This window comes from Scomber japonicus, chromosome 10 (assembly GCF_027409825.1).
Source record: "Scomber japonicus isolate fScoJap1 chromosome 10, fScoJap1.pri, whole genome shotgun sequence".
Taxonomy (NCBI): domain Eukaryota; kingdom Metazoa; phylum Chordata; class Actinopteri; order Scombriformes; family Scombridae; genus Scomber; species Scomber japonicus.
The window spans coordinates 5,298,192-5,355,730 of record NC_070587.1 but is presented as its reverse complement, the minus strand read 5'-3'; the positions used below and the strand labels follow the sequence as shown (position 1 = coordinate 5,355,730).

At 39.9% G+C, this 57,539-nt stretch overlaps 4 protein-coding genes across 4 annotated transcripts; 1 reads left to right on the top strand and 3 right to left on the bottom strand.

Moving 5' to 3' along the window:
* Positions 1–15,421: 15,421 nt before the first annotated feature.
* Positions 15,422–30,172, bottom strand: rragca (Ras-related GTP binding Ca). The gene is made up of 7 exons (XM_053327323.1): positions 29,814–30,172; positions 26,194–26,397; positions 23,753–23,952; positions 20,920–21,034; positions 19,512–19,654; positions 18,973–19,121; positions 15,422–17,432 (listed from the first exon to the last, which is right to left on the bottom strand). The coding sequence occupies exons 1-7, from the start codon at positions 29,994–29,996 to the stop codon at positions 17,278–17,280; spliced, it is 1,149 nt and encodes a 382-aa protein (XP_053183298.1). The 5' UTR covers positions 29,997–30,172; the 3' UTR covers positions 15,422–17,277.
* Positions 30,173–32,422: 2,250 nt separating this feature from the next.
* LOC128366593 (c-Myc-binding protein-like) lies at positions 32,423–35,627 on the top strand. Its single transcript, XM_053327330.1, has 5 exons — positions 32,423–32,538; positions 33,416–33,488; positions 33,739–33,787; positions 33,969–34,098; positions 35,179–35,627. Exons 1-5 carry the CDS (start codon positions 32,524–32,526, stop codon positions 35,224–35,226), a joined length of 315 nt encoding a protein of 104 aa, XP_053183305.1. The 5' UTR covers positions 32,423–32,523; the 3' UTR covers positions 35,227–35,627.
* A 1,079-nt stretch (positions 35,628–36,706) lies between these two features.
* gja9a (gap junction protein alpha 9a) lies at positions 36,707–38,730 on the bottom strand. Its single transcript, XM_053327321.1, has 2 exons — positions 38,678–38,730; positions 36,707–38,192 (listed from the first exon to the last, which is right to left on the bottom strand). Exons 1-2 carry the CDS (start codon positions 38,728–38,730, stop codon positions 36,707–36,709), a joined length of 1,539 nt encoding a protein of 512 aa, XP_053183296.1.
* A 2,707-nt stretch (positions 38,731–41,437) lies between these two features.
* Positions 41,438–48,457, bottom strand: rhbdl2 (rhomboid, veinlet-like 2 (Drosophila)). Its single transcript, XM_053327324.1, has 8 exons — positions 48,269–48,457; positions 46,676–46,922; positions 44,865–45,013; positions 43,414–43,526; positions 43,089–43,189; positions 42,397–42,457; positions 42,252–42,313; positions 41,438–41,624 (listed from the first exon to the last, which is right to left on the bottom strand). Exons 2-8 carry the CDS (start codon positions 46,907–46,909, stop codon positions 41,445–41,447), a joined length of 900 nt encoding a protein of 299 aa, XP_053183299.1. The 5' UTR covers positions 46,910–46,922; positions 48,269–48,457; the 3' UTR covers positions 41,438–41,444.
* Between the last annotated feature and the right edge of the window lie 9,082 nt (positions 48,458–57,539).

Below are 57,539 nucleotides of genomic sequence, written 5' to 3'. Positions count from 1 at the left end.
TCCATCTACCAAGACAGGTTTAATTTTGTTTACTTTGTTATCTCTTTGGCAGGAATGAGAAATATAATCTATGGAAATGATGGAAACCTATAGAAAATCTAAAGTTGGGGTTATAAATATGCTTCACACTTCAACAAACTCAAAGTCATTTTCATATTCACAGGACTTTACACAGCTATTTCGCCATAGACAAATTTCAGTCATGGTATATTTTTTTCTGATCACTAAATCCTATTCAAGTATAAAAACAATAATAAGTGTACAGATATTAATACTTTGGAGTCGGTTTTCTCTGGTGGACAAGCTATACAATGGTGACACTGCTTCTAATCTGACAAATTCAACCTGAAGTACTGCATCACCCTGCACCAGCAATCACAGTTAAGAGTACACTTCTGCAAATTAACATTAAACAGATTAGAATGAATAACCCAAACCCTTTTCCAAATGCCCCTGGTTGTCTTCAATAGCCCCCGAGCCATAATATGCAACTCCATGTCCATGAGTTACTGAATCAAAACTTACAAATTTTAAGTGGAATTGAGAGGCAACATATCCATCTATTTCACCAGTAGTTTTCTAAAAAGATAGAAAAGCAGGTAAGGATCAAGTGCTAATGGCTAGGGGTGCCTGTCTAATCCCATTTGGTCTGGCAGTGTCGGGAGAGTGGGGGGAGGTCTTCACCAGTTTAAAACGATACCATCACCACAGGTATTCCAGCCAGGCTCTGATTGGCCTTGACAGAAGAAAACATTGCCGCAGCAAACGACTCAAGCACCTCCCACTACATCAAACTCAAGAGGACAAGGTCATATCAGCTGCGACATAAAGTTTAATCTTAGAAAACAAACTTCTATTCAAATGGCATCCTTAAACGCAGTGTATCGTAGCAGAGGAGAGCGTTGCTAATACACCAAGTGGTGCATGGAGAGCCCAAGTCAAAGGACTGCTGACTAATGTGCCGAAATGGCTGGAAATACTCTGTGGTATTGCAGATGGCAGAGGTATTTGTTATTCATATGGCCCTCAAGGTGCATCCGCAAGGCTTGCGTCAAAGTGTGTGCCTGCACGTGCATGTGCATATGTCTATGTGTGTATGCTTTTGTGTGTGTGCTGCATCCACACTGCTGAGGATGCCATTAATGCTTGCTGCTGATCGCCCTCCCACATTTAAATAACAATAGTGCAGTCAGAGAAAGCATCGGTGTGAATCCAACCCGCAAAACACCCAGGAGCTGCAGGTCCCACTCCCGCTGTGTGTGCGGATGTGAGCGTGTGTGTGTGTGTGCATGTTTGTGTATGTGTGAGTTAAGGTGCACTCGCTTATGCTCAAATATCCACACACATGTGAGTCTGAGAAAAGATAGTAAAACAGACAGCGAAGGAGAGAGAGGAAGACAGCGAGAGAGAGAGGGAGGGAGGGAGAGAGAGAGAGAGAAAGAGGGAGAGAGAGGGAGAGAGAGGGAGAAAGAGGGAGAGAGAGGGAGAGAGAGAGAGAGAGAGGCAGACTGCAGCAGAGAAAAATACACACAGTGGCTGTGTTGTGCAGATAGGTTATATGATGAGAAACTGCAGGTCCAGGGAGCTCCCCCATTAGCAGGTACTGGTGGTCCTAGATCCCTGTGTGGATGAGCTGCCTGTCTAATAAATTGAATATAGCACTGAACCAGAGGTGGACAGAGTACTGACTGTTTTATATTTTTGGGAATATTATTTCACTCCACTTAATGATGATGAGACTAAAGAAATCAGGATTATATAACAGGGCTTATAATATTTGACGGCCAAAACGTTATATCTTGGTACAATTCTGGACCATCAATTGAGCTTCACTTAGAATAAAACTACTTGAGAATGAATAGTTTTCAAGTGGGTCAGTTTTAGAAATTGTATTTTAATATTTGTCTTAACATCAGGGTTTTTTCACCTGCACAGTGGGCTTAGGAGCATCTGGCTAAAATAATTGCCATTGGCATCAAATACTGTTTTTGAGTCTTTTATTCCCACTGCATTTTAATCTATCATTTTATCCGTTTAATGCTTTAAATATTCATTTGTGTACTGTACTGTCTTTGTTCACATTTGTTCTACATGTTACTTATTTTATATGTAACATGTTTTTGTCCTGCTCTTATGTTTTGGAGAGCTAAAGACAATTTTTCACTCTGGTGATCAATTAAGTTCTACTGAATTCAGCTCGACAAAGCCAGAGTTTAAGATAATTGATCGCTTAAATTGGAACAAGTACAGAGCTTATGAATGATTTCTGTCTTAATTCTTACCCTAATAATAATAATAATAATAATAATAATAATAATAATAAGGAGGAGAAGAAGAAGAAGAAGAAGAAGAAATAGACATATCAAGTTAGTATTAACAAGTGACAGTAACTGGCTTCATTAAAACAGTCAACTTTAAAAAAATATGTATTAAAAGTGACAGCAGTCCTTTCCTTCAGCATTTGCCATTACAAGATAACTTGGATGGCTCATTATGAGCATCACCAACATCCATGCAGTTAATGTACCATTATGATACAACAGAATTGTCAAATTACTTGCAGCCTACAGGATCCACAGTTATGTTAGTCCATCTAAACACCAGTAAATACAAAAAGAAACACAAGAGCAAGCAGGCTCACTCTCTACTAGTTTATAATTCTGACATAATAAACTATATCCATCCATTATTTTTACCCACTTATCCTGTGCAGGAGAGCAGGGAGCTGCATCCTTCTCACATTGGGGAGGAGACAGAGTTACACTCTGATAGATCACCAGTCAATCTGACATATACAGACAAACACATCACCGGAGGACAAATTAGAGTCTCCATTTAAGACGATCAAGATCAAGATTACTTTATTTGTCCCTAGGGAAATGTGTCTTGGACATAAAGGCTGCCACATAAAAAATACACCATACAATTATAGTGCAGTAACAGACATAAAGTGCATAGCACAGAGTGCAGATCTAAAGTGCCTTCAAATACATGCAACACAGTTGCTCATTTCACAGCTTCCTTATGTCCTGAGTTTATGAGATTCACTGAAAGAGGGATGAAAGTTTTTATATCTATTCAGGCATATTTCCTGTATTTAATAGGAAGCCTGTTGCGTCTACATGATGGTAGCGGTTCTTACTCTGAAAACAAGACATTCCTTGCCTGTTTAACTATAGTCTTCTCAAAGAGCATTTAGAGCGAAGAAAGCTCCCTCACCCCCATCACTTTTATTGCAGTGTGGACCAGTCTGTTTTTTGTGACTTTAACTTAACGGATATGTTACCAAACCAAGCTGAGATTCCTTAATGTAATATACTCTCTATCACAGCATGATAAAATAACACCATTACCCTCTGTCCAACCCCAAACACACTGAGTCTGCACAAAAAGCACAGTCGCTGTTGGATCCCAGTATATACAGAATTCACATTACAGTCGATATGTACACCCGAGTATTTGCAAGAATGACCCTGGGTAATACAAGCATTATGGACCAGTAGTGGAGAATGATCTCCCAAATCTCCTGGATCAAAAATAATTTATTCAGTTTTCTTACTGTTAAGAATAAGATGATGGTCATAACACCATTGGTCAAACTTTTTAACCTCCAAACTAAAACCAGAAATGTCAGTGTCTGTATCCAGTCCCTAAATGGCATTGCAATCAGTAAACTAACTAAACAAAAGACGACTTGTTGTCCAATAATTTCTATATAATGTAAAGGGAATGCTGGGTCCTGGACAAAAATGAATAATACCACCTGACAGGGTCCAATATAACTGAAGGCCCATTGAAAGTTCATGCAGGGCAAGATAATAGTCAATCAGAGACATGGATATACAGTTTAGGGTGAATGGGAAGACATTTCTCTTCATTTGATAACGGTACAAATAAAGTTAGGCTTTGCTGTTGGCTTCCTGACTCATTTTTAAAAAGACAAGACAAGAAGAGAGAAAGAGCACAACTAAGCTCAACGGGAGAGAGTGAGCAAGCAGCGGTGGTAGCAAGAACAATGCTGTGAGCGAGAGAAATAAAATATTATTTTCTGATTGTTTCACAGCAGTTACATTCTAAAGCACAAATAAATAACCATCAAACACGCAGACAGACGCTCTTTAGTTTCTGTTTCATTTTCCTCCTCTGCAATTCGCCTTTTTCGTTCATTCATTACAGTTCAACTCCATGTCTATAGTGGACAGGTGTCAGCAACTTCTCAATTGTTGTCATGAGTGATTATCATCAAGATTATCCATACTTACTCCCTATGTATTCTATACTCTCTAGCAAAACATGGAGAAATCTACATTTATACATCATTTATTTACTGATCCAATATGCACCTAATTTTATATTTTGCATATTTTTGTACTATATCAACATTACATATCCATAGCTAAAGGAAAACATCCAAATCTAAAGGGAACTTCACCGCTGGAACTAACATCTTAACCAGTATCTTAAAAAATATGGAAATCTAGCACAGTGGTAATCCATAACAATACATCCATAAAAGTAGACCTGTATTCAGCTTAATGTGAGGATAGAATAAGCACCAAGTTACCACTCCCAAGAGGGATTTTTCACAACAGACATTTTGACTTTTCACAGATGAAAAGTACAGGTGTGTATTAATAACAATTCCTTTCTGTTCAGGTGTGGCAGTAAAACAGTGTAACAGTGAGGAGCCAGTACTCCCAATACAGCAGCTAAATGGAAATTTGATATTCAGTATTGGCAAACTCAAAAGTTATATACACTCCCAGAGCACTTTATTAAGAACAACAGCTCTGCCATAAATCCTACTTTTACTAGGTTTATTTTCAGTTTTTGTTGACAATGTCAGAAAGGTGATAATAGTACTTTACATGTACTATTGAGATCATGGTGGGTGGTGGTGCAGTGTACTAGACTGCATTATACTGAAAAATGTTCCTAATATGCATGTGAAGCATACATGTATGTTAATGGTGTGGACAAAATGACACATCCACTCTGAGCTCAATAATTAGCATGAAATAGAAATATCACTTCTTTTTTTAACAATGTCAACAAAAACTGAAAACGTACAAGCTTAACAGAAGCAGAATTTAAGGCAGAGATTTTGTTTTGGATTAACATTAGGTTGTACAGGTGTTGCTAATAAAGGGTCCAAGAGTGTACAGTACACTGCTACAGGCAAAAATACGGGAGCCTACCTATGTTCCCCGGGTCTTATGTTCCCCGATCGCGGCTAACTCGGTTGCTAGCTCAGCGGTTAACTCTGCTGTTAGCTCGGCGGCTAACTACCTAGCTGTAACCTTGACAACAACTTCTGAATGTAGGGTCCACATTAAAATTCAATTAACACGAGTATACAGTAGCCTACAATGCAATAGGCAAAAATACAACTACCTGCACAGATAATAATTATGCAGGACTGTCCGAAAATAAAGCTTCTGCGTGGTATTTATTCACGTTGAGTAGGATAAATTATGAACTCACCGAAGGAAATATGAACTTCTAGATGGTTCACGTCGATATTCAGCATGTAGCAAGTACTGAAACTAAAGTCTCATTTACGACAGGTGAAGTGCTGGTGAAGTCTGGCAATACTCCAATCCAAGATGGCGCTTCATTTCATGTAACCTCTGCTGACCAATAGGGCTTTCTCACATCATGAAATGTGAGTCATGGACGGAAGTATGGGCGGGACCAACGGCGGAGCGGGGAGGCTGCGATTGGTTGCGAGGGCTGGATCTCAAGGACATTGGTCAATCAACCTGTCAATCACAACGTAGCCACGTAGCCTGCTTTATCGTCAAATATAAAATCAGAGAGGCCAAAATTTCACAAATGAACACCAGACTGCATTGAAGAAGGCTTTAAACTAGCAATTGAGACCATAAACACATTTTGAAAACGTTTACTGAGGTTAGAAATCAAGTGAGAAGTTGGTGAATTCTCCATTGACTTGTATAGAGCCGGAAGTCTTTTTGAACACAAAACGATCGCCCCCTGGTGGCCTTTTGATAGAATGCAGCTCTATGTTACTTCCGCATTGGCTTCTTTTCAGAGGACAGGAACTCCCCGCCTGCTTTCTCATAGAGTTTCTTCATCAGCTCAAACGTTTTCCCGGGGTTCTATGTCCATATTCAAAATTAAAGAAGTATTCACTAATGTGCTAGCCTGTTGAAATTTGGACACTGTGTCGTTTAGACAAATGTATAGGCTATAAAAACATTTACTATCAAACAACATTATCTCTTGCAAATATGTAGCCTATTTTTTTCAGTCTGCGTTTGAAGGGCATTTTTATTATTATTTGAGATATTTTCTATTTTGCAATGCTTTCCCCACAAAAATCTTTGTCGATACATCTCATATCACAGTTTACAAATTAAAATTGGTTCAGCTAATTAACAGCCTGATCTAGACCACCTTTGAATCTCCCCTCTCCAAGGCATAAGGAGGATGATCATATTGAGAATTTAATTTAAACATTGTGTGTGTGTGTGTGTGTGTGTGTGTGTGTGTGTGTGTGTGTGTGTGTGTGTGTGTGTGTGTGTGTTATTTATTGGGAGTTATTTGTCCAACACCTGTGAAGAACAGTGGATAATCTTTTTTACTCAAATCTGGGTGATCGCATATATACCTTTACATCCTCATAACATCTAAAAAATGAGTCTTGTTTTTTCTGACCTTTAGACAAACAACAGCTGCACCCCTCAGCCCTGGATCACGCACATGCTTTATATAACGGACTCATTGCTTGTATTTTTTGTGGACCCAAATGTGCACAAGGTAAAGTGGATACTGAGCGTACATAGTTAGGGATGCATACTTTTGTATCTCTGTCCAACATGAGCCAGTGCATCCTGTATTCAATGCAATACAAAATCCTCTGAAATAATATAATTTCCATTCTGCATCAGCATCTTTTCATCTTTTTCCTTCCATCCTACACACTTCTGGCCCTGCATCTACAACCACTGAGCATGCTCACAAAAAACACACACATACACACACAGCTGCATGATGCATTCGATCTCTTCTCACCTCTCTCTTACAATTTTTGAAAATTTTGTCTGTCACAGCACCCACTCACTGGCATGCATATACGCTCATAGAAATACACTGACATGTGCATATTGTACATTTTTGAGAATATGCACATGGCCTGACTGATCCAATTCAGATTCTTTCAAGTTGAAGTCACATCACTGTGAAATTCGAAAAAAAATTTAAAAATACAGTTCACACAAATAAAGCACTAATATTGCAGATGTCCCTTTGAAGACAGTCAGCAAATACATTAAGAATACTTATAAGCCTCTCTCCACATGCATCTCCTTTTATTGCTCTTGTGATGTGTCACAATTTGATGCCCAACACTCACAAGAGCACAGCACACATGACAAGTAAAGCGAGGAGGGAAGTAAAAGTTTAAAAAAAAAGGGATGTGGCGGGTGTAGATGAGTCAAGAGACTTTTGGGGGGAAAAAAAGAAAGAAAAAAGACAGAGACAAAAAGAGTGAGAGGCTGAGTCTAATAAGAACCAAGAGACGGCGTGCTGGTGTCTTGTGGTGCCATTTGAATACAGGGCAGCAGCAGCTGGAGTCTGTGTCGAACAGCTCTGCACTTCACACAGCATCACCATCAGGAGAGCATAGCGCTGGTTGTACTCTGCTGGAGTCTTTCGCTGCTTCACACACTCCCACAGACCAGCCTCTATGTGTGTGTGTGTGGGGGGGGGGGATGACTTGAAGCTCCATGGTTCTCATTACTCAGCCACTGTAATGTGCTCGCCTTTCTAGCTTACCGTATTGGGGCTGGTGTTCCCACTGTTGGCTTACAGAAAAGGAAAGGACCAGCCTCACCTCTGTTCTGAATGCATTAGCACACATCACATTTTCAATCTGGACCTCAGCACAGGTTCCCAGCAAGTCTACTGAATAGTAACAGAGTGTATGTGAGCAGGTGTGTGTGTGTGTGTGCCAGAGAGAGAGAGAGAAAGGTTGCAGCAGAGTTTAAAAATACCCATACTCCTGTTCGGTGCTGATAAGTTAGTGTTATGAGAATCTGCCGGGGCAGACAGCAGGGTCATTAGCATGACTGCAAGATTGAGGGGTAGGAGAGGAAGGAGGAAAGCAAGGAAGGAAACAAGGAAGGGAGGCAAGAGAGAAAGTAATTACATCCAGGTTTCCTTATTTTTATTGGGGAAACAAGCAAGCATTCAGTCATGAGTGTACAAATATTATCCAAAGACAAAGACATGATCCTCTGACCTTTCCTTCAGCCACTTTGTCACTCATGATTGGCAGCTTGCAGGCGGCAACATCTTGCTTCTTCTCATCATCAGCCACCTCACTGATTCCCTGATGTACATAATGGCAAACCTTTAATTTTAGCATCCAAATCTGTTGCCTATGCAGCTGTTTTACACATAATTGTATCAGTTTCATTGACTGTGTTTATGTTTTATGGAGGATGACATTTGAAATACAAACCATTCATGTTAAGGTTTCATCTGGAATTGCCCCAATCAAGGTTGCACAGTACTATCCATACTGTAACTCAGGTCCTATCCAAATATTCTCTGAGGCCTTTTTGGCAGTTATCACAACACTAGTCTACTGCCTAATGCCGTTCAACACCAAAGGAGCCTGTTTATTGTTTTAATAGCAGCTACTTCAGTATTCTTTGTGCTGTTGTTGCTCCCTTTAGGAACAACAAATCAAGAAAAATAAAACTGGGATGGCTAAAGGACATGCCTGGCTGTAAAGAGAAAACATAAAAAAGCCAAGGCTAATAAACTCTGCGTGTCCTACAGTGTTGTGAGGGACTTATTGTTGAAATATCATAAACCAGTTAAAGATGCAAGAGCAGCTTCTGTCTCAGATTTCATTTTAAGGAACTGTCTAGGGTCCTTTTCAGTGTTATTGACTCAGTTGTTAACCTCTGTTCTACTTACAGAATTAAAGCTGCTCCTGAAAAATGTGAAGAATCTTTAAAGATCCCCTACAGACATGTATTAAGACATTAAAAAAAATACTCTGCTTGGAACAATAACGTGTGTCTGATATGGTTTTTCCACACACAAAAAAGTACTATTACCATGTTAAAATCCTTAAAATGTCATCTACTCCTCCTTCATTAAAAAATTGAGAATACATGAATATGCAAAAATATTTAACTGCAGAATTTGAACTGCTGGACACAAGATGTCTCCTACCTCACTGTAAAGTCAGTTCTCAGTGTTTGTGCACTGGTGGTTTCACATATTCACATTACACCTGTGTAAGTTTCATATAAGACCAGTATCAGCTTCCAAACTAATGCCGATGTCACAAATGAGGCTCATAGGTCCGTCCCTTGAAATCAGATTTTCAGTCAGCACAGAGAAACTTTTTACTTTCAACAGATGAATGTGAAAACAGCCTTCTGGCGTCAAACTCAGCACATACATCATACTGCACAGTGACATTCAAACATCCAACTGTAGGAACCAGAAGAAAAATATATGTTTGAGTGGAGTGGGATTTAAATATTCTGGGGACAGGGACATGTGGTACAGACAGGTGACAAATTAAATGGGAGATTCTGACCTGACCTGTTTTTGGTCATTCCTCCAGTGACGTTACAGAGACTTGTAGAGTCCACAATTATGATAAAGAGCACTGCTGGCTCGTAGTGGGCCGATACCTTTATGTTGTTTTCCTTTAACTTGTCACACATTTGTATCTGTCACTCTAATTCAGCACTGATGAGCTGTGTTGAGGATATTTCCCCCCTGGAGCTGAATGCACCAGCTGGTTGGATGTTTCCTGATCCAACTGATTTACACTTTACATAAGTCATTACTAGCTAAGACATTGGTTTTATGCTTTTGTTGCTTCTTTTTTTTAACCCTTGGTTAAGAAAAACAGAAAGAAAAACAGAAAGAAAGAAAGAAAGAAAAACTGCAGCTTTGTAAGTGTAGCCTAAAAATAAATATTTATTAGTCTTGATCTAATAAACCAGAAATTCATACCACCACTAGGAATAAATATAACACTATTGCAACTGCTGCCATGTGGGAACCATTTGAATTAGGCCAATGACCTGTTTCAAGCACCATGAAAACTCAAAACTCAAACCTCTCACACTGAAGTCAGGTACAACAGCATGATGCAACGTCATTACAACGTCACAACTGTCTGGTTTCACCTCTAATACTAATGAGTGAGTGAGAGAGAGAGAGAGAGAGAGAGAGAGAGAGAGAGAGAGAGAGAGAGAGAGAGAGAGAGAGAGAGAGAGAGAGAGAGAGAGAGAGAGAGAGAGAGAGAGAGAGAGAGAAAGAGAAAGAGAGAGTACCCTGATTAGTCTGGCAGCATCAGTGTCAGACACTCAGCAGGGCATCCACGGCTCAGTGTGTGTGTGTGTCTCTGTGTGTGTGTGTGTGTGTGTGTTATGTGTATATTCAAGCATTTGTATGGCTGCCAGTCTTTGCTCTCTCTCTCTGTTTTTTTTTTCCTTTTTTCATGCCATCCCTCTCTTTCTCACTTTCTTCATCTTTTCTCTCTCCTTCTCTAAGCTCCAAAAACTCTGATCCCTGCATTCGCTCAGTCTGGCAAATGACTGCAGGGGCTGACAATCCACTGTCAGCATGCACCGCCACAGTCAATAACGCTGTCCCATGTCACCGCACTACACTGGCTAAAGCTCACATTTCTTATCCCTCCCAAAAACTGCTGCTTAACAACCCTTCTCTGCCTTTGCCAATCCTGCTAAACGCATTGCCATATCCCCCTCTTTCCCTCCCCTCCCCCCCAAACCCCACCCTGACACGTTTTTGGTTCTCCAAATGACCAGAACATCCTTGGGTGAAGTGAATGCTGCATATTTTAAGGCCAAGAGTGTAGCACCCAGTGAAATTTGGGACCAAATGTGATGTGCTTTTCACTACGCCCCTGAATTCTAAGCAAGTGATGGGTGACTGATCTAGCTGTCTTGCTGTAACAAGACAGGGTCATGTAGGCTATACTCAAATACACACACGAATTGCATACGCGCATATACGGGCATGCATGCACAGGGGTGCAGTGAAGCTCAGACAAGTGTTACCAAGAAATTGTAGTCTCCTCGATAATCCACTTCTCCTCTATCGTGTTTCATTAACCTCACATAGCACATACATGCTCTTTCTCTCAGCCCACACACTGTCCTTACGCACACATATACACACACACACACACACACACACACACACACACACACACACACACACACATACACGTCTGTCAGTGTCAGGGCCTGTGTTGTCCAGCTCCATTGTATCTGCATGAGGCTGAGATAATGGCATCTGTCGTTGCTCCCTTTGTCAGCGCTGTCCCCGGCCCCTGCTCACTGCTGGTCCCCATTAGCTGGCTGCTGGCCTGCTGGCCCCTCCGCTCCACGCTCTGCTGCCTGACCGAGAAAATACAGGAGACGCCTGTCCCTTCCTCTAACTCCCACTTTCGTTATCCTTTCCCCCCTTTACTCCTGTCCTCCTCCAGCTCCTCCCATCTCTGCAGACTAAAGGTGTTCGAGTAGTTTTGCTGAAATGGAGAGGTGTTGACTTGGTAAACAAAACAGAAAAAAAGAGAAAAAAAAGGAGAAAATCAAATGACAGGTGTGTTTTGGTTGGATCGTTTGTTTTGGTCAATAGCAAAGGAAACCTCAGCTCAGGATTTTTTTTAGTGTTTCAGTTATATAGGATGGGAAAACATAGGGAGAAATTTTGGCGAAATAATCTTTTTTCTGATACCTAGATTTCCCTTTAAAGTCACAACTTTTTTTCTGCAGCATTTTCCAACTCATATATTTAAAGTTTGTGTTGTAGAGAATCAATCAATCAATTAATCATTTAGCCCAAAAATCGTAATAAAATAATGAAAAATGGCCATCACAGTTTCTTAAATCCCAAGGTGAAGTCCAAAAAAACAGTTAATGATCACATAAGACAAAGAAAAGTGGAAAGATATACACAACTGAAGTCATAATTAAGGAATGTTTTGTAATTTTAGTTGAATTTTAAAAAAAAATGATTATTAGTTGACATTTATTTTCTGTCAATCAACTGATCAATTGATCCACCGATCCATTAAACTCATCCCCAATAGACTTCAGTTCATCTTAAACAAAAATGTCTTCAATCCAATTAAAAAACATTTTTTATAGGAGTGAAAAGAAGCGTGTCATTGAAATAACTCCAGATGGAAACAAACAAACACCAAAAAACAACACATAACAAAACCAAAAAATAAAAAGGTTTGGCAAACAATACCCCATTATTCATGTTTTTACTTTAAATCTGTCCAAGTTCCTCCAAACTCAAACAAAAGTTGAATATCTGGAGTTCCAATTTAGACTATTGTGTAATTTTTACAATCCATATCTTTTACCTTTAGGCATTTCACTGGATATTTGCATTTTGAGATTTAAGCACCTTTGTAAAAAACAGACTCAAAATGTAGACTCAGAGTGTATTATCTTATTATCTTTACATTTTGTCCCTTTGTGAACAATATGGAAACATCATCATTTCTCATGTTCAAGCAGTATACTGTCAACAACATGACATTAATGTGTCAGATGTATGCCGTTGTGAACCCTGTAGTACAAACCAGTCCATCTCACTATCAACTTCCCTTGTCCTTGCTACATAATTACACTCACTGGAGCTGCATTGCCTTTACAATCTAACAAATGAAGTCTGTATTACATCTGTCACCTATCTGAGATGTCTTACTTACTCAAGTCATTTTACCCTCATCTCTCATATGCATGGCTAATAAAATGTAAAGATGGGAGATAATACACCACTGACTGAGTTTTATTAAGAATCTAATGGCAATATCATTGTTGTAATGATACTAAGACATCTAAGATGAAGGGCGGACCGGCGTGCGGAAGTGAGCGTGACATCACAGGCAAAAGTGTGCTCCACTCACTTTATTTCATTATTGGTTAAGCTTCCTTATTAGGGATGGAGGGGGGGAGTGGGGTGGGTGGTGGTGGTAGTGGTGGTGGTGGTGGTGGGGAGGTCCTAAAGCGGCGTTGCCTTTGATAAAGCAAGGCAATTTCAACAGCTGCAACAGTGCAAAATTACAGTTGTACATCATGTAGCTGCCTCTCTGCTGCTTCCTCAACTTCTCCTCAGTCTCCCCTTCCTCTGGTTCTCTCCTCTACCTCTCTCTCTCTCTGTGGAAGTAGTGTCTGTGTGTGATGTTGATCTCCATGTTGCCTGCACTGTGAAGCAGAAAGACTGGAAGAGAAGAGCGCTCGGGACGAGTCAAACAGAAGACAACAGCCCCATCTAGAGATTGTATTAAGTCACTGTATTATCCAGCCACCATCAGAACTATCAGATGATCCGAGTGCACTTTATATCGATAATAGAGATATGATCATTTCTTGATTTGACTTGTCTGTGGAGTTTGTTATTCGGCTCACTTTAACTTCAGAGGGGATTGCTGATGTGATTGAATTAGAACAGAAAATGACTGATCCAAGATATGACACACATTTCTTTTGGTGAACGGGTTTTATGAATTTGTGTCACCAATGGACGGATGAGTAAAATAAATTTAGGATTAAAAGGGTTCAACAAATGGCATATTTTATCTAGAATTAGTTGGAAGATTAGATAGAGAGATAACTGTCCTGCATGATAGGGCTCACACTTTACTCATTTTAGTACAATAAATCTTTTTTAAACTGCTAACTTTGATATATGTGGACATAAAGACACATTACCCACTACTCAGTGTCTAATTCCCTCATGTGCAACTTCTAATTCAACTTCATTGTTTGTATGTAGCTTCCTCTTTTTTTTTTTTACTCCTGTGACTATTTCTGTTAATACATTTTAAAGTCACTATTTATGTTGGTGTATAGAGTCATTATTTGAGTGTTTTCATGCTTCAGTTGTATATGATAGAAGTTAATAATATAAATCTAGTAATATATCTTTATGAAAGTCTTTAAAAGTTAGGTATCTATATACATCTGCTGCTGTGACACTTGAGTTTCCCCTGTGTGGGATCAATAAAGTTTATCTGATCTTACTGACATTAATAGGACAATAAAGACTATGATGTAATAGTTTGAGTAATTTCACTGAAGGTCCAGTGCATCATGAACTGTACATCTGACATGAGGTCTGACAGCTGTGCACTAAAGCCAAACGACCTCCAAAACATCGTAAACATGACCTCCTCCCCTTCTCTGAATATGAAGTGACTTTCACATCAACAAACCATCAGGTTGACAGGCCTAACCTATCTGCCATTAGCCCGTCGAGATATCACACTTTGCTTTAATTCACCATCTTTCAGAGTGTCACACTTTATATTCCTTGGCATGGGTAGGCTACATGCGGATGCATAATTTATCTCAAATTAGCGCCTATTTGAGTAAGCATCAAAGCAAGGCGGCTAAGGTTGGAGGAGAGCTTAAGGAACCGCAGGGAAACCATCGCCAGGATTAATGCGGGAGATTTTTATAAGAAATTACTGGCTTAATGAAGTGGATAAAAAAGCTGTCAGTGTTTTATTGCATCTAAATTGTGTGGAAGTGGTGTTTAGCTGTCTCGCCTACTCCCCACATAATGGGTCGTGACAGTAGCTGTGAGGCTTATTTAACTTAACTGGTGAATAACTTGCATGGCGAAGCTATTCAGTGAGTTGTTTTTATATGCACTAAACCAGAAAGAGGTTTCTTTTTTCTCTCTCTCTCTCTTCCTCCCTCCTTCTCACTCATCATAATGCCAATATGAACAACAGCCAACTCAAGAAAACTGACGATTAACAGACTATGTAGATTCACATTTTTAAAAAAAACAAAAATCACAGAAAATACCATTGTGAGCAAATTAATAATGGTTGAAAGGTAATTGAATCTGTTGAGATAGAGAAAATATCCGTGCACCATGATCTTGACTTCTTTACAAATTGGATGTGAGCTAAACCCCACGTTTGATCAATACGGAGTAATCCATTTTAACCTATTATGCTCATAGTGCAGCTCAAATAAATGAAACAAGGGTTGTGTTGCATGCAGTGGTTATAGAAGCCGCTGACATTTACAGTCCTGTTTTAACAAGCCATATAATTCACCATACAGGCTCAGCAGATGATGCACACTTTCTGTAAATTTAACAAGTATGAAAACAGTTATTGGGCACGGAGAAGGGACACAAATGAATAACAATGCATTGTGAGGGAACACTGGAACAGTCCTACAGCGCCATCTTGTGCTTGTTTGTAGGCCTTAGTTAAGTTAGATGATAAAATAACATTTCTACTCTCACAATAATACTGGACTCATTTGGGATGCTTTGAAATGATTAAAAGATTATTAGGCTTGTAAAATGAGTCGCTTTAGTGTGCTGCTGCATCAATTATAACAATATCAAGAACAAAATTTAAATTTTCATTTATTTCACACAGTATAGCGTCACAATACATGAAGTCACTCATCCATCACGGTTCTGATGTGCAAGTGTTTATTTTCAGGTGACTGATAATGACCGGGTAGAGATCATTCCCCTGTGTCATGAAGCAGGTTTATCTAGTGAATGTAACTGAGGAAAAAAAGAGAAGTCCATCAAATCTGGAAAGTGGACTGATGTAAATGAAATTAAGTTAGAAATTTGTACAAGTGAAGCTGTCCAAAAAAAATTAGGTAATCCTGCTTCGTGAATCAGGTTCCTGTTCTTTGGACACAGCCAATCTGATTTCCCACATCTCACCACTGATTAAACAAACAGAAAAATGCAGGCGTGAACATCTCACGTCACTGTAATAGCAAAAGTAATGAAATTTGGTCTTTTAATCCTTCTTGTTTAATTTTCTTGGTTAGTTTACTTTCACTTTCTCACCTTTGAATACAAAGAGCAGTGTTATGGTTGATACAAGTTGACAACACACCGATGTATGCATGCTTGGAATGGGTACATTTTGTTCCTGCGGATCCTGCTGAACAGAGCCAAACTAAATACAAAACATGGGTTAATCATTTTGAGCAGGACTTAAATTGTAGGTGGGAAAACATGCAAGTTTAAAGCAGTTCATATCATCATCCTAAAATCTCTTAGAAAACCAATCTGGAGTCTGAAACCCCTCCGTCTTTCACCTCAACCAGACTTAATAATATATTTTTTCTTAGATGGTAAGAAACAAAAGTTTTAAATCATGATATATTCACAATTTGACTGTTTTAACAGTTTCTGAATCATTAAATCATTTTGGCAGTGCGTTTGCAAAGACCTTTTCAAATCTCTGGCCAAACTCATTTTTACAACTTTATCAGAAAGTCAATCATAACTTTGATTTTTCAGTGGAGCACAACACAGTTAAGTTACTTTCACTGATTGAAAATAGTTTAATTTTGCTAAGCTTGTTGTTGGAAAGGACATATTATCTTTCTGTAAGGATCCTTCACCAGCACAACCCAGTCTGGGATCTAATCAAAACCTTTCACTGACACACACACACACACACACACACACTAACTCATACATACGTTCATAGATATCTACACACACACTCACACACGCACACGACCAAATTATATGGACAGCACAATCCCTTTTTAGTCTGCACACCTTGTTTTCCCTTCACAAGTGAAACCAAAAAGCAAGTTCTGGGCAGCATTCAGGTAGGGTGAGGTGAGTGGTAGTGAGAGAAAGCTTGCATTGCAGGCAAGCTTTATCTACATAAGGCCATCTTTGAACATGTGTGGGGTTAGGACTGGCAGTTCACATCACCACCATCTTTTTCATCAGCACAGAAGTGGTCGGCGTGGGTTCATCGCTTAGACCATCACTAATCCTGCAAACTGATATCACAGCTTGTCCGTAGCGAGAGGTTGCGTCAAATGTTTGTTTATTTCCTTCCCACATTGTTCATATAGAGGGACCAGCAGCTAATCATCACAGCCTCTGACTGCAACAGGAAATCCATTAAAAAGATCCTGGACAGCTATTTCCTGTCCAGTTGCAGTTTTATTCTCTTGATGTCCTTCATACTTGAATTTCCCTTCCATCTTAGCTTGAGAAGCCTGACCCCTCTACGCTCCAGTGCTGCTCCCACACACTCTTGGCTCGAGCCGTCTTTCAGTGTTTTAGGTGCTGGGAGCAAGGGATTGTGATTGGTGCTCTGGTGAGCCCAAAGTTTAGTAGTCTCACCTCTTACAGGCTCCCTGGCCCTTCTCCATCTTTCCTTTCCTCGACCCTCTTTTTGCATTTTTTTTTTTTTTAATTTTGCGTCAGTGTCTAGACAGTGTTGCGCGGCGTGCCATTGAGTGCAACGGCCTTGGTGCAGGGCGAGCCCACCGCCTGGGAGCCCGCTGGACGTTGGGTGGAAACGCCCACCTCGAATACTTCATGGATGGCCTTCCGGAAACAGTGGAAATTGTAGTCTATCAATCCTGAGGAAAGACAAAGATACGTTAGATCAGGAGTTTGACATTATGTGTCCAGATTTTATTAAACTGCCTAGCTTTCCACACTGCTTGGTTTAATAAACCCCCTCTGGAAGGGTCTCAGGACTAGCACGGCGGACACAAATCAGTTCTCCACACGATTTTATTGCACATCAGCAAACTAATTAACTTGTGCTACAGCTATCCTAGTTAACTAGTTATCCCTTCGGATAACACGTTTTCATAGAACTAGTAGTAGTAGGTTGTAAACCGACAAGCGTACCGGTCCTAACAATTTGTTTAATGATGAAAACGAAACTTAAACACCTGCCCTTAGTAAGTACAGCACACACCCCCTCCCACACAAAAACTGCCTACTGGAAAGTTCTACATTATGGACCATGGATCATATGAGAGCAACATGCTCGGTTTGTTTCTGATCAGGGGCCTTTGTTGCATGTCATACCTTCTTTCTCTCATTTCTCCTGTCTATAATTAAACAGGTTCAGTTGACGAGTCAAAAGTAAAATGCAACCTGTGTCAAACGGAGATTAACTACCACCGGAGTACGTGGAGTTTGAGTTAGCACCTCCACGCTAAACACCCAGGTGCAGCCAAGCGAGCCTCAGCTCCACCAAAGGACCATTTTGGAGTGTGGGAGTCGCAGCAGAGCCGTGATTGATTTCCAGTTAAGACACTCTGGTAAGAAATGGTTTACATTATGGGCTTAAACCTGCCTTGAAATGTAAAATAACAGGATTTTAAACATGCAATTAAAAAAAAATATATATTAACTATGGAAATTCTGTGATTAATCACGATTTAAAAAATTAATCGTTTGACAGCCCTAATAATAATGTAACTCAATTACAAAGCCAGCCACTATATTTACAGGCTTATCATGATGATTTATTGTTGAGATTGTCAGAGAGGCACTGATTCAACTCTATGGTTACATTTGAGTGTTGGAGCGTAGTTTGTGGTCTTGCTATATTGCATTATAATAACTATGAGCACCTTACATCACAATACACTGCAATCAAATAAGCCCCACCAGACAACAGCCCTAATAGTTACAACATTCTTGCATGGACAAACATTTCAAACTGGAGGAAAAATATCCCTCATAATGTCAGATGGGTTTATCTTCATTCAGGCTTCAAACTTAACACAATAGTCAGTGTTTTTGGAGGTTCACTCATTCTAAGGACCAAAAATCAGGAAAACCTGGCATCTAATTAATCAATGTTTCTTCATTCTTTATAACATCTGTCTCTAGTAAGTCTCCTGACTTCATGAAGGCACAATACTACTCTATAATGAACTGAAATGTAACTTTAATCCATTGAAAGTGAACATTATGCACAGGTGTCCTTTCACTGGCTTCACCCACTCTGTATCCATGTAGATAAAGACTTGCTGCATTGCTAGAAAGACTTTGGAAAAAAATATGAAGCCACTTGACCCAAAGCCACAAAGCAAAGGTCAAATAAAGCCGAATGAGTTGTGGGGGGGGGGGGGGTCACAGGTTTCTCCGACAGCTTACCTTTGCGCTCGAAGCTTTCTTCTCGCAAGATGCAGACAAGGGCCAGGAACTTTGTGACCTCTTTCAGGTACAGCACAGTGGTGTTGTTGAGCTTGATGATGGCCATGGACTCCTTGTCGTAAGCGCTGCCGCTGCCATCTTCCCTCAGACTAATGTGACACAACACACCACCGCAATGTTCAGAAGAAAAAGGGAAATAATTGCAGCTTGCCAATGAGGTCATTAATTAAGCAAATACATGCATAAATTAAGTTATGCTCGCAGAGAGAAAGCCTCTTCAGACAACACATGGGTGAAGTCCATGTCTTAAAGCATAAAGAAATGACAGACGACTCAATGAAATCTGTTGTCTGTATTCAATATGCAAATTTATACAGGAAGTTAATTCAAAATCTACTCTATATATATTCTCGACTACATTTTCAATTCACTTATAGAGTTTATGTTTGTCTGAATGACAGGTGGAGCAGAAAGCACTCTTGTAACCCAAGTCTGACTTCTCTGGTTCATTACATTAATGTACAAACAAACACACTCACCCATAGATGCAGGAGACGTCAATAACCACGTCGATCATGTCACAGCACAGTTCGTAAGACTGCATGTCTACAGGAGAGCTGTCTGTGGCGATGTAGATCTTACTGACCACATCAAACAGAAAAGCCTTTTCTATCCCTGAATTCTGTCAGTGGCAAAAAACAGGCAGAAAGTAGGGAAGGAAAGAGTAAGAAGAGAAATGAAGGAGGGAAAGACAAATGAAAGAAAGTGGAGAATAAGGAGTTATAATGTGGGAAAGAAACAGGATAATCTCTGATGCAGTAAAAAGACAGTTTTTAGAAGATTGGCCTCAACCTGAACGTATTCAGCTTCATTTTGATTCAGTTACAGGATTTAACTCATGACAGGATGTTTTACAGCAGACTACGCAAATGCAACCCAAATCACACTTTGTTCTCAGCTCAAAACAGATATTGAGTGTCACCATAACCTGACCTGAAAGTCTCACGACAAATTCACAGTACCTGGGAGAAATGAAAATTATGACAGGCTATTTCACTTCATTACCCACACACAGAATTTAACTTGACTGTTTTAATTTAATTTACACAATTTAACTAACAAATATTTTTCCATTTGCAATGCAGAACAATTTACCAATGAAATATAAACTGTCACTACTCTCTGTTGGACAATATATATACTATACTATACTATACTATAGAGTGGTGACACTGCTTCAAAACATATCTTTGACATTTCTGTACTTGAATGTCTTGTTATTTATGAGTTGATAGACATATAAGCCCTTACAGATATATCTGCAGTGAATATACTGTCTGGAAACAGACTCAGACTCATTTTATTGTCATTTCTTTCACCAAGGAACATGGGGAAAAAAACTAAACACAGAGCTCAGGTCCCAGTACTAAATTAAAAATATATAAATATGTACATAAATATAAAACAATCACTAAAAACTAAACAGCAACTAAAATGCAACAGCATCAAGTACATCCTCATAAAGTGTCATAAGGGAATGGACAGTTTAACCATGCAACAATCAAGGGTGCTGCATTGTTGATCAGCCTGACAGAGGAAACCATACCAACTTAGTAAGTGCAGAAAAAAACTAATAACTTGTTAATATCATTCGAGTCAGACTGCTGGTTATATATTCACACCATGAGGTAATTCTCTAACAGCGATATTTTATCAACAGCAGTATAATTAAAAATGTATTAGAGTAAGTTAGAAATCCTCTGCATGGTCAAAACATCAGCATTACAATAAAGCAGCATGGGCGCTGACTGCTGACAGAACGGCTAACTAGCAGCACCAGGGCTGACAGTGACTCACATCACACAGAAAATCACACAATGCAAGATAAAAAAAACAAACAAAAAATCATTGACATGCAGTTTAGTTTCAGGGCTGTTCTCTACTTACAGAAATGAAGATGTTTAGGAGGTTCTCCAGAGTGGGGAGCTGGGGGATGAGCTTCTGCACCACTTTGCTGAAGGCCTCGAAGATGGAGTGGTCATAAATACTCGTCAAGTAAAAGCTGAATGAGATACAACAAAAAGGAAGCGAATAAGCAGTTGCTTGCCAGAAGGACTTCTCACTTCCTCAAAACGCATACGAAAGCAGGTAAAAACACAGACAGTCACGAGATTATATGACAGCCAGAAGCCGGACTGTAGACGAGAGCTCTTAATCGAAGCATTTTTTAACTGAGAACACAGAGAAGAAAACAATAGTCTTCATATGACTGTTGCAAAACTGGACACACATGACTTGTGCACTTTAGATACTGAGATACATAAATAAAAGATCATATCTCAAGGAAACTCGTGGTTTAGCAGAAGCTCATCTTGCAAAGCATTATAGTGAATAAAGCAGCATTGAGTCATACGGCAGAGAAAGAAAAAAAAAAAAAAAAAGAAGCTCCCTCTGCTCCACTATATATCCAGGGCCGGTCAGGCTGTCTAACCGGAATAAACAATAATCTAACCCCACATAAAACACAGTGCTGCCTCTGCCAACACTCCAACATAAACAGTAAAGCTGCTGCAGAGCTGACCAGGCTCAGCAAGAACAGCCTGTTTAATGTGGGACATAACACATTTGGACTTTACACGCAGTGTGTCAGGGCGAAGGCTGCAATTAAAAAGGTTGTTTCACATTTGATTCATTTATCAGTTAATCATGCAGTCTATAAAATATCAGAAAATAATTAATCAAATGTAGATACACAACTCAAACTGTCTTCTTAATTCATCTGAAGATCAAATAGGCCAAAAAATATTTAACTAACTTTTTTTAAAGCAAACAAATTCTTACATTTAAGCAGCAAATAATAATTACTATTGCACTCAATTGCTTTATTGGATTATTATCAGTAATCATCAGTTAATCTTCTGTCTTCTGTGAAATTTATCCTGATTGAATTATCTTGAGTGTTTTTATCCCAAAATAAGATAAAACTTTATATCCTCCAATCCCCTAGTGTGTAACAAAGAAAAAAACCATTCAATAATCACGTCAAATTTGGCATTTTTGCTTAAAAAGCGACAAAGAATAAATCAATAAATGTGGACCTTTGCTTTCTTTCTACATGGTAAGTATGTCAGGCTATTGGAATCATAATCCGCTCTGGTATTTGAGCTCAGGTCACGGTTTCTTCATTAGAAAGCCAAAGAGGAATCTCACAGTAATGCAAAGAGAATGTAGACGAACACAAACATCTCTAATGACGAGACCACCGCATTAAAAAGCCACAGCTTTCTCTCCAAGGACTAAAGCAAGTCATCTTGTTCTGCTGTGAGCTGTTGCACAAATCACAACCATAAACAAACTCATTCCATGAACAGTGCGAGTTTTTGGATGTATTAAATCAAGCAATGTAACTTTTCATAACATATTTTCATTGCTAACATGTCTCCTGTGTCACTGCTGGTCCACACATGCTGCCATTAATACCAAAAATATAGACATTTAACTCTTATGCTGCTTCTGCATTTTAAAAGTACACAAGTATATAATAATATTTTGTGAATGCAGCCTAATTTTCACTGTCATTACAAAGTTAATTGAGAGGGTGGAGTGACAGGCTGGAGTCTAAAGGCGGTACATGTTAACACCTCCATGTTATTGGAGCACATAGTTTGCGTAATCCAGAGAATTGCTACGAAAAAATACAAAATAAAATGTGCTTAACTTAGCAACCACAGTTACTCATAACCATCTACTTCCTTGTATGTGTAACAACTTCTTTTTTTTTTCCATTTACACAAAAGGCAGTTCTGGGAAGACAACTATTTAGAGAGTCATCTAGCCTCTTAAAAAAACCTTTATAGCACCTGTATCATGAGATAACCTGTGTTAGACTTATCTACTTCATTATGAAAACTGTGAGGATAAAAATGTACAATAAAACACACTGTTTTAATATGTGGATAAAAGAGGGTTTACATGTACTGCTCCTACTCCTCCTGTTTGATATGTGCTCAGTGTGAAGTTACAGACGGTGCAGCTGCAATGGGCTTTGTGGGTGGCTTTGGTTTCTATCTTACGGAGCTTTAAGAAAAGCTTAAAAATCATTTGATGATGGTGTCATGAGTAAATTCTGTAAAAGTAAAATGTTTCTCTGCCTACTGTTTTGCTGACTTGTTAAAAAGGGAAATCAAACCACCTCTAAAAATAAAAAGCACCATGCCACATAAGATGCTTGAGTCTGTTAGTCAACTCCATCAAGTCAGAGACACCTGAGGAAGTTACTCTTAAGTCAAGTTCTGTAACACTCAGAGCAGATGAATGAGGTTAGTTTAGTAATCAGACTCTGAATGTGGAAATGCTTCTTTTCAAGCAGATTTCACATTTCTGATCAGCTGCTATATATTGAGTAAATCTGCCGCAGCGTTACTGTGAGAATATAACAGTAATGCTGTACTGTGTCTTATGACTTGTGCTGTTTTCTCTTTTCATGCAAACATCCCAACAAAAGTCTGTGGATTCATGAAGTTGTTGGTTTGATTTTGTGACAGCGAGTACTTGCGTTGGCTCGTGGTTATAAAGTGACAATACATCTATAGGGAGCTGCTGTGCTGCTTTGTTTCAATAATTATCCTAAAATAAATAATGTAATGCTGATATGAAAGCCTTTAAAATATATACTTATTATACAGTATCCTTTATCGTGTGTGTGTGTGTGTGTGTGTGTGTGTGTGTGTGTGTGTGTGTGTGTGTGTGTTTGTGTGTGTGTGTGTGTGTGTGAAGGTACCTGAGATGCAGCTTTTCTAAACTAGCGTCTGCCAAGTCGTCATTGGCTCTCTGGTGAATGTCTCTCTGGGTCTCGATCTTGTGATCATCTGAAAGTCCGTCTACTTTGTGGATAAACACCTCGAAGTTGATCTCTGGGTTGACTCGGTAAGCCCGCGACACAGTGAGATGCAGCCTACCCAGTGCCTCCACATAATCATCCTGAAACAAAGAAGACATGAACACACATACATGAATTGAGCGGTTTAACGGGATATGACAGGGTTTTGGGGTTGACTGGACCTTTTTATAGGTTTATAGTGGCCTATTCTACAGTCAGGTGTACATAGGGTTCACATGATTCACTTCAAAAGGTTGTTTGTGAGTCTGAATAAAAGTGAGTACACGAACTAGCCGCCTGTAGCAGCGTTATGGGTAACTACATACAGATCTATATCTGCCCCCCTCACATTCATCTGAGGACACTGGTTTATTGCGGCCGACTTTCACTGCGGTTCGACTGTTAGGAAGCTAAAAAAGAAACTAAGTGCAATGACAGATTTACCTGTAGCCGATCGTGAGTCATTTGACTGTGAATGGTGAAGCGTGTTTATTTAAGCCAGAGTACACGGAGATGAGATAAAATAATCGAAAGAAGAAAAATGACGAATGGAGGCAGAAGAATCGTCAGGAAAGTCAACGTACAGTTTTACTTTCCCTCCGAGGAAACTGCTGCTGTTTCTGCAGTTGGACATGTTACTGCCTGACTCAGAAAAATTAAAAAAGTATCCACGACAGAGTAATCTCAGCACAAAACCAACTGCAATAAAAGAGCGAGGGCAGCTGGATCGATCGTTCAGCTCCATAAGGTAAGAAAAATGCAATTTCAACATGTAACTGTGCGAGGAGTTACAGCACGTCTCCATCTTCCCGCTTCCCGATAGTCCATGAAAACTGCTCAGTGTATGTTTTGTAATTTTATCCTTGCAATTAGGGAAGGTGCGGTCATAAAACATTTTGCTATTTTTCAACTAACGTAAACAAACTGACGTGCAAACTGCCCTGAATTTTAGTTCCCCGCTACAAACAGCTACTTCCTGTTTTACTTCCATTCAGACTCAAACTCATTTTTGAAGCCATTCATGTAAAAGTCTTGTTTATTTCTAAAGCAGTGGGAGGCTGACTGAGGTTGACCTTGCCCAAATCTAAATCTGAAACTAATAACGTAGCTACCTGATCACCAAGTGAACTGTACGAAGCATACGGGGGGGGGGGGGGGGGGGGCTGCCCTGTTAAAGACAGCTAGTTGTGAATTACTAATTGTTGCATTATAACACAGTTAATAAGGGTTTCCCTATGTAGACTCTACACAGCTTCTCCTGACTGTAGAGCTCTTTGTGGTGATTATATACATTTTTTCTCCTACTGAAGAGTTACAGCAATTATGTCAACTATGCACTGGAGTGATGGTTTATGTAAAATTCATACTGTATGGGAAAATGAAACTGGTTCACCAGATGAATCGGTATCCTTTCCAGCACTAATGTACGGTGTGTATATATTTCAAGTACATAAATGACAAATGTGGGAAAAGATGTATTACAAAAACTAAAGCCAATAATTTAGCCCCTATTTAAAGAACATTTATCTTCACTGACTGCATACACAATCAGCATTAAATTAATCATCTATATTTTTTGCTATACTGTCACAAAACTTCTAAAACACATTCAAATGAATGGACACTGCAAAGCTAACAAAGCCTCTTACTATGAAGTTTCTCAACAATGCATGTGACCACACTCTGCCTGGATAAACCTTCAACAAACAACTCTTATGAATATTTTAGCACAGCCAAATACAATAGCAATTAGAGTATCTATGCCACAAATAGGAAAATCAAGACTATTAAAAGCATTAAAAGGTGATTACTAGCTGCTGCTCTGAGATCGTTCATTTTAAATGAGGTATGAAGAAATGCAGCGCTGCTTTGTCTTTCCAAACAGTGAGACAAGAACAAGTCTCCTCGGGTATCACAGTGTGAGCAGCTGCTGGGACAAATTGAATTTGATGCACCTCCTCGAGGAGATATAAAGCCTGCGATCAGATCAGCTGTGGCTAACATCGTAGCTGAGATTACTTCTTGAAAGCATTTAGGGTCATGTGAGCAGCACTGGCATTAAAGCTGTAGCATGTAATTGTCTCTTATGGTCTGGCTGTTCATCAACTCTGTGTAACAGATTCTTTGTGAGGGGTTAAAGCAAAGTTCAGCTTCTACTGAACCTCACCAGATGCTGAGTCATCTAGATGAGATGGAAGATACAGTACATTGTCATATTTTGTATCCGTCAGGGGCCTAAAGGCACATTTTAATCAATGAAATCGTTTTCACAGCAGCTGGAACACCACAGATCCACTTCCTGTATTTGTAACCATGTCGAATTAACCACATCTGTTTTTCACCTGAGCATCGATGACGAATATCAAGGCCCCGGTTCCTCTGAAGATCATCTCATAGTCAAAGGTGGGGTCAAAGAAGTCGACCTGGCCGGGGAAGTCCCAGATCTGGAAGTTGACGAAAGAGCTGCTGGAGATGTCGTCTTTGTAGATCTTGTTGGTACTCTCCAGGAACAAGGTCTCATTGGGAGACATTTTGTGGAAAACCACCTGAAATCAGAATTGTGTTCGTCTTTAAAGCAGAATGAATTCAGATTAACTGTTTTAAGTGATTCAGAGAATGAGACAGAATGAAATGAAGTAGCTATCCTAAAGTTTCATAGCCTGCTACCTAATTCCCAGACAATGCTTCAGCTACTTTTCATCAGTGGTGGAACAGATTAGAAGAAAACTGCTGAGTTAGTGTTGAGACGTAAGGAAATTACAGATCTCTGATGCTCCTAATGACGCACCTACAACTACACTGTGAGGCTTAACAATAAAACTTTACACTTCAGTATAAGTGGTGGGACACATACTTAACATAAAATACATACGTAGCCTACTATAATAGTAATGCATGAAATATACAAGATCCTGTGACACACTATATGCTTACTGGTCATTTTAACACTATTCACTGATCTGATATCTTGACAGTTTGTGGCTGTTTGACATTTGTGTTAAAACATCTTTGACTTTACACACTTAGTTAAACATTATTTAATCTAATTTACTAATAAAAATAAAGATGGTATCATATAGTTAAACATATATAGAGAATATGCAGTAAGTGACTGCACTTTAAAATAAATATGTTTTTACTTTAGGGATGTTTTCTTCTTAAGTTACAAAGATAGTGATGAATGTTATAATTGATTAAGTAATTAGTTGATCAACTGGAAAATGAAATATGCCAGTATTTGATAATCGATTGATTATTTTGAGGGTAAAAAAAATACCATAAAATTCCACAATTATAGCTTCTCAACTGTGAAGACTTGCTGCTTCCTTTATATATTATATCTCATATGAATCACATGATATGATAATAAACTGTTGAAAATAATCATTAGTTGCAACCATAATGTATCTCTGGTGAGGTTATCACAGCAGTAATGTATTTAGAGTTGTGCTGTGATTTTAGCCTTTATCATAGATTACACAAAGACATCATCCAGATGTCACATGCACAGCGAGAGAGGGAAAGGGCAAAAAAATTGCAGACTCACTATTCTGATGTAACACACATCACTCTACATTCAGCATTTTTCAGCAGACAGTGAGACAGCAGCTTGAACACTGTCTGCATATAATGAGTATAGTAACAGGTAACGAGAGAAAACAAGTTACAGTGGGTGAGTAAAATGCTCCATTACTGCCTTCTTTAAAATCAATGTGTGGGCCAATGAGGTCACAGGCCAACGAACCAGAAAAAAGCCAAATCACATGTTTGTCAGACTGGAGGCTTACTGGTGGTGAGGGGGGTGGGGGGGCATTAATCTTGGACTCGAGGGTGGGTGGATTATAAGAAACACAGTACAATAATACATGGACCCTTCAGTACAGGAAAGTTCAATTCTTTACTATTACTCTTCTCTAGGCAGTACATCACGCTATATCTCGCATGATTCTGCTTCCCTTTCGAATTTTAACATAAATAATAAAATATCATAGGAAGAACAACTGCAACTCATCAATTATTCAACCACAGTGCCAGCCTGAAAGTGGCAGACTTCAACAACATGATGGAGACAGGAGGCAACTGTGCTCTAAGAGTTTGTTAGATCACAAAAAACAAAAAAAAAGGCTTTCAAGTCGAGGTTAGATTACCACCTGGGTAAAGTGGCACCAAACCCGAGGGGCCCAAAGTACAATATCAACTATGGCAGGTCAAGCATTATTCACTTATTCTGCCACCATGTCTCATACAGGAATCCTTGGGTCTAAATCAAGCTTTAAGATCTTTATTATCTACATTTTTGCTTTCCTTATATAATGCATACTTGTAATAAAGCTGTATGTAATTAAAGTGCCATAAACTAATATAGATAAAGTATCTAAGCAGCAACAATTAATGGGTTAGTCTCAAACTATTAAATGAATTGGCTACTATTTTGATAATGAATGAACCATTCAACCAGTCCATTTAAGACAAAAAATGTCCAAATCCTCAGATTCCATCCTCTCAAATGTGAATATTTCTGGTTTCTTTAGTCTGATACGATAGTAAACTGAATATATCTGCAGTGTGGACAAAACAAGACATTTAAGGATGTTATCTTGGGCTTTGGGAAACACTGATCGACATTTCTGACATTTTATAAACCAAATTACTAACTGATTAACTGAGGAAATATCCTAGCATGAGAGTGTCTGTAGTGTTTTATAGAGACCACTTCCAATGATGTCCTAAAAATCAATACGCTTTAACACAGCAAGACACTGAGGTAAAGCTTCACTTGTAGAAGAATATGTTATTTCCCAAAGTGCTGTGAATATTTAATGACTGACGGTACTTTTAATACATCAAATAATAAGTCAATTTAACATGAGAAGTGATGTGTCAGGATCTGCTCAGCTAAACTAAATCTTTGGGGAAATCATGGAAGTTTTTTTTTCCCAAGTCTGTCTTAAAAGTGACAATCAGGTTCCCAAATGAACACTGAAAAGATTTTTTCCTGCCATCACCATTCCTTATGCTCTTAATGACCATGAGACGATACCTTCATAATGCACTTAACAAGTTAGTAATGGGGGCTAAAATCCACATTCCTACTTCTGTGCAAAAAAATAAAGGTTAATATGAAGCTTCATATTAAAAAAAAGGAGTCAAATCAAGTAGATGTAGTTTAACGCTATATCTAAAGTCCCTCTTTTGTTGTGTGGGGGGGGGGGGGGGACTGTAAATGTGACAGATTTCCACTTATGATTAACTCAGATTGCTGAAGCCTCATATAAGCTTCAGATAAACTAAATGACAAGCCAGTATGCATTCAAGTAAAGGCATATGACATGTTGTTTGAAGATGAAGACACACTTGAAAACGTGTGACCCCTATCTTTAGATGGAAACTTGCAGAGTGCATACATACAATGGACTTTTGAGTGAGTGAGTGAGTGAGTGAGTGGACCCCACTAGCACACACACACACACACACACACACACACAGAGGGGAAAGAGGATGTTGCCCATACAGCAGGTGTTTGCACTGATTGGAAAACAAAGTGTTATGACTTGCAGAATGAAAAGGTGTGGCCGGCTTTGTCTGTCATGTGAGAGCTCCTCATTAAGACCTAGCCTATGCTTTCACAGCTGGGTGGGACGGACTAAAAAAAGATATATTTGGCATGTTGAACTAGTTGTTAACCATACAGTCACATGCAGTGAGAGAAGATGCATCCAGCTGGTTAATAATTCACTTGCTACAGCTACACTAATATCAGCAACTAAGGGAAAGCTAACTTAGCTACGAGATGTGGCTAGCTGTGTGGTTGGGCATATGTTATTTACTGATTGGTTTTTATCAGCTATCATCACTTGGCTACATGCTAAACTACCTCGTTAGCTATGTTGGCTAATGTCCCGTTTACTTGAAGCAGAAGGAAAGGCGCATAGGCTTTTTTCTTTCTTTTTTTTTACGCTACCTTTTGTATCGATGATTTGCCACTTCTCCTCAAACCCATGAGCAGGATCCTCGGTTTGCTGTCAGACGGAGCCGGGCTGTCCTCGATGTCGGCCTCCTCTTCACCATAGCCGAAATCTTTGGGGAACGAGTCCGCAACCCCGTAGCTGTCAGCCAGCTGTTCCACCTCGTACTGAATCGACATTTTGACCCAACGACGGTCGCTTCCCCCTTATATCCCCCCCTTTTTGCTTACCACACACACCCACACACACACCTGGTATGCACCGTCAAGTACCGTCACAAAAATGGATAAATAGTTTGTCAATAAAAGCCCAGGCTACTTCGAAACACCGAGCGTGATCCCACACATTTCCTTAGGATTTCCTCTCCCTTGCAAAAAAAAGAGAAAAACTCGCCTTTGATCCCATCCCTCAGCTCGCTCTGATTGGCTGGCTGTATTGCGATACGGATTGTGATTGGCCGAGTGGGCTGTCACTCAACTCGAGGCTCGACGCTGTCACCTGACTAGTACTCAGACTTGTTTTGTGACCTATCGCCTGAATAAAGAAGCTAAAACACGCTTTAGTCAAATCAGATTAAAAATTCTGCTTAATATTCTAGCGATATATTAGTATTTATACATTTTATTTGATGTAAAAATTCTGTGAATATTTGCTAAAGGTTGTTGAAAGCAAACCAAATAGTGTTTTGTCAGTTATGGTGGTTTCCTTTAACACCAGCAGATGGCAGCAGAGTACCACTACAGTAGAGATGAGGCTTTCAAGGTCTGTCGAGATTATCGGAATTAATAATTATCACTCGATCAACAGCAACAATAATAATAATCATAATAATGATAATAATAATGATAATATACCTTTACTTATGTTCATGTTTTTTTAAGTGATTGACAACATGACATTATAAACAAAATATATACAATATAAACAATTGTGAACAAAAGCACATATGAATTATCAATGCTTTTTTTGTTAATACTAAATACATTGATACCCATGGAACAGGGTAAATAAAAAGAAAAGGAGATAAGTAGTTTAATTAACATAAGATTTTTTTTTAATTAAAGATGTTTTTAAAATGGTGGCTAGTGGAACTGACACTGGACTTTAAGTGCAACATCTCCATACTGCATCAGTCACTTTGACAACAGTTAAATGCCTTGCTGCAAACTCATTGCACTACCTTTACTTTTGCTGCTATTTTAAGGCTTTCATACTTTTATGTACTGGCATTCTTATATAATATATGAGATAAGTTAATATTTTGAGCAGGTTTCTCATTATATTGACTTACAGGATCTTTCTTGACATCACATTGGCAGAAATGGGCTTCAATACTTTTCAATGTATGTGAGTTTTGAGAAATGACAATCTTGAAGCTTGATGATTGATACCTTCAGCCAGTGGCGATTTCAGACCCTTTTAGATGTGCTCAAGCACCCCTAAATTTTATCTCAGCACCCCTAAAAAATAAATAAATTGTTGTGTTGTTTTTCTTTCTTACTAAAAACTATTTTATACAACTTTAATTATTTTTGCAAGCCTGACTGTTAGAGATGGGTAAAACACTTATCCTACAGGTTCAAATGGTTTTATTTTAACAGGTTTAATGTACTTAGATAGTTCTGTCATTAATATTGTCTTTCCCTCAGGGTTCATTAACTATCCTCTCTGTCCTCTCTGTAGAAATCTGTGATTGTTTATTTTGAACCATTATTATTAAACACTATAGTAGATCACTCTACTATTTATTAAGATTTCTTGTTGTAGCCTAATTAACGTTATCCAGTGAAATGAGTCATTTAGCAGGAGATTTTAACACTTACAGGACATTGTATGTCAATTCTCATTAGGAGCTGAGGCCCTAAAGGTCTGATCCTACAATCGCCCCTGCCTCCAACCCTCAAGATAACACAGCTAATGAATCTTTCTTCCTCCCCTCTATGTCTCTCTAGTTCAGGGGTGTCAAACATGCGACCCGTGGGCCAGAACCGGCCCGCCGAGAGGTCCAATCCGGCCCAGTTTCCTTCTTCCTCTTTTCCTTCCTTCCTTCCTTCTTTTCCTTCCTTCTTGTCTTCTCTTCTCTTCCTTCCATCTGTCCTTGCTCCCTTCCTTCCTTCCTTCTTCCCTTCCGTCTTCCCTTCCTTCATTCCTTCCATCTGTCTTCCCTTCCTTCCTTCCTTTCCTTCCTTCTTGTCTTGTCTTATCTTCTCTTCCTTCCATCTGTCCTTGCTTCCTTCCTTCCTTCCTTCCTTCCTTCCTTCCTTCCTTCTTGTCTTCTCTTCTCTTCCTTCCATCTGTCCTTACTTGCTTCCTTCTTTCCTTCCTTCCTTCCTTCCTTCTAGTCTTCTCTTCTCTTCCTTCCATCTGTCCTTGGTCCCTTTCTTCCTTCCTTCCTGTATTCTCTTCCTTCTCCTCCTTCTTTTCCTTTCTTTTAATGATCCGGCCCACATCAGATGTTGTGTGGCCCTTGAATGAAAATGAGTTTGACACGCCTGCTCTAATTCTTGTGGTTGATAGTGGTGTTAATCTTTACGAGGAGCACCTGAAGGCAGCACGGAGCCTTCCGTAGAATAAACGAAACTACAACTACAGCTCCCCGTCTCTTCTTCGCTGCTCTACTAATTTGTGTGCTGCTGCAGTATTTTGCGGGACAAACACAAAACAGTTGCTTTAAGAAGAAAAGGCAACTTTACAGCCTACATCATTATGGCGCATTACAGAGTAAGTTTGTTGTCTGTCGTTTCAGTACTTGGGAAAACTAACTCTTTAGGTCTTAAACTTAAAGAGAGCTAAGCTAAGGTTAGCAAGCTGAGAGGGGCGACTGGCCACCTGTGAGAGCTCATGGTTGAGTTTTTTTAGTAATGATTGGAGCTTGTAAATGTTTGTGGCCGTATTACTTTTGTTTGTTTTTTTTTTACATTGACCTTTCTGGTTCTTCAGGTTAGATATTTTTGAACAGCTTTTAGCTTTTAACAGGAGCTCGGCTCAATTAAATGGCAAATGAAAAGATAAGTTTAATTAAGTGCGGTTTTCCTCACTGTAATCATCCCTCCTGTCCTCCATACTTGCTTTTAAGAAGTCCCCCTCAAACGTGCTGTCAATGAAAGTGTCATTTAGTGCATTTTAAAGTTTGTCTGAAGCTTATATGGGGCTTCATTAGTCTTATTAAGTGGATATCTGTCACATTTACAGCCTTTTTAGCATCAAATTCCCTCTTTGTGTTTCCCTGTTGAGCTGTGGTGGAAGTACAGCAACAAAAACAGGGACTAAAAAGACTGTAATGTTGAAAGATATCTACTTGATTTGACTCATTTTGAAGCTTCATATAAACTTCACAAACCTCTTTTAAATGTATTTTTACACCACAAAGAGGATTGTGGATTTTTGCCCCCCATCATTTACATAGAGAGTGTATTGTAAAGTGATTTTAAAAAAAAACTATTTCAATGTTAATTTGTGCACCTGACCTCACCTGTTTTCATCCATGTTTTGTGTTTTTTCAGTTTCTAGAGAGAAGTCTAGCTTTTAAACACTGACCTCTTGTGATGAGTTGATATTAATTAATGAATTGCTTTTTTTTTTTGTAATCTCTCAACAGGCTCCAGACCCCAAAAGGGAACAGTTTCGGAGATACTTGGAGAAAGCTGGTGTTGTTGACAGCCTTACCAGCGGTATGACGCCTCTTCTTAAAGTGCTCGGACCATTTTCACAAACTTGACTTCTCAAATTAATCAGTTTAATATTGTATTCACACAAATCAGCAGCAATGCACTTTGTATCAGTACAATACAGTCTAAATAAGTGAGTTATCTTTTCATTTGGTGAATATATAACTAGCATTAAGTAAATATGCCTACGTCTGTGCTAGAGACTCGTTTCAGTCGTTGTAAAACCTTGTTAACATGTTTCTCTGTATTTCAGTGTTTGTTGCTCTGTATGAACAACAAGAAAAACCCACTAATGCTCTGGAGTATCCTTCCATCCACATAAATCTGTTCTTCACACTCGAACCGCAATCACTGTGTGTTTCCAAAAATAGTGTGTGGTGACCTCAGCCTGTGATTCAGGCTCATACTAAAACTCCCAAACAAAAATAGTACTGAAGAGAAAAGTGTTGCTCGCTGTGGATTCTTTAACCGACTCCTCCCCAGATTTCTGAAGCAGCACCTCGGCGCGGCGGGCCAGGCCTCCGCAGACACGGAGGCTCTACAGCAGGAGGTGATGGACCTGAGGCAGAGGTGCTCACGTCTGGCAGAGGAGAACAAAGACCTCAGAACAAAAGTAAATCTCATGCTTGTGTGACAGTAGTGAGAATTGTTTCTAATGATAAATATTTAACCCTTTATTGGGCAAATAATTATATTTGGTAACTTCTGTAAATATCCCAAAATATCCTTCCTTCCTTCCTTCCTTCCTTCCTTCCTTCCTTCCTGCCTTCTTTCTTCCCTTCCTCTTTTCCTTTCTCCCTCCCTCGTTCCTTATTTCCTCCGTCCTTCCTTCCTTCCTTTCCTTCCTTCCATCTGTCCTTCCTCCCTCCCTCCTTCTCTCCACCCTTCCTTCTTTCCTTCCTCCATCCTTCCTTCCTTCCTTTCCTTACTTCCATCTGTTCTTCCTCCCTCCCTCCCTCCTTCTCTCCTCCCTTCCTTCTTTCCTTCCTCCATCCCCCTTTCTTCTTCCTTCCTTCCTTCTTTCTTCCCTTCCTCCCTCCCTCCTTCTCTCTTTCTTTCCTCCCCCCTACCTTCCTTCCTTCCTTCTTTCCTCCGTCCTTCCTTCCTTTCCTTCCTCCCTCCTTCCCTTCCTTCCTTCCTTCCATCCTTCCTCTCTTCCTTCCTTCCTTCCTTCCTTCTTTCTTCCCTTCCTCTTTTCCTTTCTCCCTCCCTCGTTCCTTATTTCCTCCATCCTTCCTTCCTTTCCTTCCTTCCATCTGTCCTTCCTCCCTCCCTCCTTCTCTCCACCCTTTCTTTCCTTCCTCCATCCTTCCTTCCTTCCTGTCCTTCCTTCCATCTGTCCTTCCTCCCTCCCTCCTTCTCTCCTCCCTTCCTTCTTTCCTTCCTCCATCCCCCTTTCTTCTTCCTTCCTTCCTTCTTTCTTCCCTTCCTCCCTCCCTCCTTCTCTTTCTTTCCTCCCCCCTACCTTCCTTCCTTCCTTCTTTCCTCCGTCCTTCCTTCCTTTCCTTCCTCCCTCCTTCCCTTCCTTCCTTCCTCCCTCCTTCCCTTCCTTCCATCCTTCCTCTCTTCCTTCCTTCCTTCCTCCCTTCCTTCCTTTCAGTGAGTGTCCTATAAAGGGTTAAAATAGTTGGTAGTTTCGTACAACATACTGTAAAAAGTGTCTAACCTGTATACCTGTTGTTTCCGTCTCTAGCTCCAGCAGTACGAACCTGTGTCAGAAGACGCAGCCACGGTGGACTAGAGACCCCAGCAGAGCTTTGGCACCATTAATACAGCTTTTGTTTCTATTACTGTAACTTTAAGTCCAGACGACACTGTTAAGTGAAGGATTTTTATGCAGCTGTTTTTGTAAATCTTATTTCTATGTTTCTTAGAATTTAAATTATTCTGTACATGTATGTAAATAAGTTTTTTTCTTGTTTGTTCAGTATTTAGTAAATCTTTACAGTAAGTATGTTTCTGTACGATTTAGACAAGTCTGTTCTTTAGACATCGGACTTTTTTTTTTTTCTTTTTTGAGGGCTTTATGTAAGAAAATAACCAATATGTGTTTTTCTGGCGTTGTTATAAGCACAAACGCACCACTCAGATCTAAATGACTGTGGGACAAAGACAGGTCAGGTGAAAGTAAACCATTGTAAAAAAAAAAAGCTCAGAAATGTAAGTCACTGGTGAAATAAAGCACAGCCTTCTAATGAAAAAATAGTTTCATTGTTTCACTCATTTCTGCACAACAGTGTTTTAATTAGGTCATTTATTGGATTGTCACAGGATTTAGATACTGTGATTACTGCTTTCACAGATAGCTGCATCCAGTCAATATTACAGGACACAACTCTGTAATCAACATTTTCTTTGTTGGCTGCAGGAAATTATTAGTGTTTTATATCCTTGACATCCTTTTGTCATTATGGATTAACATACAGCTGACATTTACATTTGGTTAAATCTGTACAGGTTAACTGGCTATTTCCTCTCAATCTAAGTTTTGACTTCCTGCTGATACCTTAAAACATATGATAGGGTTACAGTGATCACACACACTGCTGACAAAATGATCTGGATGACATTCTGCCTGTTTAGTTTTATTTAATGTAACAATGCTATTTGCTACACATCCAAAAAGTACCTTCGTGCTTTCACAGGTAAATACTGGGGATAGTCCTCCTTATTAAAATGCAGTTTTATGTTAAGTACCTTGAACTGCAACTTATGTTTAAAAGCTGCTATACAATCATGTTTTTCTTTTACTGTTGACTCAGAAAAGTGAGTAGTATAGAGCAAAAGGTTTAGATGTATTTGTTGGGATTTACTGCCCTGAATTAGCTGGTATTTATCATTGTAATTAAAACACCTGTGACGGCTCATCCTGTGTCAGACTTTTCAAGCAATACAATTCACTTATTTTTCACAGTATTTTGACAGCAATACATGAAGTAGGTCACGATATAAAACAAACGTTTATTCCAAAACAGCTGGAAAAACATTAAATATACAGCACAGTACACATCTGTTCTGCATTAATAATTAATTTCACTAAAATCAGTTTACAGTCAGAGTTGTGTAACTTTAATTGCAGTTTGTCTCAAATGCAGTCCAAATAAATACTTGTAATTTTTGTAACTAAATCCATAATATGAGTTTGAGTGTAGACATGACAGTCGGTTGATGGGTAGATTTGTAATAACGTGGATTAAGATTGAACTGTCTGTGTTTAAAGTTTATATTTGCAGGTCAGGTGCTCGCCTGCTGCTCGTGTTACTTGCCATTGATGTTTTGCACGTAGAGGAAGGAGGTGATCTTGGATTGTGCCCGGATCCTGAGGTGGAGTCATCCAGTGACTCTGGGGTGGAGGGCCGGCTTTGATGCTTGGCCAAAGGGGGTCCACTACTAGGTTTTGCACCTCCATATGAATCTGTGTCGGAGCTTTTACCCTCCAGTACTGTGGCGCATTTGAAAGAGCCATGAGACTTCCACGGTCTTCTTGCTGCACTTATTGGCAGCGTGGGTAAGGAGGAAGCGTGACATGCCCTCTGTGAGCGTTTTGGAGAGTCTGGGCTCCCTTTTTCACTGCCCTCCTTACTGTGTGTGGGGGGGTGCAAAAAGTCCTCAGCCTCCTGCTTTGGTTTAATTATGGAGTCACTGCACGGAGAGCACTGCTCGTTGGTAGTCGAGCTGCAGTTATACTCCGGGGGACTTTGAGCTGAACATCTAGAATCATCCAAATCCTGCTGATTGGCCAGGTCGCCCTGAAGAGGTAGAAAAGTTGAAGGTTTGATAAGGTTTGGGTACATAATTGTGCCCTGGGCTCTCTCTAGGTTGTAGTCACTGGGTGCAGAGGCAATGGTTGCCTTTCGAGCTGTACTGGGGCATATTTGCACTACAGATTCTTTTTTATACTTGCTGGCATAGTAATCATCAAGGTCATCTCTGTCATCTCTCAAGTGAGGGTAGAAGTCCAAGATGCCTTTTTTGAGCTCCTTGTAACCCAGATGCATGATCTCCAAGATGTTTAGGAAGAGAGAAATAGCAGCAATGCATTGCATGAACACCATAAACACACTTTTCTCAGTTGGTCTGGAAACATAGCAATCTACAGCATTGGGACAAGGATCCCGCTCACATTTGAACAGCGGGTAGAGGTGAAAGCCATAAAGGATGTACTGGCCTGTCATGAAAGCCACTTCAACAACAGAGCGTGTGACAACGTGAGCCACATATGTGCGGAGCAGAGAACCCCTGAGAGGAGCTTTGTTCAGCTTCCCCTGATCAACCTGTTTCATCTCCCGCTCAATTCTCTTCCTGGTTTCTGCCAACTCCACATCTACCAACTCCAACTCCCTCCGCAGCAGTGCCTTCTTCCTCTGCCGCTCCTTCTCCAACGCCCGGAGCCTGTAGAGAGCGTGGCCCATGTAAACCAGTGAGGGAGAAGACACGAAAATGACCTGCAGCACCCAGTAGCGGATGAGGGAGATTGGGAAAGCTAGGTCGTAGCACACATTTCTGCAACCGGGCTGCTCAGTGTTGCATATGAAGTCAGCCTGCTCGTCGTTCCACACATCCTCAGCTGCCACCCCAAGGACCAGCATGCGGAAGATGAACAGGATGGTGAGCCAGATCTTGCCTACCATTGTGGAATGGATATGCACCTCCTCCAAAATCCCCCCAAGGAAGTTCCAGTCACCCATCTTCACTCTGCCATTATGACTGCGAGGAAGGCATTGACAAAGAGAGATTGAATAATTAGAGAAGAAAATCTGCCGAGACACATATGGTTCTCCTTTGGTCAAGTAAGTTGGATTTTAAATAGACAAAAAAAACAAGCACATTGAGAATATGAGCAACCTTTCAGATTTAGTTAGCACAAAAGAACATTTTAACTAAACCACCAGAAAGTTAAGTCAAAGAAAGATTTTTAGTAACAATGAAAATATAAAGAAGTTACAGTACCTCTCAGCTGGAAAAATGAAATATTAACAAATACCAAACTGTAGTAGCAGTGGAGTAATAATGCAATGTGTCACATATTTGCAAAAAGATAAAGTAAAAGCACACAGCAAAGACTTGTACATCTGCAGATATGATCCCTTGGCTGTTCAGCTATCCAGTTTTGTCTTAATGAAACCATTCCCTTCAGCAGTGTCATTATATAAAGCAAGGCAGAGTCCTGTTTAGTTGTTCTTTCCATTTACCTTGCAGCAGCATGGACAGACTGCCGGTGGTGACTTAAATCCCCTCGGGTCATGCAGCTCTGACACGGTCACCAAAAAGTTTTAGAAATCGTTAGCGTCCTCCACAAACCCCTGCACATCACCTAAACTTCAGTGACACGCCTCCGCTTTGGTGTTGCCAGAAACAAAGTGGGAACAACTGAGCTGCTGAGGGAAGAGTGCCAGCACTACTCTGTCCAGAGGAAGTCGATACTGACAGCTTCATTTAGATGCATTTAGATCATGGCCCCACATTGATGGGGTTGTAACCAGTTGTACACAGATATTGACCTCAATCTTTTGAGGTCAACTTTTTGTTTTTTGTATGCCTTGATTTAACTTCACATTTCCACACAGCAGAGTTGTATGGATTCAGCTTAATTGCACCAACAGCACAGAGCTTACACTGAACATATTTATGGTGGTTCATTTGAGTATGTGCGTCCAGTCTGGATGTAAACAACTTACTTGCTCCATGTACCAACAAAGAGACGGAAATACACAGTTCCAATCCCCTCCCACCATCAATACCAGTCAGTTATCCTCAGAGGCCTTGTTCAATCAATAGTTTTCTACTATGGCAAAGTAATCAATGAGTCATCATGTCCAATTTCATACCCCGCTGCTCCTCTCTGGGTGTAAATAAGTTCTCACTGCACTTGTTATTTTATCCCATTTGAAATAAAATGTACAAGAAATTTATCTCAATGGATTAATGCTGCTTCCAGCGTCTGTTGGCCAATTTCACCGTTGTGGAAATGCCTCAGTTTGATAAATATGGTTGTTATCTTTGGTCAGTCGTTATATAATAGCTTCACACCCATAGCATGAGGTGTTTATTAACTGTTATATAGTTCTTTAAATACACAGAGCATAACATCTACCTATTTAGTTGACGATACTTGTCATCAGCAGGAAAAAGCAAATCATAACTGACCTGTTGACAACATCCAACTCAGTTCAAGATTTTTTCCACACATCTGAAAATATGAGGTTATGCTGAGCTGAACTTTTTCCCTCTGTCCTAAAATCTCATTCTGCCAGATTGTTGCCCTGCAGAACAGGATTGATTTAAACTAGTCTGGTACAAACACATTAGGGGTACAGAGGGTCACACGGAGGTAACAATATTGGGAAAATCCCAGTGCTGTTTCTCTTTTTTCCTTCCAATCACAAAAATCAATTTTTACTTGTGCTTCAGTCCCTGTATTATTATTTTGTCACCAGGATGTCCTCTGTTCTGCTATTAGCAGAATTATTAGCGCTAAAAGACTAAGATCCTTATTAATATGAAGCACATACACATTCTTCTGTAAGAAAATGAAATGCAAAACACGACAATGAGTGCTTAGCAGCAAATATTTAATTTAAAAAACAAAAAGTGAAATCTTGCAGACCTTTTCAGGTTTTTTTAGCCATCTTACTCAAATGCAGAACTTCATGGGGTAAAATATAATTTCCCGCCAACAAGTTTTGTTAAACAAGCTTATAGTGATTGAATATTGATGCACTAAGTAACATTGATGTGCTAAATCTGGAAACTATGGAACTTTCCACATACAGGAAGTTGCCACAGGGTCACACTCAAACACATGAAACGGAGTCCCTGCAGCATCACACAGCACGTTGTTACTATACACACACACACCATGTTGTCTACTAATCTTTAGACATATTGATAATCAATTATCCTACTATAAGGAAATTAAGTCTTTACTTTTCATTCTGTAGTGTAGGAGGTATACGGTCTTTGGTCATAGCTTCCCTGTAATCTTAGAAATTAAGTATGTTTCATAAAATAAGAATTATTCCTAAATAATAATCTTTGCTCTCTCACACCAAATGCTTTCACTGACCAACAAGTTACAGTTGATAGTATTTCCAAAAGTTGGATGTTTGTGTAAGGGTAAAGTTTGGATTGGATTGGATACAAAACAAACACGTGACAATAAACTATCATTAATCTTAGTGAATTTATAAAGTATTTGTTTACTTCTTTTCAACAGGATGAGACTGAAACAATAAAGTGGCGTTCAGCCATGGACTGATGGTAAACCAGTTTGTTTTGCTTTAAAAAAAGGAAGCGGCCACACCAGCAGTTTTGGACATGTATTCCCCTTTCCCTGAGACTTCCTTGTAAATTTGCGTCATCATACAGCTGATGGCTGCGTCATCAATGTGGTGAGGGACTTCCCCACTTCTAAGGCACATTTTAAGGAATACTGGAAGTCTATGAGAGTTTATGATTCAACAGAAAACTAACAACAGCATAAATGAGTATGAAATCATTCCATTTAACAGCCTGGTCATTATTTCCTGTCAATGAAAAGTGACATATTCACTGATAATCATGAAAAGTACAAAAAAGATCCACAAACTTACAAAAACACACACACACACACACACACACACACACACACACACAAAGCTGCATCAAAGATAAAAATTAGACTTAACTCTGTAAAAAAAAAAAATCAAATGATTCAGTTTAAAAAAAGGCATATTTTCATTTTACTGTCTAAAATGTAAAATACGCCTTCTGCATGCTACAAATAAACAGCAGGGGGCACCCTTCCACTCAAAGACACAAATACAGCACTTTTAAAAATGAAAATCTAATATAACATTTAAAAAGCACCTGTGCACTGCATTCACAAAGTCCCTGAAAAGCAACTTTGCTCTAAAACACATCAGTAAAATGTAGTTTCCTGAGTGTGACATTAAGGCTAATAGGTGGTTCAGTGCAGATTCATGGTGCTGGTGAGAGGAAGATATTGAAGAGTATAGCAAAGATCACAAAGACTACATAGCCCACTATACAAAGCCAGAAACGTGGATCTTTCAGTAGCTTTTTGTTGTAGGCGCTGAAGAAGACGTAGCCGATGGTCATCCCAGCCACAATTCCTCCAAAATGGGCCACAAAAGACACCTAAGAAGAGAAAACATGAGGTCAAATTTCAGATTTAGTCTGCAAGCCTCTTCACCAAAGCATTGTAGTGACCATAGACCCCCAGGTAATGTCAGCCTAATTAACCTGAAAAGTGGGGAACACCCAGAAAAGTTGCAGGACCAGTTTAACAGCAAAAACAAATGAAGAAAAGAGGGTGAAAATCAGGTGGGGGAGGAGATCAGGAATCATGTTTTCATTGTGTGGAGTCATAAGATGGAAAGACAAACAAGCTAAAAGAGGGGAAAACATGTTTTTCGTTATTGTTTTCTTATTCAAAACTGAAACTGAACATAAGGAGTCAAATAAAGTTTCAACACAGTTATAGATACAGATTACTGATTAAAAAAGCGGAGGTTTGTGTGTACAGTGTAGGTTAAATCCTCCCTGCGTACATGTCTACACAGGGAGGATTTAACTCCCACTAAGAGCTGCCGATCTTGTCTGCAGCCACAAGCTAATGCAGTCATCACAAGCCACTGTTGGTTTTAAGGGAGGTTACCTGTATTTCTCTTGAGGCTCTATCTATGTCTGAAAAGGTTAAGTGAGACCTTTTGTTTCCTATTTTGCTGAAGTCTACTGTACAGAGCAGGAAGAGGGAAATCATACCTTCTTAACGTCGTCATGGCTGACGAATCTTCTGTAGAAGGCAAATCCAACATCTGTGCCAACTGGAAAGCAGTATTAGATTAAACATTTCTGAAGAGTGATCACAGTAGTTATTTATTTAAAAAAGAAAAAAAGGATAACCTACCAATAACCACTATGACAAGGATACGAAACACTCCAAGGAGAGGAATCATCTCTCGGAAATTCTGTGAATCAGCAACAAAAATATTTTCATAGCAGCTCTAATAAATTTACATAGAGATAAGATAAAAAAGCAGCATAAGGTGAAAACAGGCACAGCTGGCTCTACTAAGGCCTGCATAGGTAGAAATAGCACACTCATCAGTGGAATGAACTTTATGACGTGTATGTTTCATGTATACTTATCATTGTCCTTAAAAGGCCTACATATTATACATTGTGTTCTCTTTCTTTATTCAATACAGCCTCCTGTGAGAACTATTATTCATGTCTACGCCCAGTTACAGTACAATCAAGCACATCTACAGAGGAACTGCCCCACACTAAACTAACATAAACAGCGTCTCATGTTTTACCTGCACAGCTTGTGTTTTAATTATATTGTTCGTCATTTGTGATGCAAAAACATCAGATTCTCTCACATTCAAAGGAATAAAAATGTTAGCCTCCTGATATTAGTTCAATAATAAAATACAAGTGCTGATAGCGCTTTGAGCCGAGGAGTCAATCATACAGGATGCTAGAGGAGGACACGTAGAGACACATCTATTTAAATGGTAGTTTAGCCAAATTCACTGCATTTTAACACCAAATCTGGTCACCTGTTTTTTTTAATTACACTGAATTTAAACTTACCACCACTGCATTCATAAAATAACCTCCAATGAGGGCATAAACACCCCCAGAAGCCCCCACCAAGGCATGGAGAGGATCAAAGATGGAGCTGGCGAGAGAGCCTGAGGGAAAGAGCAACAGGAACGATCAGGTTTGCCGTCAGTGGCATTTCTGAAAGGCACGACTCGCTCTTACACAAACTGGAAAAACCAACTTCAACACGAGTAAATGTCAGATGTCTGCAGGCACAGGATTCCCAACCTCTTATGAAACCCTGCAAACTTAGGATCTTGAAAGATTTTATAAGTCTGTATTAGAGGAGGAAAAATGAGAGAGTGTTTCTTACCGGCCAAGACGCCAGCAAGGTAAACCATTCCCACTTCAAATCCTTTATGGACCAGTTCCAACGGGATGCCCAGCAGAAGCTGCATCACCAGGTTCCCCAGGATGTGCTCCACACTGGACAGGCAGAGGCATATAATGAACACAATATACTGCATCATGGAGGTGAAATCATACCAATGAACAGGAGGGTGGACAACATATACTGTACTGTTCTGTGTAGAGTTGTTAAGGGGTAAGACTGGTGTATATATATTTCTCTTACTGTCAACATTAATGAAAAGACTAAAAACTAATATATGTTAGTCTGCCCTCTCTGTACTTTCTCACACTCAGCCCATTGGTTCCTACTGAAGAGGTTCATATATAAAAACAAGTCGCAATATAGTGTCACTTCATTAAAAAGACTACAGCTAGGCTCTTTAGTTTGTAACAAATGTCATCTAACGTCACCAAATGTGATTATTTGTTCGGGACCATTTTCAGCTCCAGATTTGTACATATGTGGTGCTCTTGTAAGTATCTACAACAGCAGGATGCAGCAGTGGGACTGAATTCAAATGAAATACAACGATTGGATTGCAACATAAATGAATACAGTTGACTTTTTAAAATAAAAAAACTATATACCTGCTTATTTCTCTCTGTCTTTCTATTTATTTAACTGAGAATCATTTTTTCCAAGAATTAAATGACTCCCTCAAATTCCCATGGTCACTGTGGCTCATTTCTGTGTTTAAAGAAAGCAAAAAATTATTGTCTTTGGACAACAATGGAGCTCTGCGGCTCAGAGGAATAACATATCAGGCTCTGAATACACAGACAACACTAGTTAGTGGGATCAGTTCATTGTTTCTTTTCGTCTTATCGTGAGATTTGTTGACAATAGGAAACACACAGAACTTCACCAGACTTATCCTTTGAGCAAATATCCCGTTAAACACCTCTCTCTTGGGTATTGGCAAATGCAGTGTTTCTGTGCAGTCATGAGGTTCGTTTTTCCTGTGTTTCTGTTGGCTATGTACTCTTCATTTTTGGCACTTTTTTACTTGGCATATCACACAACACTGAAGTGGTTTTACAAATGTGGCGGCAAGTCGGCCAATTAAAATCTGGCTATGTTCCAATCTAACCAACTAATAAACCAGTAATTGTCTGACACTGTAACTGTGATTCACAAAAGTCGCAATCAGTAACGCACACTAAATGATGTTGTCATATAATGCAGCAAGGGGGAAGAAATAGAAAAATCATCCTGACTGTTGTCCCAACCTGAAGTCTAATAAATGACCTCTGCATTGAACTGACGGCCAATAAAAAGCCCCTGAAAGATCATGCGCTTCATCAAACTGGTGTTTACTGTGGGCCAGGATACTATGCTGTTTGTCCACTCCACCTTGTGACTCAAGCTTTAACCACATAATGATTGTGTCTAACAGCCCTGCCCACACTTACCCAGCATGGACAAACATGTAGGAGATAAAGCGCCATGCTTCCTGTCTCTCATCCGGCTTATATGTCAGGGGGCTGTTCCAGATGCCTTCATCCAGGGTCACCCACTGCTTCTGTGGCTTCCATGCAGCGTAGTAGATAAACACTGCCAACTAATGAAGAACAGAGAAGGTAAACACATTATTCTTGGATTAGGTAGGTTAAAGCAGCAGGTTCGAAGCATGAAGCCAAATCCCAAACAGCTGAGAAAATAAAAACAGGAAAAATGAACTTGGAGTACAGATGTTGAGGAATGCTCCCCCAGGGTGGCCGTACATAGGAGCTCAGATGTCTGAATGCTTATATCTGCATGTGTATAAAGCAAAGACGAGCTGACAAAGAAGCTCAGTCGATGTTCACTGACTGAATGTCCTTCAAATAAGAAAGTAATCACAGACATTCAAATGCAGTGACACTGGACATCTGGGAGCTACAAAGAGTGAGCTGTTCATGTCAGATAATGAATAGGAAATATGCAAAATGCTTACTGAAAAGATCCAACATCCTTCAGTTGATTCTGACAGCAGCATGAGACAGCAATGTTTTACAGATTTCTCTACTTTCCCCAAAGTGTATCTTTCCATCCTCAAATTGTAATAACAGGAAGAGAGTCACTACCCAAATTAGGTCATCATTTTGCCATTTCCACAAATCAACCACTCATCCTCCACATTTCTCCAGATGTGTTTATTTACTTGAATCTTACAGTCTACAGACACCGTGGCTTTCTGTTTACACATTCTGGTAGAGCAGCTTTGAATCCCATCATTAAAAGCCAACTGCCCCCGACTTCAGTCTAAAGCCACAACTCATGCAAAACTACTGTTTTCATTGACACTGTGCCTTCTGCCTGCTTCTGGGCAACTGCCCTTCATGAATATGGACATTCAGAAGAGACTGCGCAGATGCCAAAAGAGACGCTTGTGGCTGCACAAGAGCCTCTCAGAGTGGAGCTCTGAAAGCAAAAGCTACCTTTTTTTTCCCCAAATGTTAAATCTAGACACAGCCAAATAAGGCTAATTGTTTCTCTTAGTGTCATTATTGGAAGACATTCAACCTATGCTTCCACATCTTCACTCTGCTTAATATTATTAACCCTCCTGTTGTGCTCAAGTAGGAAGGAAGGAAGGAGGGAAGGAAGAAGGAAGGAAAGGAGGGAGAGAAGTAGGAAGGAAGGAAAGGAGGGAGGAAGGGAGGAAAGAAAGAGGGAAGGAAGGAAAGAAGAAGGAAAAAGGGAGGAAAGGAGGAAGGAAGGAAGGAGGGAAGGAAGGAAGGAAAGGAGGAAGAAAGGAAGGAAAGGAGGGAGGAAGGATGGAAAGGAGGGAGGAAGGAAGGAAAGGAGGGAGGAAGGAAAGAGGGAAGGAAGGGAAGGAAGGAAAAAGGGAGGAAAGGAGGAAGGAAGGAAGGAAAGGAGGGAGGAAGGAAAGAGGGAAGGAAGGAAAGAAGGAAAGAAGAAGGAAAAGGGAGGAAAGGAGGAAGGAAGGAAGGAGGGAAGGAAGGAAAAAGGGAGGAAAGGAGGAAGGAAGGAAGGAAAGGAGGAAGGAAGGAAGGAAGGAAAGGAGGGAAAGGAGGAAGAAAGGAAGGAAGGAAGGAAGGAAAGGAGGAAGAAAGGAAGGAAGGAAGGAAGGAAGAGTCAAAACAGATGGGTCAATTTGACCTGGGAGCACAACAGGAGGGTTAAGGTAAATCTATACAGTAATTAACACCATGACATTATAGAAGGCGAGTTTTATAATGTCACTGTGTGTATACTCAGGGCGGAGCTAAAGCCTCACCTCTCCAATACTGATGAGAATGATGAAGATGGGAGGCGGGCAGCAGTTGGCCCGCTCCATGTACCCTTTGCGGTGGTCCTCTGGGAGCATCCATTTGGAGACCAACCGCTGAAACTTCTCACAACACCCTAGCTTCCTGTTCCCATCAGGCTCGTCTTCTTCTTCCATCCTTATCCGTCGTCCATCTCGGTCCACAGGAAACGGCTCCTGCTGCTCGACGTCTATGTCATCCATCACTGCTGCAGTCCTACACAGCACATTACATATGTTTGGATTGACTGTGGCAATATGCATTTGTTTTCTTATACTGTTTACACACATTTTCAATATTTTTGGGTGTTTTACAAATTATTTAAGACTGTTTTGAAGCAAATTTGTATTTTATATGAAATTGTTTAATTTTGGCAACATATTTAACATGTCAGTAAATTAATTTGCTTAATCTGCAACTACCTTGGTAATATTAATCATTTTTGTATTTTTTTTTAAAGAAGAAATGCCAAATGTTTGCTGATTCCAGCTTCTCTGCATCTGTTAATTGGACAAAACAAGACATATGAAGATGCCACCAGCTCTAAGAAATTATAGGAAATTGATTTTATAAAAACAATTTATAAAAAAAGACTATTTATCAATTAATTGAGAAAATGATCATCAGATTAATCAAATAAGAAATGAATAATAGTAATGAGAAGCCCTACATAGCATTATAGAGGATTTTATCTATATTGTCCATCCCTATTCTGACTCGCTTACTACTTCTCATAAGATTTAAGGCGCCCAGAAATAAAGTTAAATCACCATAACAACGTTATCACATGTAGATGTAGATTAACTTAGTACGGATTGCTACTATTTTTAACACATACATGATTACCTACTATTGATTCATCTGATGATTACTCTCTCAAGTAATCATTTAGCCAATGAATTGTCAGAAAATACTGAAAAAGGCACACTATAATTTCCCATAATACACAGAGAGGTATTCAACATCATACTGGGGTTAAGGGTACACCTGGGTTTATCACAAATATACACTTCTGACACCAAGAGACACGAGAGAATTATAAGGTATAGTGTGTGTGTGTGTGTGTTTTGGTGTATGTCAAACCCAGGTGGGAAGAAACAATACTTGAACTGAAAACAAACTTTGAGTAAAAATAAAAAGCTAATTATCAGATGTCTGGTGAAATAAATGTATTTTAATAACATTAGAATAAATTCCTTCAGTGAGAACTTGTTTACAGTAAGAGCAGCTGTATCAGAAATAGTATTTCTTCCACTTTTGACAACTAAAATTAGCTTATCATCATTGTTTACCTTTAACATTTCACTGATTGAACATTAGCTGATACTAATTCCAGGAAAACAGTTCAAATTATCTCAAAGTGACACTAGCTCTGAGTAAATCAACATTTCCTGTTTACTGGGCGTTTCTGGGGACAGTTTTACCCTGATTTTGTGGTTTGCTGACTCAAGCTGTCCACAGCTTAAAATAACCTACATCCAGTTCAGGCTCCTCACCAATGTAAAGTTAACATTTATTTGTTTTAGAGTTCAATGAAATCAATTTAAATGTGACCTACTCACCTAAACCTTCAACAGGAAGAGTGCGGGAGGCTCCAGGTGATCCCAAACGCATAAATACTGACTCCTTTAAACTAATTCAAACAGCTCCAATGTGAAAGATGAAAAGTACATCGGTTCATATACAATCAATTAGTTCAAAATACTGTATATCCGTGTTCAACACTATTCCTCCATGTTTCCAGAGAACCTCTTCTTCGGACCGACCGCTCCTGAGAGATCGAAACAAAAAAAAAAAAGCGCTTGGAGAGATAATTATAGCCCTTTCATTGCCTTTTCCTGCAAGACGCTTCCTTCCGCCTCCCAAACAACCCGTCGGTGTTTTCCTCTGTCAAGTCTACCACTGCATCGGTTTAAAGTAGCTGTGACTATAAATGATTAGCCGCGCGCTCCAACAAAAGCCTACCTGTTCTTCCCGTGCCACACCTGAGGTCAGTGACGTCACCGACAGAAACTGAGCTGGGGGGCGGGGGGGGGGGAGATGTTTTTACACCAACGCACACGGCAAAGGGCAATTATAAAAACACAGACTATCTTTCATTGCGGTGTCATAAACATTCAAACTCAGTATGCAGGAATTAATTAAAGTGCACCCATCTCCCCAATAGAGCATTAATATTACATTACCTCGCAGATGCCAGAAGGTGGCGCCAGAGCACACAATTATAGTCAAGTGAAATTGTTATATTGCCATACTATGTAAAACAAATGGACCTATGTAACACTTTGAAAAGCAGATTAAAACAGTGTATGTGTATGTGTGTGTGTGTGTGTGTGTGTGTGTGTGTGTGTGTGTGTGTGTGTGTGTGTGTGTGTGTGTGTGTGTTTTAATGCATATTTATATTCTGCACTTACACTTTTACGGTTGTGTTACGACTGTACTGCCATTTTATGTGAAGTGGGTTACCCTGTGTCTAAATGTGCTATATCTAAATAAAGTTGGACTTGACTTAAACACTTAAATACGAGGTACACAGAATACAAAATATATTAAAAATAAATACATATCAGGAGACATAAAAGAAGATAAATAAAATATCCACTATACCACCTTTAATATCCCAAGTGGTATTAGGTGACTAAGTATCTGCAAACTTCTATGTGCAGACAGTGGTTAAAGGTCTGTGAGTGTGTATGTTGGGTTTCCTGTAAACTGAGTTGGGTCAGGATGGGGGCAGTGGATTGGATCAGTCTGATGGTGTGAGTCAGGGTAAAAGAGGTCACTCAGCCCCGAGGTCCTGCATTTCACACTTCTTATTTCAGAGGACTTGAGAGTTAAACGCCTGTTTTAGGGGTGGATGGGATGTCTGATTTGGACCAGGGTTATTATAGTTAACGAAAACTAAGACTAAAACTAAAACTAGCAATGAAAAATTAATTTAGTTAACTGAAATTGAAATAAAAACTACAATTAAAACAAAAACGAAAACTAAATAAAAACTAAAATGAACAATGTAAAACTAAACTGAATTGCAGATAAATTCAGCTTCATTACTTCCTGTCCTGCAGCAGCCGTGGTTAAAGAATGAAATTAAAAGGACTTATATATGATATGATAAACCATATTTGGTGTCACACATTCTTTCATCCTTTTCAGCTTCTACAAGTCAAGGCTTTCTCTTAATACCTGAAAAACTAAAACTAAATAAAAACTAAACTAAAACTACTAAATCACTTGATGAACTAACTAAAACTAAACTGAAATAAAAAATAAAAAATAAAGAAAATTTCAAAACTATAATAACCTTGATATGGACTCTAGTCTCCGGTGCTGGATGTCAGGGTTAGGGTTAGGGTCTCTGCAGGCGGTGCTGTGCCTATCCTCCCACACCGTGATGCAACTGTAAAGGCTGCTGAGCCGAGATTTCCTCAGTCTCCTTAGAAAATGCAGCCGCTGTTGTGCTTTCTTGAGCCACTGGGTGATGCTACATGTCCATGTGAGAATGTGGAGGCTAAGCAGCACCTCTCTTCACCTCAGTCTCACTGATTATCAGAGAGTGATGAAGTATTCTCTCCTCCCTCATGTCCACTATCATTTACTTTAATTTAAATCATTCAAAAACATTAGAGTCACTTTAAAACTACTTTGCAGGTTGTTGGCAAAAACTGCAATAATGCTCATCTGTCCTGATGCCTCACAAACAAAATATTTTCGAAATATTGCTGTAAATCTGCTTGAATAGGACCAACAATATATCTAATGTTACCAGCAGGGGGCGTAAAAGCGTCACCTTGAACACCATGAGAAAGCCAATGGATGAGTAATTTATATTTTATTTAAATGCACACCTTCAGAAAAAGTTTAAGGACAAAACTTTATAAAAATTTAACTGCCCAGGATGCTCGATATACTTAGTGACATACACAAAGTATAACCACATATATAAACACATATATTATATTATATATTATTTAGTCCGTTGGTTGATTTAGGGACGGTGCATATTTGTATACCTTGTTGTAGTCACTTTAAGAATAATACAGAATCACATTGAAAATATATTGATCCTTAAGTTTTTTAAATAGTTTATATACTGTATGCATGTAGAGCAATAAAGAAAGAATGGTAATGTTAGTTAAAAAACACTACTGTACTACACTATATTGGCAGGTACTGATTAAAACATGAAGACACAGAAGCACAATGACAAAAAATGACTAAATATAACATCAATGTGTATTATCAGGCATTTCTGGTTATAGAAACACGCAAAGCAGAAGCAGAAATGGCTGATACAAACATAAAAAGCTGCACCTATGGAACTTCAAATACATAAATTACTCACAGGCACAGTAAAGGACATGCAGATACATACTGTTAGGACACAGCACAGACTGAGGACAGCAAGAAGTGATTTTTAACCCTGGCAGAGAAGTTGACATGTACTACAAGATGCAAAATAAAACTCTGATTTAAGGGTCTCCTGTGAAGCTTAGTGGTCTGTCACTGAAGATGTTCCTGTGTTCATCCAACATGGTGTCAACGGTGTTCACAGGTATTGTTCATCATGCTCAGTAGTTGGAGAAGCATCCTCTTCCCTGACACCATTTATTTCCATACACAGGACAGAGCCAGCTGCTCTCAGGCTGCAGCCCAGATGTAGAACAACATGGCCAAGAGAAAGATGACAGAACATCTGCAGAACAACCAGAGCCTGCTTAGGAAGCAAAACCAGCTCTGAGCTGTCATAAAGGGTGCTGCAGTACTCAGATCTCCCAGATACTTGCAATCAGGGGCACCAACAGGGATTTTAGGCCCCATGAAAAGATTGGGCCCCACCACCAGGCACAGGCTGTAACCACACCTCCAGAACCAAAGTGACCCACTCAAAGGTTTAAATTACTCCTTGAGGTCACAGTAAAGGCTGCACTATCATCTTGGCAGAGAGACATACTTTTTCTTTCCTCAAGACAGAGAAGACAGCTGGAAAGCGGGAGTCACTTTGGTGCAGCATTCCTGTGGCACTCAAGGTCAGAGGATAGGACTGTCTGACTCCCTAAACGCACAGATGGGTAACTGTGTTCCCTTGTTTCTAAAAGAACAAACCAATAGGCTAATTCCATTACTGTAGATGCACTGAGTATGACCATTTATGGGCATAGAGTACCCATGGTACTATCTGAATCCTCAGAGTCATGGTGGCATCGTGCATCAGACGGATGTATTGATAATACTTTGATTCTCTTCTCCTGGACTCCTGGGCACTTTTTTTAGGGCCCCTATCAGTCATGGGCCCTTAAAATATTCCTAACGTATGTAATTTGTATTTTTAACAGGGGCAGTGCACAATAAAACATTAACCTTATATAAAACAAGGAGTTTTAGCATGTTGCTATTTTCCGCAGGTAGATGGAACATACAATGAATTGAAATCAATAACAGCATTCACAAAGATGTACAAAATTGCAATGATAAAATGATCAATACACAGATTTCCACATCCTGAAAAGCGTTTTTGACCCCTATCCCCCCACTTTTATAAATATATATACGGCACCCCGGCTTACAGTACCCAACCAGCTCTACATCCACAGTTTTGATTGGAGAGAGGACACAATCACATCACCATTATATAACGTCCTTGTCTTAATGACACTGAGCTGAAGGTGTTTGAGCCCACACTGCTCCACAAACCTGTGTTCAGCCTGTCGGTCCCCAGTCATAATATAGTCATCTGAAAAATGGTTCATGCATAATAAATTAATACATCTAGTAACAACAACAGAGACACTCGGTCGGCTACCAGAGGAGAGTGCAGTGTCCCTATAAACCCAAGACATTGTTTGGGAAATCATCTTTTGCCCTTTTGTGGACATAAGTACCCTCACAGAGCTGATTACAAACTTTGAAACCATATCATGCTTGACAAACTTTGGATACCATCACAGCAAACTTGTACATATATGTGAATTAGTGCGTGTGTGTGTGTGTGTTAATAATATTAATATTTTGCACATATTTGTGAAAGTTGGGGTCAATGAGGAGACAAACTGTTTTTAGGATGTGGGATTGACTATGTACAATTTTATTGCTGTAACTGCACAAATATATGAATTACTGTGATTAGGTGGGATGGGACATGGGGTTGATGTTCTTAAAATTTCATGACCTGGTGTTTTGTACTCCAATAACATCCTATTGTCTCATTAATTGATCTAAAACCTGGTACAATAGCTCCTTGTTTTTATACTAGGTTAATGTTTTATTGTGCACTGTCCCTGTCCCCATTACATTACATTAGTAATGAACCTGAGTCTGAGGAGCAAGCTTTTCTTCAAAGTGACTGTTTTGTTACAATTAAGTTTAAGTCTGGTTTTCTGTTTTTTGTTGCGGTCACTTTAAGAAGCACAGGATGTCAATGACAGGAAGTTATGTCATGTATTATGTCATGTGACCAGTAGTCAGAAAGTAAGCAAGCATGGCACAGAAAGCTGTTATTTTATTGTATCTGAGCTAGTCCAGCAACATCTGCTTACATCTCATGCCTTTGGTAGCATCGTGGGTATGTATTGATTGTTTTATTGTTATCTATGATTGCAGATCATTATTTTTGGGATAATGTTACATTCTGTGATGTTTGATGATAGAAATCTACCTTGTTACTATTGCTGATAACTACACGGTTCTTAGGCCATTGGAAGTTCATATGAAAGCAATTACAATAAATAAATGAACAGATGATTGCATGTTAAAATATGATGGCATATATTACATTTGGAGCTAAATATACAATAAATACATAAAACCTGTACCAGTAAAAACAAGGGGATTTAATTCATATTAAAGATGTTGAAGAGCTGTTATATTTACATTGTGTATATCTGTACATGTTAAAAGCAAGCATAATGTTGATTATGCTTTTTTGTATGTTTTAGTTTCACCCTTCCTTGCAACGCCAATAAACCTGTGGACAAGGGAACAACTGTCTTCAGAGTCTTGATGTTAGGAAGGCGTTTATCTGACTGTCAAGTTATATACAGCACATATACCGAGGGCAGCACAGTGAAACCACGGCTTTCTAGCGGGCAGGATAACGTAGTGTAAGCTGGCAGATAATAATAACGACATCGTCACACGCAGCCAGTGGACGACCGTCAGAGCAGTGTCTAAGCAGAAATACACCACCAGACTGTGCCATGTTGGAGGAAGCATCTTCATTAAAGACGCGCTCCCGCGTTTCATGTTCCTCAGTACTGTCAAGTTCATCATCAACTGGGTCCGCTGCAGCCAAGGCGAGAGCGAGAGCAGAAGCAGCAAAAGCACGTCTTTCCTACGCAGAAGAGGAAATTAACCTGAAGCTAGAAAAAGCTAAATTGGAAGCATCTATGGAAATGCTCAACTATAAGAAAGAGACAGCTGCAGCCATTGCTGAAGCGGAAGCACTCGAAGCTGCTGTTGATTTAAATAGTGAGAAACATAGTTGCAAGTTAAATTTGGATTCTACTCCCTTGGAAGCCACACAACGCACTGAACAATACGTTACTGACCAAGCCAAGGTACAAGAGACAGAACTACAGCTATGTGATGATGGTGTCCCAGCAAAAACAGAGCCAAGCCCTAGCTACAACATTTCACCTTCACATCTCAAACCAGAAGCCAAGCTCTTCTTTCCAGACCAAACTCATATTGCTTCTCAACCACCTCATCTTACCTCACTGCAGCCTTGCATATATGAAGATGAATATGTTCATGAGTCGCGTAAAGTAAGTTTCGAGAACGACCATGCTACTCCTGTGCAGCATTATAGAAAAGACAATGGTCGTCCTACTCACTTACCCTATCCCATATCTCCAAATGTGAATAATGGCAGCTCAAATATGAATGACTTTGTAAGATATCTTGCTCGACGTGAGCTTGTGGCTACAGGCTTACTCCAGTTTAATGACAAACCTCAGAGCTACAGAGCCTGGAAACGTTCCTTTCAGAACGCAACCAGTGGTTTAAACTTGACTCCTAGTGAGGAGATGGATCTTCTGCTTAAGTGGCTCGGAAAAGAGTCAGCAGAACATGTCGAACAGATAAGATCAATACACATCAACCATCCAGAAGCAGGATTGGCAATGATATGGGACAGACTCGAACAAACTTATGGCTCAACAGAAGTGATAGAAGATGCCCTGTTCAAACGGATTGAAACCTTTCCAAAAATAACAAACCGAGATTATTCTAAACTAACAAAGTTGAGCGATCTACTAATGGAACTTCAGTCAGCCAAGACTGAAGGAGACTTGCCTGGCCTCTCCTTCCTCGACACAGCAAGAGGTGTCAACCCAATAGTACAGAAGCTCCCATTTCGTCTGCAGGAAAAGTGGGCGTCAGTTGGTGCATCTTACAAACGGCAAAGGCGTGTTTCCTATCCTCCATTCGCCTACTTTGTAGACTTTGTCAGCCAGGAGGCTAGCATTGGGAATGATCCAAGCTTCAACTTCATCTCTCACACAGACATGGCTCCCAGAACCGAGAAGACAGTTTGGAAGCCAAACAAATATCGAGAAGTCTCTGTCCACAAAACTGAGATATATCCCAGAGCCAGTTCTGACAATGGTGAGCCCTCAACAAAATCTGATGACTTCAATAAACTGTGTCCCATTCATAGAAAACCGCACCCTCTACATAAATGTCGTGCATTCCGGGAAAAGCCCATTGAAGATCGCAAGATGTTTTTAAAGGAGAATAATGTGTGCTTCAAATGCTGTTCTTCGTCATCACATATTGCAAGGAACTGTAAAATGAAAGTTCAATGTTCTGAATGTAAAAGTGAAAGACACCACACAATGCTCCACCCCGGTCCCGCACCTTGGACAGGAGAGGCGGACCCTGCTCCAGAGCATGGCGGGGAGGAGGAGGAAACGTCACCTCAATCTCATGTCACCACCAAATGCACAAAAGTCTGTGGCGGAGATCTCACAGACCGATCCTGCTCTAAAATATGTCTGGTAAAAGTATATCCAACTGGCCACAGAGATAAAGCAGTGAAACTGTATGCAATTCTGGATGAGCAGAGCAACAGGTCACTAGTGCGTTCACAGTTCTTTGAAGTGTTCAGTGACCAAAGTCCAAGTGCTCCTTATACATTGAGAACATGTGCTGGCGTGAAGGAATCAGCAGGAAGAAGGGCCAGTGGCTATCAAGTGGAATCTTTGGATGGCACTGTCCGCATCCCATTACCCAGCCTCATAGAATGTAATGACATTCCTAATAATAGAGATGAGATTCCAACCCCTGAGGTGGCTCTTCAGCATGCACACCTAAAGTCAGTGGCGCACCTCATCCCAGACATGGATCCACAAGCCCCAATTATGCTTCTCTTAGGTCGGGACATTATCAGAGTGCATAAAGTCCGTAAACAGGTGAACGGCTCACACAACCTACCCTATGGGCAGAAGCTGGATCTGGGGTGGGTCATTGTAGGCAATGTATGTCTAGGTAGCGTCCACAAACCATCGACAATCTGCACCTTCTACACAAACACCACAGAGCTAGAGCGCCCTACGCTCTTTGATCCATGCCCTAACGTGTTCCGTGTCAAGGAAAAATACAGTGACATCCAGGTCTACAAACACACTCCAACATGTTCTGAAGAGGAATCTACCTGCGACTCTGACCACCTGGGATGTACTGTGTTTAAGCGGACCAAAGATGACAACCAAGTGGCTCCTTCGATTCAGGATGCCTCCTTCATGAGAATAATGGATGAAGGACTAGGGAAAGATTCAAACAACAGTTGGGTAGCACCATTACCTTTTAAGTGTCCACGTCGACGGCTCCCCAACAACAGGCCCCAAGCACTGAAGCGTCTCATGTCTCTCAGGCGCAACTTTGAGAGGAAGCCTGAAATGAGAGACCACTTCTTCAGCTTCATGGACAAGATGTTCAAAAACGGCCACGCTGAGTTAGCCCCTCCTCTCAGTGAGGAAGAAGAACGATGGTACTTGCCAACATTCGGTGTGTACCATCCGAAGAAACCAAAGAAAATCCGAGTGGTGTTCGATTCTAGTGCCCAATACAACGGTGTATCGCTCAACGATGTGCTGTTAACTGGGCCTGATCTGAACAACACACTGCTTGGTGTACTGATCCGCTTCAGAAAAGAAGCAATTGCCTTTACGGCTGACATAGAACAGATGTTCTATTGTTTTTTGGTAAGGGAAGAGGACAGGAACTTCCTACGTTTTCTTTGGTTTCAAGACAATGACCTCTCCAAAGACATTGTGGATTATCGCATGAGGGTCCACGTCTTTGGTAATAGCCCCTCACCAGCAGTGGCTATTCATGGTCTACACCAGTCTGTTCAGGTCAGTGAGTTCCATGTCGACCCTGACGTTAAGCACTTTGTAATGCGTGACTTTTATGTAGACGACGGTCTGAAGTCCCTGCCCACAGTCGAAGCTGCTGTCAACTTGCTAAAAAAGACACAGGACGTTCTCTCCAAATCTAACCTGAGGCTGCATAAGATCGCAGCAAACAACAAAGAGGTCATGGAAGCCTTTCCGTCCAGAGATCATGCGAGTGACCTTAAAGACCTGGACTTCGATGCAGACATGCTGCCAATGCAACGCAGTCTTGGACTCAATTGGAACCTCCAAACAGACTGTTTCTTCTTCAGTGTCTTCGATGAGATAAAACCTTACACACGGCGGGGCGTCTTATCGACTATCAATAGCCTCTACGACCCTCTTGGGTTTGTAGCGCCGGTCACAATCCAAGGCAAGGCTATCCTGAGAGAACTCACTGCTGAGGACGGTGACTGGGACGCGCCATTACCACAAGAAA

What these genes read in the sequence shown, in the direction of transcription:
- LOC128366593 (XM_053327330.1), top strand. An exon ending in AAACCCACTAATGCTCTGGA is followed by an intron (nt 33,788 to 33,968) that starts GTATCCTTCCAT and finishes ACTCCTCCCCAG; the next exon opens with ATTTCTGAAGCAGCACCTCG. An exon ending in ACAAAGACCTCAGAACAAAA is followed by an intron (nt 34,099 to 35,178) that starts GTAAATCTCATG and finishes TTCCGTCTCTAG; the next exon opens with CTCCAGCAGTACGAACCTGT.
- rhbdl2 (XM_053327324.1), bottom strand. Translation starts at nt 46,909, where the DNA reads ATGGATGACATAGACGTCGAGCAGCAGGAGCCGTTTCCTGTGGACCGA. An exon ending in TTCTCATCAGTATTGGAGAG is followed by an intron (nt 45,014 to 46,675) that starts GTGAGGCTTTAG and finishes GTTCTTCATTAG; the next exon opens with TTGGCAGTGTTTATCTACTA. An exon ending in CCTTGTCATAGTGGTTATTG is followed by an intron (nt 42,314 to 42,396) that starts GTAGGTTATCCT and finishes ACTGCTTTCCAG; the next exon opens with TTGGCACAGATGTTGGATTT.
- rragca (XM_053327323.1), bottom strand. Translation starts at nt 29,996, where the DNA reads ATGTCGATTCAGTACGAGGTGGAACAGCTGGCTGACAGCTACGGGGTT. An exon ending in GCAAATCATCGATACAAAAG is followed by an intron (nt 26,398 to 29,813) that starts GTAGCGTAAAAA and finishes TTCTGATTTCAG; the next exon opens with GTGGTTTTCCACAAAATGTC. An exon ending in TATTCGTCATCGATGCTCAG is followed by an intron (nt 23,953 to 26,193) that starts GTGAAAAACAGA and finishes TCTTTGTTTCAG; the next exon opens with GATGATTATGTGGAGGCACT.
- gja9a (XM_053327321.1), bottom strand. Translation starts at nt 38,730, where the DNA reads ATGACCCGAGGGGATTTAAGTCACCACCGGCAGTCTGTCCATGCTGCT. An exon ending in TCTGTCCATGCTGCTGCAAG is followed by an intron (nt 38,193 to 38,677) that starts GTAAATGGAAAG and finishes CCTTCCTCGCAG; the next exon opens with TCATAATGGCAGAGTGAAGA.